This window comes from Xenopus laevis, chromosome 8L (assembly GCF_017654675.1).
Source record: "Xenopus laevis strain J_2021 chromosome 8L, Xenopus_laevis_v10.1, whole genome shotgun sequence".
Lineage (NCBI taxonomy): Eukaryota > Metazoa > Chordata > Amphibia > Anura > Pipidae > Xenopus > Xenopus laevis.
Window position 1 is genome coordinate 120844115 of NC_054385.1, and position 72089 is coordinate 120916203.

Below are 72089 nucleotides of genomic sequence, written 5' to 3' on the forward strand. Positions count from 1 at the left end.
TAGGTCCGTTTTTATCGAATAGGTCCGTATTCGGCTGAATTAGAATCGTACGAACAGTAATATCACATTTGAGCAAATTTGAATCAAAGTTTTTCCCCAAAAAAGATTTTTCAAAGTCCACCAATTGACTGCAAATAGGTTCTAGGAGGTCCCCCATAGACGAAAACAGCAATTTGGAAGGTTTCAGATGGCGAATGGTCAAAGTCGAATTTTTAAAGAGACAGTACATTTCAATATTCAAATTTTCGATTTTGTTTTTTAAATTCAAATCAAATTTGGACTATTCCCTAATCGAAGTACACAAAAAATAGCTCGAAATTCAAATCTTTTTAAAGGAGAAGGAAAGGTAAAAACTAAGTAAGCCTTATCAGAAAGGTCCATCTAAATATACCAGTAAACCCCCAAAGTAATGCTGCTCTGAGTCCTCTGTCAAAAGAAACACCACCTTTCTTTCCTTCTATTGTGTACTCATGGGCTTCTGTATCAGACTTCCTGTTTTCAGCTTAAACCTCATTGCCCTGGGCAAGAGCATGCTCAGTTTGCTCCTCTTCCCCACCCCCTCCCTTCTCTACTGTAATCTGAGCCCAGAGCAGGGAGAGACTCAGGCAGGAAGTGATGTCACACCACATTAATACTGCAGCTCCTATTCTAAACAAACAGAGAGTTTCTAGGGCTTTTTACTCAGGTATGGTAAAACATTCTACAGAATAAATATAGCATTCTAGCTTGTACTATTGCAGCTAATCTATTGGCAATAAAATGCCTCCGTAGCTTTCCTTCTCCTTTAGGGCTCTTACACACGGCCGTTCCGACCTGCGCTCCCCTGCGTTCCGTTTTTTGGCGTTCAGCCGCAGGGGAGCGCAGGAATAGACGCAAGTAATGATTTGAAATGGGGCTGTACTCACTCAGGCGCGTGTAGGCGCCGAACGCAGGTTCAGACGCAACATGCTGCATTTTTCCTGCGTTCGGCGCCTACACGCGCCTGAGTGAGTACAGCCCCATTTCAAATCATTACTTGCGTCTATTCCTGCGCTCCTCTGCGGCTGAACGCCAACAAACGGAACGCAGGGGAGCGCAGGTCGGAACAGCCGTGTGTAAGAGCCCTTAATCTGGAAATTCACCTCGACCTCTGAAAAACCTTCCCCTATGTCTTCAGTTGGGTTTTTTCCCCAGTTAAACTGGAGTCACCTGTTGCATTAGACACTTGTTACCAATAATGGACATTTTCATAGTTATTTATAGACACATCCAGCCAGGGAATAACCTTGTTTAGGAGTTATTTAACAAAAAGTTGTCTTATTGAGAATTATTATTATTAACATGTATTTTTAGAGCACCAACATATTGATCAGCGCTGTATATGTTTTTTCCACCTTTTGCCTTGAAGGTCAGGACTTTGTATGAAAAAAAAACGTGTAGACAGCAGCCAGTCTTCCAATAAAAAATATCTTTATTTGCACAGCTTAAAAACATCAGAGCCTTAACACCATATGCATCTCGGGTGCTGCCACCCTTAATCATAGGCACAGTTGATCCAATAAAATGGAACTTTTATACTCTTGGTCGCATGAACAAGAGAGAATCCAAGGGAAAAACCCGAATGAGTACATTCCTAAGCTTAGAGTTGGCCACAGAACTACAAACCTGTGCATCAGAAAAGACACCAAACATTGTCTCTTTTATTTAAACCTTTAGGTTTACACGTATCTAACAGAAAGATCCAGTGTGTCTCTTTATAATTGAGATTGCACACCAACTTCCCCTCTCCTAAGATTAATATTGATGAGTTCAATTACTTTTACACTTGGATCCTTATTGTCTCTTTCTGTGCACAGACTACCCATGGTAGATGCCAGAAGGAAGGCCCAACCTGCATGTGGTGGTAGCACCTTAACATCCGTCACTTTAATAGTGATCTGATAGCATTAAAAATGAGTGATCCCCTTGTGGGGTTTTACCTTCATGTGGGTAATGGTGTCTTGCCAGTTTTATGGTCCTAAAATTCCAAAATTGATGCAGTTGAACAGACTATTACTGATAAAAAAGGGACCAGGGAATGTACATTCAGCAACCCCTTCTTTATGTAACAAAAAACATTATGTAATAAACCGAGATTTTGGTCAGTTTAAATATATACCATTTAGTGGAAAACTGCAAATTACTGTGGTTTGAGACATAGAAGGTTGTGTTTCATGTGGTATATACATTTATCTTGGCAGTTTGTAAGCATACAACCAGAATTATGTATTAGTAAAGCGCACCACAAGTCTTGTACTTCCTGGAACACAACTGTGGTTAGACTTATAGCTCACATTCTGTAGTTACTAAGCTTATGGGCAACTTTTCTTGAAGTGGAGGCAAATTAAGTAGGCAAAGCAATGTTTTTTTTTATGAGAGGGAAGTATTTTTCTTTTTTTATAATCTTGGGGGTTTTTTTCAAATTTTTCATCCTGTTTTATTTCTGGTCTCTCTTTTATGACATCCCATAAGGAGGTGTAAATAGTTAGGCAATGTTCTAATCAGCCAGCAGGTGGGCCCTATGATTGGCATGTAGAGGAATTCTCCTGCAGGAACCTATAAAAGGGAGTGGTCAGCATCACAACATCACCCGGCAGTGCATTCCACAACCTCACTGTCCTGACTGTGAAGAACCCTCTACGTTGCTTCAAATGAAAGTTCTTTTCTTCTAGTCTAAAGGGGAGGCCTCTGGTACGTGATCCACTTTATGGATAAAAAGGTCCCCTGCTATTTGTCTATAATGTCCTCTAATGTACTTGTAAAGTGTAATCATGTCCCCTCGCAAGCGCCTTTTTTCCAGAGAAAACAACCCCAACCTTGACAGTCTCCCCTCATAATTTAAGTCTTCCCTCCCTCTAACCAGTTTAGTTGCACTTAGTCTCTGCACTCTCTCCAGCTCATTTATATCCCTCTTAAGGACTGGAGTCCAAAACTGCCCCCATACTCCAGATGAGGCCTCACCAGGGACCTATAAAGAGGCAGAATTATGTTTTCATCCCTTGAGTTAATGCCTAACTTTTCTACCTACTCAGTCCTCCCTTCTCAAAGAGAATAATTTTTCATTCCTTCTTCTAATAATCTTTATTAGTGATGGGCGAATTTGCACCTTTTCGCTTCGCTGAAAAATTTGCGAATTTCCAGCGAAATTCGCAAAACAGCGAAAAATTCGTGAAGCGGTGAATCGCGCAAATTCACAGCAAATTCGCGTCTGCCGAATAAATTCGCCCATCACTAATCTTTATGTACTGAAGTAGACAAGGTATGGGCAATGAAATTGAAACAGGTATTGAAAGAGACTCGAGCCTTTATATATTACATTTTTGGCTAACTAACTATATTAGAAACATTTTTTATTTTGCACAGCCTATCTATTTACCCAGTTTTTATTTTCACACTGAACTGTTCCTTTAATATCTGATACATTCTCACCTATATTTTCCTTCAGAGATCTGCCTGACTGACCTACATATTGTTTTACACATTTCCTGCAGGTTAATAAATAAATCACATTTTTTGAATTACAATTTATATATTGCTTAATAGAGTCGTTTATTGCACTGCCGTGTGGTTGTTTAACTCTTTCCTTGCCTTAATGGGCAAAGTTGTAATTGTGCTATCTGCTATATATACATGTAATTGCCACTTTGCCACCCTTCTATAGTTCTGGGGTTGTGCCATCCTTCTATGAGTTCTGGGAATATTATGCATGAAATTCTCCCACTATTTTGTGCAGAGGGGGCCCTGAAACTTTTTTTTGCAGGGGGGCCCTGGCATCCGAAGTTACGCCACTGCCCAGAGGTATCAGGTAAATGATTAACTGACACTGAAACACAGAGAAACCTGCAGTCTGCAAGTCAAGTGAATGGTAGACAGGAGGAATGGCTGAACTACACACCAGTAAAGCTGGTCACAGATCGGATCGTATGAATCAATGTACAATCAGACTTTCCCATCTCCTGACCTGCCACTAACCATTCAGATCAAAGTCTTACCATTCCAACTAAATAAAGTAGTTAAAGAACAGATCAGCGGATGTTCTGCCCCTGACAGCAGTCGTACGATAGACAAAGCTAGTGACAGACTCCCACTAAAAATCGTACGATCGGCAATACACGCAGACAGAGCCGGGCCAACCCGGCCAGGCGCCCTAGTCAACCTGGACAGCCACGGCGCCGGCTGAGCGCGCTCTTGATTGCGCATGCCCGAAAATGCTCTCATGTGCGAAACTGCGATTGAGTGCACATGCAGAATCGCTTTTGCAAAAAAAAAATCCAGCCGCAGTCAGGGAGAGACGGGACCGGACTTGGGGTAGGCGATACAGCAGGTACGTGCCTGGCACCCCCCCCAGCTTTGCACCCTAGGCACGTGCCTACTCTGCCTACCCCTAGTTCACCCGCAGCCGATAAAAATTTTCTAACCTGTCCGATTGACCAAAGGACCGATCTCCGCAGGACGAAAAATGTCGGGACTCTCCACACACGTTCCTAAAATCGTGCGAATCCTCAATTCGTACAATGAGATCTTTGCGTCTATGGCCAGCTTAAAGCTTTAAGGAAACAATAAGACAGGCAGCAAAGTCTGATATCACCTGATTGGTGGGAGGGACGTCCCTGTAGCTACTAAAAAGAAATGTTGCCTCAGTGTAACGCAGTCTGTCCCAGATAACATGTTCTGGCTCATCAGCTATTTCTTTCTTACTCTCTCATTTACAGCCGCAGGTGAGCAGAATTTTGTATCATTAACATGTTGTTATGTCATTAACTCAAGGTCTGCAGGTAGAACTGCTGTAGGGATGTCACTCATAGAAACTGTAGCTCTTCATTCATAATTAGCAAGACAGAACTTGAGGAATGCACTTTACTGATTCACTGCAATTGTACTTTAGTTAGGTTTTGTGTAAATGTTTTATTTAAATAGTGTTCTATATGTTGTTCAGCATTGTTAAATATTTGTTTAGTTGTATTCTTTTGTTTTCAATGTTAGGTGATTAGGGCTCTTATGCAACAGCGTTTTTATCTGTATCTTTTTGAAATGCATATACAGGTATGTAATCCATTATCTGGAAACCCATTATCCAGAAAGGTCAGAATTACGGAAAGGCCGTCTCCCATAGACTCCAGTTTATCCAAATAGTCCAAATTTTTAAAAATATTTCCTTATTTCCCAGTAATGATAAAACAGTACCTTGTACTTGATCCCAACTAAGATATAATTATCCCTTATTGAAAGCAGAATCAGCTTTTTTGGTTTATTTAATGTTTAAAGGATTTTCTGGTAGACTTAAGGTATGAAGATCCAAATTAGAGAAAGATCCTTTATCTGGAAAGCTCCAGGTCCAGAGCATTCTGGATAACAGGTCCCATACCTATATAAACTATAGTAGAGTTTCTAAAATAAACGGGTCAGATTTACTAGTGCATGTTAACAGTATATTATATATTAATTACTTTAAAAGCCGGCAATTTTCAACCATTTTTTTACACTCCGTAATTACCATGTTCATTTGGCAGGTTATGAAAGTTTGAATATATTTCTTTAGGTTTTTTTTTCAGTTATTACAGCTTTGCTAATGAAGGTGAAAAAAGGGCCAGTAATACCTTTTTTTACTTGTCCTGCCTGTGGAGTTACTATACCTGCCTACAACAGTGATCCGCAACCAGTAGCTCATGAGTAACATGTTGCTCTCCGACCCCTAGGATGTTGCTCCCAGTGGCCTCAAAGCAGGTGATTATCTTTGAATTACTGACTTGGAGGCCAGTTTTAATTGCATAGAGGCTATGTATAGTGCCAAGTAGAGCCTCCTGTAGGCTTCAAGTCCACATAGGGGCTACCAAATAGCCTATCACAGCCTTTATTTGGCACCCCATTGGACTTTTTCATGCTTGTGTTGCTCCCCAACTCTTTTTACATTTGCATGTGGCTCACAGGTAAAAAAAGGTTGGGGACCCCTGTCTTATAACATTAGATACTTGCTGTCTCGTGCTGGGTTCCAAAGGTGGATGGCTGAATAAAGCATCTGTTGGTTTTTCCAGCAGTCCTAGGTATTACCTCCATATTCAGTCAACCAACATTTCATCCCGGTCCTAGCATATGTGTGTAGACTGGTAAAGAAGGATATAGTCTGCCTTTTTCAGACCTAAAAAGGCTCCCGTTCTGACAGCACACACACCTCTGGGAGATCACATAAACTTCAATGGACATCAGGAACTCCAGGAGAGATTTATTGTGACATGCTGGCTGAACGGAGCTTTAAGTAACCACTCCCAGGCTTAGTTCATTCAGCACAGAGCTGTAAAATACTAAAGACCCTTCCCTACAGTGGTATGGCTCCATGATCTGACAGCTGCTCTGAGCCTGAAGTGAAGAGAGAGGGCACACGGCAAAAGAATATCTGTCAGTGCAGAGAAAGTCGGGACTTTTCAGTAGAAACTCGGGTCTGCAGGTTGAGTTGTCAAAAGCGGGACTGTCCCGCTGAAAATAGGCCAATTGGGAGGTATTCTCTTTATAGGTCCCTGGTGAGGCCTCATCTGGAGTATGCAGTGCAGTTTTGGACTCCAGTCCTTAAGAGGGATATAAATGAGCTGGAGAGAGTGCAGAGATGTGCAACTATACCTCCATGTGCATGTTTAGTGTCTTTGTAAAATCAACCCATCTTTTGTATTGTCTATGAATTGTCTGTGAATCAGTTAACTAATTCATTTAGGTGCATCTCAAACCTGTACCTCAAAGAGCCATAAGTAAATGGAGTTAATCTGTGCCAGCACTCTATATGCTCAATGTAGTACAATATGGTATCTATTATCTAGACTGTTTGGATACTAGGGGGGGTATCAAGAAAATTTTGCTAAAAAAGATCAATATGGAATCATGCTGACTCAAGTGGCTGACCCAGGGCAGAAAAAGCAATAGATCTAAGTGGGCACTAAACCCCCAACATGACCCCCCCCCACCCAAACTGCTGCATAAAGACAGAATGAAGAGAAGTAGATGCTGAGAGAGGGATAGTGAACATAAACTTGATATTTTATTGATTGTAATTATGTTTCTTCTTTCAGTATGCTGAAGCTTAAATTAAAGATTCATTTTTGCAGTAGTTCCCCTTTAACCTTGACATTCAGTTGAGCCAAAAGCCTGCAATTAGCAGTCTACAAATATAAATATCTCCGTAAGTGCTAACAATAGAAAATGACTGTTGTGTCCCTCTTGCAGTTTTGCCCAGGGCAAAAGTAAATCACTACTACAGACTTCTTGCAGATCGTGCCTTCACTGGAATTGAATTTAGGACCCCAGCACTGCAACAGTGCTAACATTGTACATAAATTCTGACCGTCACAGTATAGTGTTATGCTCCACAGCAAGATTGTACCTGTTGCAATAAAATTTCTCCATCCATGAGTGTGCAAAAGCCATAAATGCAGTGATGTCAGGAATGAAAAGCAGTTCTGTACTTTTATGGTTACACTTTAATTAGTGATGTGCGGTTCAAGAAAAATTCAACTTGTACCTGACCCTAACTCACAAAAATGTATTCCAAAAAATGTTGCCATTGTAGGACCCGCACCCAACCTGTAGCCCAGTCTTCTTGCTCTGCACACTACTTCTGTGCGTAACTCTGGTTCCAAGACAGGGAATCTTCAGGAGCAGAGGAGGCGTGTACTACCCCTGTCTGATCTGCCATCAACTTGTACCCACACTCCTCTAAACCATCCCCGGTTTGTATGGTTTTAACTCTACTTCTGTATGTGACTGTGCCTTTATACTGTCCTGAGCCTCCAAATATGTGACAGTTACAAGGAGGCCCTGGGCTTCAGCTTATGTTTCAGTCAACGGGTGCCACTAGGCCCGCTGTCATCCGTTGCCCCCTGTCCCCTCCCTTTTATTCACTCAAATTTTCATCATCGGGACCAGAGCAATGGGGATTGGCACATGGGAAATTTAAAAAACTATTGTATCTCCTGCGCATCCCCAGTGTTTCTGTGGGTGTGGATGGGCAGCATGCTGCCTCCTAAAGTCCTGGCACCCTAAACCTGGGCCTTGGTGGCCTCTCCACAAATCTGGGCCTGGGTACAGTGTCTTGGCAGCAGTTAAAATAATTAGGATCTGTATAATGTAATAATGCAGTCGCAGGGGGGCCAGACTGTGGGGTCTGCTTCCTCTATAGCTAATTAAAAACCCCTCTTCCCCAGCCACTTTCTCTTACCGGGGAGGAAGGGGGGAAGCAAGTCGGTGGGAGTAGGTGGAGTCAGGTGGGGTGTGGGTGGAGTTGGGGCAAGGTGGAGTTGGGACATTGGTAGGGTGGAGGCGGGATGGGAATTGGATGGGAGGAGGGGGAACGGAGTGACCCCGGCCCTTCTGAAGATTTTTTTCAGGGGAGCCCGGCACACTCAAGTTACGCCACTGCTGCAAAATATTAAAGCAGTGGCTTAAAGTTAACTTTAAGTATGTTATAGAATGGCCAATTCTTAACAACTTTTCAATTGGTCTTCATTATTTATTTTTATCGTTTTTATTATTTGCCTTCTTCTCCTGATTATTTCCAGCTTTCAAATGGGGGTCACTGGCCCCATCTAAAAACAAATGCTCTGTATGGGTACAAATGTATTGTTATTGACACTTTTTATTGATCATCTTTCTATTCAGGCCCTCTCCTATTAATATTCCGGTCTTTTATTCAAATCAGTACATGGTTGCTAGGGTGATTTGGACCCTAGCAACCAGTTTGCTAAAATCACAAACTTGAGAGCCGCTGAATAAGAAGCTAAATAACTCACAAATAATAAAACCACAAATAATAAAAAATGAAAACCAATTGCAAATGGTCTCAGAATATCACTCTCTACATCAGTGGTCCCCAACCAGTAGCTTGTGAGCAACATGTTGCTCTCCTACCCCTTGGGTGTTGCTCCCAGTGGTCTCAGAGCAGGTATTTATTTTTGAATTCAAGGCAAATTTTTTTTGTATGAAAACCAGGTGCACTGCCAAACAGAGCCTCAATCTAGGTTGACAATACACATAGGGGCTACCAAATGGCCAATCACAGCACTTATTTGGCACCCCAAGAAAATTTTTCATGCTAGTGTTTCTCCTAGACTCCTTTTACTTCTGAATGTTGCTCAGGGGTTCAAAAGGTTGGGGATCCCTGCTCTACATCATACTAAAAGTTAATCCAAAGGTGTACAACCCCTTTAAGTCCAAGTACCCAGAGCTCAGAATCCTTGCTAAGAAACCTCATGAGCTGCACTTTGCAGGTATAAATCCTCTCTATATAGAATTTGCTTTGTTAAAAAAAAAAAAATATTTTGAATATTTCTTGTGCTGATATTTTTAATAACTAAACAAACTAATATAGCAAACTTGCAGGAAATAAAAAGCAATGCCTGCATGTAATAAAGAAGATAGCCTTGATACAAAGTCTAGTGAAGTCTACTCTAGAGAAGATAAAGACTGAGAATAACTCTGTATAACATTATAATGAGAGGGTCTTGTACAGGCTGTGCTGTGCTTTAGGGCAGTGTTTCTTACCCTTTTTCTCAGGGAGCACATTCTTGGGTTCTGGTCCATATGTTGATGCCTATGAGTATTCCTTTATACCTGTGTGTTAAGAGTGGGTCTCCTCTACTATTGAACTGAAGAGCTTTCAACATACTGTATTTCTTAATGATCTAAAACCTTTTTTTTATTCATACAGTATATAATTTTTTTTATTCCAGTTGTTTTGGGTCTTATTTTTTACAGCATTTTCTGTTGATCATATCAAGGGTTCACATGCATTATCAAACTTTGTTTGCCATCCCCTTGTTAAGTAAGCAAAAGTGATTAGAAGTGATTAGAGCAGTTTTGCTCACCAGCCTTTGTACGTTGCTCCCAGTGGCCTCAAAGCAGGAGCTTAATTTTGAATTCCAGGCTTAGAGGCAAGTTTTGGTTGCATATAAACCAAGTGTACTGCCAAACAGAACCTCCTGTAGGCTACCAGCCAAGGAGGTTGCCAATAGCCAATCACAGGCTATATTTTGCACCTCAGGGACATTTTGCATGCTTGTGTTGTGCCACAATTTTTTTTACATTAGAATGTGTCTCACAAGTGAAAAAGGTTGGGGATCATTGGATTAGAGGTCCTTTGTTCCATCCTATGTAATTACTTTTTTTGAGTATTCCTTCCAATCTTAACCTTTACAGTAAACCAAGATGCCCCACTCCAGATTGAAAATCCATGTGCAACCATTACTGGCTAAATAGTCTTATACAGGCTTAGTATCAAACTTAAACTCTTTGTAGGCTCCAGTGACGTAAGTTCACAAAGTTCAAGTCTTTGGGTTGTGTGGTCAGGCCTTGGTGCTAATTTAGCCTTGCCAAACAGAAAACCAACGTGAGGTTGGCCACAAATGTCTCTTAACTTGAGGTATGCCACAACTGCTATGGCTTCAGTAGAAGCATCTAAGAAAACGTGGATCTCTCTCCTCTGACTTGAAGCAAGATATGTTGAAGTATAGCACCTAGGTATGTGAAGCTCTTCCTTTAGAGCAATGCAGTCCAACTTCTGTGGTATAGAGGGCCGACATGTTTTTGGTCTACATTGTGGATAATGGTCAGTCTTGATCACTCTCCTTTTAAACCACACCCACTGTAAACCACACCCACATTACCACAAGAACTTTTAAGATCATATCCACATTAACTGTGGTAGCACACCAAAAAACCAAATGGTTGGTACTTACTGCAGGGATATCCCTCATCACTCTTGTGAAAAATTTAAGTCATCCCTATGCCTCATCCTCCCCACAGGCAGAGTATGACACACACAGGGAGCATAGGGAAGGCAGAACAGAGCAGGAGACAGGGAAACCTATTAGGACTCTAAGATGGACTGTTCATACTGTGCTACATACAGTGACACAGTGCTGGTGCCCCTCTAGCAGTTTGTATGAGTGTGAACAGGTGAAAAATGTGGGCATTTTCAGTCTGGGTTAAGGTGTGAACAGTAAAGGGCTTGAACAATAGGTGTTACAAGTGGGAACAATGCAGGGGGTTACAGCCTGAATTTGAGGTTTAAACAATGCAGGGGGCAGTTAATCTCTGTAGTGATACCTTTTAAACTTTACACATGGTAAGGAGACACAGCAGGCAGACTTTCATGTGGGGAGCAACACAAGGGGGGTCGCATGCCACCAGTTGGACAGTCCTGCTTTAGAGAATGCTTCGATTACTCCAATTTTGATTGTTTGTCAGTTGGTAAAGGAGTGTCCCAGTCTTTAACAGTCTCTGATAACTGTCTTAGTAAATATTTACCTTGAATGGTGATAGGTGCTATAAACCCCAGTGGATCACACAGGCTGTCCACTATTTATAAGCCAAATGTGTCATGCAATAAGTCAAAACTTAAGCCAAGGCTTCTCTGAATAGGCGGCTTGTCTGTTACCAAGTTTAAGTCTTTAAATTCTGTGGCATGATCATCAGACTGAAAGGCTTTTATTCCAGCAGTACGTTTTAAAGCAATCTTGTGGAGTCTGAGGGTAGCTTCAGAAAGCATACCTTGTGTCCTTCTGAGCAGACCTATGGCCTCGTTGGCTCCCTTCTGAACCTCATAAGTACTCCCACAAGGTTGTTATGTTGGGACCAGTGAGAAGAACATCATTGAGAGACAAACCTTGATACTTGGCACTTGAGTTGAATATCACCCTCCTTTGTTTTGGTTTGCATGGGTGATACACAGCAAAGGAAGATAGGTACCAGCATTCATCATGTTCTTGTAGTGGTGGGGCTGGTTCAGTTTGAACATTTTCAAATATTTTCTTCATAAAAACAACAAAATGACCAGAATTGCTTTTAAGGGTTCTCTGCAGTGAGGCAAATCTGGACATGGCTTGCTCATGATTGTTTGGAAGTTTGGTTCTTGTACTACAGAATGGCAAGGGTGCAACCAAACTGTTAGAGTTGTCCTTAAAGAATTCAGTGTCCATAATTCGCATGAACTCTTTGTCCTCAACCGAAGGTGCAATTGTGTTATCATCACTTGTAGTATGAAACAATGTATCCCCAAAGTTATCACAAGAGATAGGAGTAACACTGGATGCTGGGATCTTCTCTTTAGGATCCTCCTTTACCTCAAAATGATGAAGGCACATTCTGAAGTGAGTTGCTCATTCACTTCTCAATACATGAGTTTTAAAGGATTCAACTTCAGATGGTCTGCTCATTATTTCTAGCACACATCGGCCTAAAGGTGGCTATACACAGGCAGATAAAGCTGCCGATATTGGTCGTTTAGACCAATTTGGCAGCTAATCTGCCGGTGTATGGAGGCTTCCGACGGGTATTTCAGATCGATATCTGGACACGATATCGATCGGGAAGGTTTGATTTCTCTCCCGACCGACCCGTTGAAGCCCATTGCGCTCATCATAATCCGAACGTTTGGATTATCCCTGAAATAGCCCTGCCGTTAGTGGCATATCGGGGGAAAAGATCCGCTCATTTGGCGATGTCGCCAAGCGAGTGGATCTTATAGTGTATGGCCAGCTTTAGTCTTCATGATGCTCCCTTGTGCATAGGGAGCATCATGAAGACCATTGCAGTATTGGCGTACCTTATGGATTCTGAGAATATCTCTCCCCAACAAGTGCAGGATTTCAGCATCCTTTTCGATAGCAGGAATCTGATTAGCCAGGTGCCTTAAGTGGGGTTGGTGGTAGGCAGCTTCTGGTGTGACAATCTCCTCTCTGTCATTAGGTCTCTCATCACATTCAATTAGCATAGGTAAAGGCAGATGAATGTTACCTACGATTGAAGAGACAATGTACCCATTAGCTCTTCTGCCCAGGGTCTCTATAGGACCAGCACAGGTTTTGAGGGTATATGGTTCTGCATCACTTTTGATGTTGAAAATCTCAAAGAACTGTTACCTTGCCAGAGATCTGTTGCTTTGGTTATCAAGCATAGCATAAGTCTTTATTGCTTTCTCTGGTTGACCTTCAGGATATATCTGGACTAGGCATACCTTGGAACTTTCTCCCGCTCTCACCTTCAAACCCTCTACCCTGCACATTCCATACTTATGAGTCCTAATTAAGCTTTGTGAAAGTGAAAGTGCGTCAGGTAACAGTGAAGGGAGCGTCTGACAAGCTCTGGCCTTCTTTGAGGGGGAGGGTTTAAAGAAGGAGAGAGCAGGAGTTATGTGTGTCAGAACGGAATGAAACAGAGGGGAGGGGGGAACAGAGAAGGAAATGTTTGCTACTGTCACTGTCTTTTCAAATGTTTGCCAATGGTGGGGGTGTTTGGGGACACAGAAGACATAAGGAGCTGTGTGTGTTTAGGTGGGGAAATGGATAACGAATATTTTAAAGCCAATGCACTACCATACTTTTTAAACTATACTTTTATAAAAGTGCAAACATCTATTCTTTGGTGCAGCAGAGAGTTCTAGTTCTGTAGTAGTTTAAGCACCACCAATGCTTCCATCACTGCCACAATCTTCCTGCTGTATAAAGCTCCCCATAGACGCGACGATTCTTCTTGCCGAACGACCAATTTTAGGGAAGCCCGACCAATCCTTCGAAATTATCGTGCGGTTAGTGGGATTCGAACGATCGTACATCTTATGATTTTTCGGCAGACATCTGTCAGGAAATTGATCGGCCAGGTCAAAAAAATCTTTGTCGGTCCCAGTGCAATCTCTCTATGTTTGCTGGGCCAAGCAGGCTGCTCCCCTTTGTTTTCCTGGCAAATTGGTCTTTTTAGTCGATGGACAATTCGTTCTGAGGAGATCGTGGTCTCACAATCAGGATCTGATCTTTTAAAAATTTCAACATCTATGGCCAGCTTAAGACTCTGTAGATGGGGACTCTACAGATCTGCCAACAGCCTTTCTGCTCTACAACCAGGTAACACACATATTTCTACACAAACACACATTTTACAAAAGTCTTGTCTGCTATTTTCTTGTGCCCACATATGCACATATAATTACACATATATAAACAAAATCACACATATAGAAGAGTGCACACATGCATACACAATATACACACACTTTTTTCTTTTTATTTCTTCATTTTATAAATTTGTGTTTTTCTCCCACAAAACCTGTTCATTTGGCAGCAAGTGTTCTGCCCACTAATCATGCTGTTGGACCAGTTATTTTGTTTTTTTCATTGAGTGGCACAATTGTATTTGATTTTTGTGATTTTATTGCAGCTTTATGCGTGCATCGTTTGTTGCTACTTTTTTTTTTTTAGCATAGCTCTGCAGTTCACAGTAGAAACATGTCTTCACACATCTAGAATTGGTCAGAATGTGTATTATCCAAAAATATAAAGTTTTCTGGGGTATGTACAGGTAGGGAACCTGTTATCCAGAATGCTCCGTACATGGGGTTTTACTGAAAACGGATCTTTCCATAATTTGGATCTTCATACCTTACATCTACTAGAAAATCAGGTAAATATTAAATAACCCTAATAGGCTGGTTTTGCTTCTAATAAGGATTAATTATATCTTAGTTTGCTACTGTTTAATTATTACAGAGAGGAAATCATTTTAACCCTTTAAATGCCAAGCACATAGTTATTACGTTCTGGCAGGAAATTGCTTTGACTGCCAAGCACATAGTACCAACGTGATGCGCAGTCAAGGGCTCCTTCACTGCATTGCCGTGCAGGCAAGTCTGATGTGTCCCCAAACCCCCCCCCCCCCTAGGCAATGAGCCAAGGGAGCTGCCACCTCGGTCCTGCAACACGACCCGACTTCAACAAGACTTCAGGGGTGTCCAACCCGCGGCCCGAGGGCCGGATGCGGCCCAGGATGGATATGAATGCTGGCCATCTTGAATTTCTGCCAATCCAGGAAACCGCATGTTGCAATGTCATGTACAGAGAGTGTTTGTATGCGGTTGCTCATTGTGTGCATGTGTGCGGTGTGTGGCTTCCTAGAGCAGGAAAAGTGGTTACAAGTGAGCGTTCGGTTACTTAAAAAAGCCAGGTAAGTATTCTTCAGCCACATGCTAGGGATATTGTGAGCAACTTTTTTCAAGAATGAACATACTAAGAGTAAAATTAGAACAAGTTATCTGATGAGAATTGAGAACCCCCATTTTACATCCCCTGATTTTAAGTTTTCCCTTATTTTACATTGTTGTTTTGTGGTCCCACTTATATATCATGCATAATACATTAACCTGAATTTAGATTTTCCTGGATTTCACACCATTTTTTTCTGGTCCCCTGAAAAAACGTAAAATGGGGGTTCTACTGTACTTTCATTGAACCAGATATTGATACATTAGTTTCTCAAACACAATGTCAAAAATCCCACTAGGTTTATCATGCCCTCTTTTCTTTTACTTTTACAACAAAATAAATCAAAAGCTAGCGTTAGTGTTTGTGTGTATTTAGAGTGTGGCCCCAGAACATTTTTCCAGTGTGGCCCAGGGATGCCAAAAGTTTGGACACCCCTGACTTACATGCAGGCACATCACAGGAACATCGCAGACCACGTGGGACCCGATCCAGCGGCACCCACTCAGTTCCTGTGAGTGATCCTGGGCCCTCCAACGCTGCCAAGGACTCCCTCAGCCACAGAAACGGTAAGTGCCATTTCTTTACTGATTTACACACATTCATACATGTAACTAAAGGTAAGTTTTCTGTTTTTTTTTTTTTTTGCTTTTCTGTTTTTTTTTGTCTTTTGTACACTCACATACTTTTGCACATATTTACACACTTACACACACATTTACACACTTTTTAGAGCTGTACACACATGATACACAAGCACATGCATATATTTTTTTTAAAAAATTTTTAGCTCTTCATTTTTCCTCTTGTTGTTCTGCTAAAAACTGTTGATTTCACAGCGTGACTATTGGATCAAGCATTCTGACCATTAACCACGCTGTCTGATCAGTTATTTTGTTATTTCATTGATTTGCCTAATTGTTTTTGATTTTTATGATTGCATTGGTGTTTGCATTGTTGTTTTTTTAGCGTCGTTTGCACTGTGATCTTTGATCATTGAGCTCAGGTTGTCCTGAAAAAAACAATATATTGTTTTCCTGGATAAACTAAAAGAACCCCCCAGGAAAGGCCCTTAAAGTAAAATAGTACAAAATGTCTAAAAACTGCTTAGCAGTAGATGTTCGCATTTAGGACAAAATGGCTGTCAGGGAAAGGGTTAAAATATTTGGATTATTTGGATAAAATGGAGTCTATGGGAGACAGCCTTTCTGTAATTCTGAGCATTCTGGATAACTGGTTTCCAGATAACGGATCCCATATCTGTACTGTTTTTGGGGTTTTATGTGTGGAGGCAGGGTGCTTTTTGTGGATGTAAAATTGTCAAGTAAATGCATAGACGTTGTTTTCATATTGGGGTCCCTACAAGCCTCATACTTTGGTATACGTAGGCATATTTGACATGAAATGGTTCTGAACTCCTGGTGTTCATATTTAGGGTGTTTTATCATTGTATGTAAGAAATGCAAGGCAAATGTGGAAAACTGCAATATAAAAAAGCAAATCTATGGTAAAGTGGCTTCAAAAACCTAATCTTCCAATATCAGACCATGGCACATAACTCTCCTTCAAACCCTCCTCCCTGCATATTCAATATTTGCATGTACTAAGGGCTCATCGTAAAAGTGCAGCAGGGAGCAGTGAAGGGAGCGTCTGACAAGCTACCAATTCTGCCTTTCTGTGGGGGGATAGCAGGACTTATCAGTGAGTCAGGAACGGAGAAGGGGGGGCAAAGGGATACAGCAATACATAGCTCTGATGTGCAAGCAAACACCATGGTTTGGTATTGTCTCACTATTAGCAAGAAGATAAACCTCAGGGAATACTGTATTAGTTCAGGCTGGTCTGAACTGCCCTCACTCATCTGTTGTTGATATACAACTTCAAGATATTCCCAGTAGTTGTAGTGCAATCCCAATTGAAAGGCTACAGGTTACACATACTCATTACACATAAGGTAAATTAGTGTTAAGTAGAGCCTACCAGAACTTCAGGTAACACTTCTGCTAATTTTACTGCATAGACCTAGATGCACACCTGGGGTATGGGTCTTTAAAGGAGCAAGCAACACCATTAGTCAGAGTTAAGGTGGTCATACTGTAAGGACCAGCCCGACTCAAACTCTTGTGTTGTTCTGGACATTCAGTGCACTTACCATGTGAGCCCCTTGGGGCTGGTCCTGACCTCTTCATTAATGTTCCTATTTATCTGCCTGTTCCCAGTTTGTCTCCTCCCTGTTTTCCACCCACCTTGTTTCCCTCATGTGTTTTCTATTCCCAATCACCTACCCTTTATATACCCCACCCTGAGCTTTGTTCAGGGCTGAGTCATTGAATGTCTATTCCTGGATAACCATCGGTCCTTGTTCCTAAAATCCTAGTTCCAGTGTTCTTGTTCCTGCGATTTTGTTCCAGCATTCCTTGCCCTCCTGTTTTCCTGGTAATGCCTTTGTCTTGACCTTGTATTTGATTTTGCCTGTTCCTGTTTTCTTCTGTTACCATTAAACCTGCAGTCCTCTACAATTGTTTATGGCTACCCCCCTGGGCTTCCACAATACCTACTTCCAAGTGTGAGACTAACTCCTGCTACAAGGGCTTCCCGGTATGAACATTACACGTACATGTGTAGATCTGCTTGTTTGGAGAAGTTGCCAAATGTAGTGAATACTACTTACCCTGGTGGTTCAGTGGACGCCCACCACGCTGCTCCATGTCCGTCGCCATCTTGGATTCCTAGGACGCGCGCGCGCCTCCACGTCATTTAAAGGTGCAGGCGCGCTGGCATGATGACGTCAGCGTGCAATGGCGCCAAATTTGAACTGTATTTAAAGCTCATTAGGGCTGTAAGACCTTGCCCATGATAGGATTTGTTACTGGTGATTTTGAGCTTAGCTATATCTGTCTGAACCTGTTTTTGATTCCTGTTGTGACCCCTACCTGGCTTTTGACCATTCTGACTTCTGGATCCTGACCCTTGCCTGAATACCGACTACCTCTTCTGCTTAACCCTCTGATTGACTTTCTGGTTTGACCCATGCCTGCCTGACTACATTTATTCTCTGCCTGCCTCGACCCGGCCTGATGCCTGGTGTTTGTTCTGGTGTTGGGTGCCGACCGTTACACCAAGCAAGCCGATCTTGCCCTGATATGCCTACATTGAGTGGGCAATATAGGGATGATCCCTTCATGTGTCCTAGGGCCCAATGATCAGATCACAATGAGGGGAATGCAGGAGATTGGTTTGAAGACCGAATCAACAAACCAATGTGGTCCTTGATATGGCTGTATTTTTTGCCCTCCTTCCCAATTCTCCCTGCTCTCCTGCCAATACAACACTACATTTATAATTTTTTTCTCAGTACAATATTTACCAGTCACTCTGTCTGTACTTGAATGAGAGAATGTGCAGACCTGACAGCCTTACTTTTCTCACAAGGAGCTTCCAGAGTAACAGTTGGTGTGAGGATGCTATTCAGCATGGAGGAGGGAGGGACTTTGCTAGTTGCTAAGTGACATCATAGCTTGTGAGTAGCCACACCCATTCAGCAGTTGCTTGAACTGTCTTTCAGAGAAAGCTCCCTAACTGCATGTATTAGTATTTCATTTTACAAAAAAGTAAGCATTTCTGAAATATATTTGAAGATTTTATTATTTCCACCTCAACCATCCATCAGGAGAATTCTATTTTCACGATAGATCCCCTTTAAGGTGGCCATACACGTAGAGATCAGCTCGTTTGGCGATTTCGTTGATCATGGGCCCTAGGAAGACAGTGGGATCTACTCAGCAGCCATTACTTTTACTGACCAAGTAACAAAGAGACTCATATTTAATCTCACTGTGTATATTATGTGCTCTTTGTACAGATGTTAAAAATATTCAAATGCAATATTTATAACTAATTGTTAGTATGATTAAGGACAGTGCAGTTCAGCTGGAGACCCACAGAGCAAATGTGCCCATCCTAGAGTTTTTCTGATCACAGGATTCTGTGCAATCTCTGAATATTAGGTAAAAAAAAATATTTAAAGCTACAGTGAAGAGAAACTGTAAAGCATCTGAGAGGCATTGGGAGTGAGTATCGTGTTTAAAGACACAGTACCCTAAAGAAGCGCTTGTATATGCAGAGACTGTTTTGTGGAAGGACAGTAAAGAACTTTGGTTTCTTTTAGTTAGGTAGATAGTTTGCGCAAGTGGGTAAAATAGTGAGGCCCCCTATTCCCACCTACTAGTTGGCCATTTATTTTAGATAAAAGAGTTATTCAGTTAAACCAATACTGTGTGTGCATTATTATTGTGTTCCTAGTGGGGCCATCCGTAGGTGCATTCCCGGATCACACTAGGTGGAGGCACTGCGCTAGTAAGTATCAGGTACCCAGTCTCTCCCAATACCACAGCAGAGTGGCTCAGGTTTGTCCCGTGCCATCAAGTAAGCACCACACGTGGAGTCTAACACCGACAAAGGGGTGTCGAAAGGGTTACAACCTTTTCCTGTAATATGCAAAATCTTTGCTTGGGCTAATGTTTGCTCATATTTTTGCTCTCTCTTAGCAGTCTCTGTGTAATGACCTCTGTGACCTCTATGAAGGTCTAAGGTCTGAGTCCTCAATTAGCACCCTTGACAGTGACCTCCTTCTGTAGCTCTGTCACAACTCTATTTTTCCACTCATTTTTCTCAATCTCTGAAGCAAGGCTCTCCTTGAGAGCTTCCATTTCAATGACCATTACAGAGTGCATTTCTTTGTGTCATCCCTCTCTTTGGGAGTGTTCAAGATGGCTTTCTCTTCAAAAACATTGGCTTATTGAGCATACATCATGTTTAACTCTTCAATGTATTTTACCTGTTCAGGCTGATCACTCATTTCAGCCTCTTTTACCAATTTCCACAGCTTCTTGTCCCGTAAGCTTGGACTTGCACTCCAGCTGCCAACTTTACCTCCTTTGCTTTATACACAGTTGAAACACCAATCTCCTGAGAGTCTACGGCACATTTTTTTTCTATATCCGGCACACCTCCCACCAAGGATTCACTCTCATGATTTGCCAGTACCCTTACCAGTGGGAGTAGGGATGCCACAATCTTTTTCTCTTATCCATGACATTGAAAGATGTAGGTTATCAGTTCAGGGCACAACACTTTTTCCAAACACATTAGGTTAAACCTAAAGTTATTTGTGAGGTGCATGAAACACAGGAGTATACTTTCTGTTGACTTCTGGTTGGGATGGTTTAGTCCTTGTGCTAATATTGGCAAAGCTTCTGCAACCAAATTAAACTCACTTGTCTTAATTTCTTGGCAACATTTAGCAGCCATGGATAAAGATTTTTTCTGTGCTTGGATTATCAAGCATTCTAAGTAATATAAATATTCACCCAGCTCACCAGTCTGTAATATGGCCCTGCCATGTGTATGAGACAATATCTCAAATATAGCAAAAGCTTGTTCTATAACATCAGGGTCTTGCCCACATTCTACTCTTCCAGTAGTAAGTAAATGGCATCAACTACTGCTTATCAAGAGAAACGACATACTTCCAGAATACCTTTTTATGCTTGGTAGGTAAAGTTCATAATGTCAGATTTATGATTAATTTCCAAGAGTTTAATAAGAGCAGATACCACACTCTTTTTGAAATCTCTGATAAATATGTAACGCTAATTTGGTTACTGTCCCTTAAAATAATAGCTTCCTTGGCAATTCAGGGGCCCTGAGTCCCTTTTGCAAGTCGAAAAGTACTGGGAACTGGGAAATCACAGCGCAGTGCCTCCATCTAGAGAGCACTGAGGAACTTACCTCAGAGGAATCCCCTAGGAAATAATAAACACACACACTTTGCAGATAACAATATTTAACTTTATATAAACTGTAAAGTAGTAACTAATACAAAAGTCACGCCTGTATGGGAATATAAGGGACACTACCTAAATCCCTATTAGGTTTTAACCATCTGTTCAAACACAGTTCGTATAGTATCACAGTCCCACTTGTCTGGAAGGGTTAAAAAGCACACAGTTCAAAATGCAATGTCCCTTTCCCCAGAGCTCTTATTCCCCCCCGTAAGCGCTACCTTTCCCAAAGTACCTTTTCCCTTGGAAAAAAGCAGCTTCCCACGTAGCAGGCAAAATGACACAAGGCCTGTCTTCCTGTTGCAAATCCTCTCTTCAAGGGATTTACTCAGCGATTTCTCTCAGAGGCAGATCACACTGGAATCACAAGTAACTCTTCTCCAGAATCTTCTCACCAATGGCACTTTCCTCCTCTGAAGCTTTAGCAGCGTGGCAGGGTCAGACAGACTCTTTCTGCACTCCTACAGACCTCACAGATCCAGCAGCTCTTGCAGGACTTTTCTCCCTTTTGATCCTTTCTCCACAGCACGTGTTAGACTCAATCACACGCACACACACAGATCCAGCAGGACCGACACACACAGCTTCACAGTCTGGCACACCCTCTCCTCCCAGGATGCACTGCGGTGCCCAGCCAATCAGGTCGCTCTCCAGCCTGTTACTGGGCTGAATGATGTCACAGACAGAAAAGCAGGGAAAGGATTTCTCTTCTCCCCTACAAATACTTTACAGTTTCTTCTTTTAACCACTTACTGATTTCAGTAAGACACTGCTGCTTCTGGCTCATTGTCAGTTTTCACTGTATTTAACCATTGTTGCACCTGGAAGTTTGCTTTAATTTTAACTCCCTTGGGCTGTGAACCACACGCTTCAGGGCAGATGTGGTGTGCTAGGTCGCGCTGTGAGAAAACGCAGGTGACCAGACGGAGGCGCTGACTATAATGTAATGTAAGAAAAATTAGTTTTTAGTAATAGAATTTGTTTTTTAATCTAAAACACATTAAAAGTTAACTCAAAGGTGAACCACCCCTTTAAACTAAAGGTTTGGGCAAAGTATTCCTGTATGCTTGTTATAGAAAGATTTTTTTATTTATAATTTCCAAATTAGGAAATCCAGACTGGACATTGAAGTGAATGACATGGCAATCAGCCAATCAGTCCCATCACCTGCTCCGCCTCCTTACTTCACCTACCCCACTGCACAACATCACCAGCCCACCCCCGACATCACTGGCCTCCCCCTATGTCATCGGCCCTCTGCCCATTTCTTGCCTTAAGCAAGATGATGATACTAATGCCCTGTTCTAATTAAAGAGAACTTCATTTACATTTATGATGAATACAATTTCTGGTTTACTGAAATGATACTTAAATTCAGGGTTTTATAAGAATTGTATTTAAAAGGGGTCATGTTATTTGCTGTTTTGGTCAATGTTTGATTCCGTTTATTCTGTGGAATATAATTACAAAGAATTTGTGAAGAAAAATATTTGGGCGAGGGTAAGGAAATTAGATTTTTAGCTCCAGTATGGCAGGGAATGTTGCAAATAATATCTGTAAAGGGCAGCCTCATATTACAGCCATGGGCGCTCCACCAATCAGGCGAGTTGAGGCACTCACCTCAGGCGGCATAACAGGCTGGAGTGTGCCTGATCACAGCCCTCTATAACTAAAAGGTAATATAATAAGGAATGCATTTTTACAGAATGTTTATAAGCTGATGTTTTCTGGATAATTGATCTTTTTATAATATGGAGCAAAATGCCTAAAATCTATTAAAGATTTCTGGTAGAAAAAGTAAACGTTACCTGGGCTCAATACAGTATGTGCAGAGAGAGCTGAAATGGGCAAAAAAACTGCAACTCTCAAATCTACTTACATTTGGCACTTGTGCCCCTGCCTAAAATCAGTATTAATGTGATCTGGCCTTTATTTTATTATTATTATTATTAGCTTTAATAATCGCATGTATTTTTAGAGCATTAGCATATGGCGCAGCGCTGTAAAATAAATGTTTTATACAAAGAAATCACATGAATTATATACCTAGAACATACAGAGTTAAATACAGTACATAATGACCAGTACCAGTACAAAAAGGTGAGGAATGCCCTGTGCAAAAGAGCTAACAATCTAAAGGGGAAGGGAATGACACACAAGGTATGGGAGTGGGCAAAATCAGAAATAAGCAGGTGAGATGTAGCATATAGTATTGCAGAATTTGGTAGCTAAACAGAGTGAGGGTAGACTTCTTTAAATAAGTCTGTTTTAAGAGCTCTTTTGAAAGCAGAAAGGTTGGGAGAAAGTTGGACAGACCGTGGGAGAGAATCCCAGAGGAGGGGTGCAGCAAAATCTTGAATGTGAGGAGGCAATGAGAGAAGAGTTGAGGAGCAGGTCAGTAGATCAGCATAGTAAGCAGTTGGATGAGTATCTAGAGATGAGTTCAAAAATGTAGGGAGGGGCAGAGTTAGGAAGTTCAGGGTCATTAGTTTGAATTTTATTCTGAAAGGTAGCTGATGCCAGTGCAGGGATTTACAGAGTGGCATGGCAGAGGAGGAGCAGTTACTGAGGTGTATAAGACTGGCGGCAGTTTTCATTATGGACTGGAGAATTGTCTCTGGAGGGGAAGGCTAATTAATAAAGAATTACAGTAGTTCAGATGTGGTGATAAGAGAGTGAATAAGAATTTGGGCGGCATGTTGGGTGATAAATGATCATATTTTGGATTTGTTCTTTAAGTGAAAGTGATTAATAAGTGACTGGAAATGAGGAGTGAAGGATAGGGAAAAATCTAGGAGAACCCCAAGGCACCGGGCCTGGGGAGATGATAGTGGAATTGTTAACCACGATAGATAATTCTGGGATGTTATGGGTGTTAGTTGGAGGAAAGAGAAACATTTTCATAACATTTTAGAGAGGTTTAATTTAAAGTAGCATTATGACATCCAAGTAGTGTTAGCGAAGAGGCAGGAGGAGCTCTGGGTTGATATCAGGAGAGGAGAGATAGAATATCATCAGCATAGAGTTGGTATTGGAAACCATACAAGTTGATTTGTTTGCCAAGGGAGGAAGTATAGAAATGCCCCAGAAAGAGGTAGGGGAGAAGCTCATACTCCATTGTAGGAGACACTGATAGAACGATTAGTGAGGTAAGAAGAGAACCAGGACAGGGCCATGTCTCGAAGGCCAAGTGATTGGAGGGACTGGAGGAGGACACGGTGATCTACTGTGTCAAATGCAGCTGAGAGATCAAGAAGAAATAGTAGGGAGAGTTGGTTATTTGCTTTTGCTGTTAAAAGGTCATTCGTTAGTCGGGTTGGGGTAGTTGCAGTGTTGTTGCCTAAAAACAGATTGTAGGGGTCCAGCAAGTTATCGTCAGAGAGGAATGGTGTTAGTCAGTTGTAAACTAAGTGCTTAAGTAGTTTAGAGATGAAAGGTAGCAGAAAAATTGGTTAAAGGTTATTAAGATTGGAGGTTATCAAGAGCAAGTTTTAGTTGAGAAGGAAAGATTCCAGTTGGGAGCGAGAGATTAAATAGATGAGTTAAGGCTTTGCTTAGACAGGGATTGGCATTGGATAGACGTTTGGAAGGAATGGAATCAAGTGGGCAGGTAGTAAGGTGAGAAGCCAAAACTTTTGAGACTTCCTCATCAGTCACAGAGGAAAATGAGCACAGAAGAGACTGGGAAGTGTGGAGGAAGAGTAGTGAATGTCTAGGGAGGTTTAGCATTGTAATGTCACTTCTGATGGTGTAAATTTTGTTTTTGGGAAAGGGGAAAGAAGAGTAGAGAAAAGTTGTGCATGTTTTATTTAGAAAGGGAGTTAATAAGTGTAGTAAATTACATTTGTTTGGCTAGGGAAAGGCTGGTTTTAAAGGCGCACAGGGAAGATTTGTAGCTCCAGAATTCCAAGTCTAAGCAGGATTTGTGGCAGTGATGCTCAAGTGCACGTTAGTGTCTTTGGAGAACTTTTGTATGAGCAGTATGCCAAGGTTGAAGCAGTTTGTGTCTAGTGCATTTAGTTTTTGCAGGAGCAAGCTCATTAAGGGTAGTGGTGAGTGTGTTGTAGTAGACAGAAGTAGCCACATTAGGAGAGGAGGTGGCTGAGATATTAAAGTGAAGAGAGTCAAAGAATGAAGAGAGATGCGATTGTGAGGTTGGTCCAAGAGGTCAATATATCCCAGCAATGCAAAGCAAAATGACAAAAGAGCCTCTAATGAGAAAAATGACAACAAAGGAACAGGTGGAAGAACTTTAAAAGTAGAGCAGGGAGAGAGAAGTAATCCTACCCCACACCCAGATCTGTTTCCAGTTCTGGGAGTATGAGTAAGGTGTAGGTCCTAGTGATGTGCCCGCCCACATCCGTTCCTTTTTATAGACCCGCGGGCGAGCAGTTGCACGCCTATAAAGCTGAAAGTCGGAAGCCTGCATTTGAAAGTGGCGAAGAGAGCAGGAGAAGAGCCCAACCCACCCACCACCTGCGAAGAGGAGTGTAAGGTTGCGCAAAACTCAGGTCCCGCAGGTATCGGGTAGGCCCGCACATCACTAGTAGGCCCCGTAGGGCAGGGCAGCAGGTGAGGCAGTGTCAGTAGGAGAAAGCCAGGTTTCAGTAAGCGCTAGTAGGTTAAAAGAATTGGCAATGAAATGGTCGTGTATAACGGTGAGTTTGTTGCAAACAGATCTGGCATTCCAGAGAGCACAGGAAAGATTAACTGGGTTCTTGGGTATAGGGATAAGAGTTCTGTGATGTTGGAATTTACACCGAAGGAAAGAAGACCATAGCCTTGATATAACTTGGATGGGGTAAGGGCCAGGGTTTGGGGAAATGCCCCCAGACTAAGTGAGAGCAGGATTTGTAAGTTTGAAGTTTGTATGAAAAAAAGAGTTACCTGGAACAGCAAAAGCAGAGTATTTTATATATTTCATGTGTGGAGAGGTTATGTGATTTATACATCAGTAATCTCCAGAGAACTATACATATATGTTAATGGTGTGCTCAGCACTTAGGGATTTCCATATCAGCACCACCAACAGGTAGAATTTACCTGCCCAACATATAGTCTAATATTTATTATACTGTGTAAAACAAATTTTTTTTGCAATGCAAACGCCAGACTTGTCACCGTTATTTAACATTGCTTCCAGCAGAAGTCACTTTAAGAAAAAATGCCTTTTTTTTACACTGCGAAGTCTGGTGATGTGTGGTGTATTATCCCGCTATTTTTTTATACAGCCTAATAAATATGCCCCTACGTGTAGCTGCACAATAGATAGGCAGGAATACTGCAGTCCTGTATTATTGATTTTCCTAAAGGTTATCTATTGAATTTCTTCACTCCTTCCCTCAGAAAGAGAATACTATTTCATCCCTTCTTTTAATAATCTTCAAGGAAACACAATGAGAAGACAGACAGGCCAGGTCCTACATGGCAAGACAAACAACCTAAACAAGGTACCAATGGATTATTCACAGAAACCAGAAACGCCAAACCTGTTTGCTCAGACAAGGAACTGTTGCAAGTGTCTCATACGTAGACTCTGATATCACCTGATTGGTGCAGAGAAAACATTTATTTAACCCCTATCCTTGCTGGGAGGGACTGTCCTCTAGCTACTAATATGAAATGATGCCTCAGTAATGCCTCAGTCTTTCCCAGATAACATGTTCTGGCTCATCAGCTATTTCTTTCTTACTCTCTCATTTACAGCCGCAGGTGAGCAGAATTTTGTATCATTAACATGTTGTTATGTCATTAACTCAAGGTCTGCAGGTAGAACTGCTGTAGGGATGTCACTCATAGAAATTTAGGAATACAGTTTACTGATTTGCTGAAATTGTACTTTATTTAGTATTTTATTTTAGTGCTGAAATATAGTTCTACCACCCCCATAGTATCAGTTGCCAGGTTGCTGTTGTAGCTGGGTGATTTATTTTTCATTCATATGCCCTCCTGGCTTCTCTCAATGGCCTCCCTCAGGATGGCACAGAATATGAGATTATCTGCCCTAATCTTGTCTTTCAGCACCCTCCATAATGTCGGAGGCACGCTATGAACTAGTCACGGAGGAAGCTATCAGGATTAGTGATAAGCGATTCTGTCACGTTTTGCTTTGCCAAAAAATTCGTAAAACTGCTAAAAAATTTACAAAATGGCAAAAAATTCATGAAAGCATTTTTTTTTTGATGGTTTAAATTTTTTTTACGCATGCAACTTTTTTTTCTCACTCCAAATACATTAGCGTCAATGGGAGTTTTTTCTTGCAGCGATTTTTTTTGTCCAAATGCATAACAGTCAAAGTGCGTTTTTCTCAAGTTAATTCTCACTGAAAATGCAGTAAAGTCAATGGGCATTTTTTCTTGTGGTGACTTTTTTGTGGAGGCAAATTTTTTTCGAGGCAAATTTTTGCTGCGGTTTTGAAAAAAAATTAGCCGATGGCAAAATGATTAATTTTGCAGAAAATTAATGCCTGGTGAAAACAATTCACTCTTCACTAATCAGGATCAGTGTCCATAGCCAAACCTCGGCTATAGGCTTTAAGTTTATTTCACAGGTCCCGTAGTGCCAATCCAAACTGTGTGAGCATTTCTCCCTCTAGTTGTTCGTGGGTGAAGATCTTAGTTTATGGTAAGTGGTGTTGTAACTTCCCCACACAGTCCTTCCAGATGGGCAACAATCTCATCCAAGGTGGCCCTCTCTGTGGCCGGTAGTTGCAGCATTACCTTGCAGACATCCCCTTCCAGGGATCTCAGGCCCAGATTGGCTCCATGCTCATCAGGTACAGCCAGATGGCGACTCTCAGCCTTTCTGCCCAGTCCATCATAGCTAGATTTGTTCCATCAAATTTAAGTATACTTGCAGTGCTCACCAGCAACAGGGCTGCCATTAAAGGGATATATCCCACTTCCAGAGCCTTCCATCCCACCATTTATGCCAAATGTAAAAGTCCAAGAGTAATATGGAAGGCTCATTGTCTTAACCAAGGTTTTTATGTTTATTAATACAAATTTAAACTTCACAATACTGGCGACTTTCAACTGTCCCTCACGCTTCTGCTTCTTTCCCTGTTTGACACAACAACTAAACTTCTGTCTTATTTCCTTTTTTCTCCTCCACAACCCTCAAAAACTTTATTAACACCTAGCCCTTAAACATTTAGCAATAATAGCAACAGTAATCCCAGACAGTCTCTTTAGAAGCTCTCACTTTAATACAACTCCATCCTTATCTTGTTCAGTAATGGATGAATTATGGGACTTGCAGTTCCTCTGCTTTCCAGGAAATCTGTGCACCACCCAATATGAAAAGCAGAGGGGCTTCCAGAATCATTACTTTACAATGGAACAAAGTGAGGGAGAAAGTTGCATTACACTCTTAGCATAAGGGATCTTGGGAAATTACTTGCAGGAATATCATAGTGTCCTTCAAACTGTACTTCAAACTGTAGAATCTTGTATGTTTGTGTAAAAAAATGTACATTACATGTGTGTATGATCATGGAAAATATATGAGATTAGGGATACATCAGATTTTGTAATGTAGATAAAGCCCAGCATTGTTTTCAGGATTTCAATTAGGACACATCTTCAGTATTTAAACAACAAAATAAATGTGAAGTGACCTTATAACTCAAGACTTCTGAATGCACAAGAATTTGGTGTATTTATCTTATTTTAATGTTTGTAGAAGATTGTATTATTGTAGATTGTAGAAGGCCATTCCCTGGATTAAGGGGGAGCATGGAGACTCCAACATAAACAGCATGGACAACCATTTTTGGGTTCTAGTCCTTTTTTAATGAGAGTCTAAAGTCTTTTTATTTCTTCATAAGATAAAAAATGTAAATCTTATTGTTTTGGGTATTATTTTATAGAGACAGCTCCAGCAACATTTTCTGGTCATCATATCCAGGGTTATCAAACCTCTTTCATCATTCTTTTGTTGAATAAGAGAATTTGTATTAAAGTCCAGGTTGGAGTTTATCACATGAACCCAGAGCAGGAGTTATTCATTTTTATCAATAGTGATATACTAAGTGGGTGGGTGGCTAACATACAGGCACAAATTGGAGATGTAAAAGTGTACAAGGTAAGGCACAGTCAGTAGGGACAGGACTAGACTAATGTTCGAGTGCTTCAAAAGGTAGACACTTTGTTTTTTCTTGAAGAGGTTGAGAGAGGATTCCTTATGGAGGAATTCAGGGATGGAATTCCAAGGGTAAGGAGAAGCAAGATAGAAGGTTTTGAGACAAGAAATGGCAGTGGATGGGGATGGTGTGAAGAGAAGGTGGCTCTAAGAAGAGCAGAGAAGATGACCAGGAACGTATAGTGAGACAAGAGATGAAATGTAGTGAGGAGCAGAGGAGTGAAGGGCTTCAGTGTTAGTAGAATGGTTTTATATTCTATCCTTTGCTTAACAGGCAGCCATGCTAAGGATTTTAGTTGGGGTTAAGCAGGTTCTCTTTTATGAGAGAGCAGAAGGATCCTGGCAGCAGAGTTTAAGATTGACTGGAGGGGAGAGAGATGGGATTCTGGAAGACAGATTCGAAGGTGATTGCAATAGTCTAAACGAGATAAGATAAGGGCATAGATTAGTGTTTTGACTGTTTTTGTGTGAAAGAAACGGGCGCAGAAGCAACATGTTTTGGCAGTATTATTAACATCATTCTTATTCTCTACAGCAAACCAAAATGTCCCGCTCCAGGTGATTGGATTTGAAAAACATTCAGCCTTTTTAAAAAATCGTATAGATATGACTGTTCCTATGGATGAGATACTGTGGCTGTTTAAAACCAAAGAAAAGCAAGTCAGATTGGCGGATTTTAGTAAACCGTACTTTGAAATCAGGTTTCCCCAGTTTAACAACCGACTGGAACCATTAGATGATGGAACAATACGAATCAATGACCTGAGGATGGAAGACAGTGGCATCTACACAGCAGCCATTACTTTTATTAACCATGAAACAAAGAGACTCACATTTAATCTCACTGTGTACGGTAGGTGCTCTTTTTTTTTTAACCCTGAAATAATGCAATGAGATCCCTTATTTGAAAGCATTTTATCAAGAAAGCTCTGAATTATGGAAAGGCCATAGCCTCCCATAAAGACAACTTTAAACAAACAATTCAAATTTTTCAAAAATGATTTCCTTTTTTTTTTGGGTAATAATAAAACAGTACTTTGTACATGATTGTAACTAAGCTTTATGAATCCATATTGGTGGCAAAACAATCCTATTGGGTTTATTTCATGTTGAAATGATTGTTAGCAGATTTACGGTATGGAGACCCAAATTACAGGGGTGCAGGTCAGCCTGCCCACTCTGAAGAAACCCCCTCCAGCTGTACATGCCTGGCTCAGAGGTTAAGGGCAACCATCCATTTGGCCATGCTGCTTCTGTAGTAGCCCATCCACACTGTGGAGATCTCCCTCCAGTCATACATGCCCAGCTCAAAAATCTCAGAGGGTAAGGTCAACCAACCCTCTTCATTTACTTACTCTGACTGTTGTGGATAGGAAACTTTAGATGGTCCCTAGCTGCTCTGCAGGGAAAAGATCATACTTTGCAATGGCAGGGAAGCAATGTATAGGGTTATTTTTGTTTGCTTAAAACGTGGCTAGCTTTAGCTAATCTCTATGTGAAACAATCCCTTGTGAGTGGTGCAGAACTCAGTTTGTTTCCCTGGAGAGCAGCTGACGACCATGTAGAGATTCATACGGGCAGCAGTCAGAGCTAGTAAATGAAGGGGGGATTTCACTGCATACAATCAGATTTTTTAATTAAAGTACATTGGGGGATAGTTTTTTTTCTTCAGTTCGTTTGTTGCCTTCTCCTCGTTCACCCCCCAACTCCAATTAAACCAAGCTTTCCTTTTCCAGCAGTGGCAAAGTAAAAAGAGGAAGGAGACCCCATAGTCGCAGGGGGCCTAGGGAACAGGGTGGCTGGACTGTGGGTTTTAAAATAATAAATATTTGAATCCACAAACCATGTAAAATGTTTGTTAGTTGCTCAATCCAACAGTGATCTGGTTTTGCCACTTCCAGAAAAACATATCATATAGGAATATATACATATAGGAATATATATATATATATATATATATAGGACTGCAGGGTTTGCTTCCTCTATAGCTAACAAACCCACCCCCATCTTCCGCCTGCCCTACTACCGTATGTTATTCTATCCAGGGTAACATAATATATGCAAGATCCATAATATGCAGGATTTACAAAAACAAATAGATAACAGACCCATTCTTAAGAATACCTTGCCAATACTGTATATATCATACCTCCCAACTGTCCCGTTTTCTGCAGGACAGTCCTGATTTTGACAGCTCAGCCCGCAGTCCTGGGCTTCTTACTGAAATGTCCCGACTTTCTCTTTGATCTCCTGCACTGACACCAGAAAAAGATACAACGTTTTTACAACTTTATTAAAATAATAACCTTTTTGGCAGAAGCCAGAACAGTCAGCAGCTGCAATTAGATACTTTTGTAACAATTTAAGATAAGGAAAGAAACAATTGTACCTGTTTAAAATAAGCAAGTCTGTTGGGGGAACTGAGACTTGCAGCTTAAAGGGCAATTCACCTTCATTAGCAAAACTGTAGCCCATAAAACATGGCACTAAAACTCCCACAAATGTGTTCAAACTTTCATAACCTGCCAAATTTGGTAAAACAGACATGGTAATTATGGGGTGTGGCCATAAAATGGGCATGTCCATAAAGTTTTGTCGCTCTACATGTGTTTTTGTGGCACAAGTTTTTGTCCGCTTTTTCATTTTTCAGATGTTGGATGTATGATATACTGTCATAAAATACAGAAATGTATCTTCCTACCAGGGGCGGAACTAGGGGTAGGCAGAAGAGGCACGTGCCTAGGGTGCAAAGGCAGAGGGGCACCAAGCACGTACTTCTTCTGAGCCCTTCCCTTAGTCCAGATCCTTGTGTCCTGCTGTGGCTGCAGTTTTTTTTTTAATGCGTGTGCACCCTTCCGCAGATGCGCACTGGCTGACGTTTTAAAATGCCATATACAATCTATTCTGAATGAGCACTGGCGTGGCCTCGCCGCTTCTGCTCTTCTGCGCATACGTCGAACAGTGGGGGGTGACGTTGTCGGCCGGGTTGCCTAGAGCACCCGGCCGACTTGGCCCGGCACTGCTTCCTACCGACGTCATGAGTTAAAAAGGGGCAAGTATTTGCCAGACAAGCAGATCCTGGTGAAAGGAACTGCATATAGTTTAACTGAATTAAGCAAATTCTAAATAATTAAATCAGTGGTGCAACAGTCTGAAAATATAGCACTGAGCAGGTCCAAAAGGTGTTATGTTAAGAGGTCGCTAAATGATCAAGAAATATTATATTGACAATGGGGAACTGCTTTGTACCCACAAAATAAAAAACTAAGCTCTATGAAAATGAAGGCTAGCATTGTGCAAGCCAAATGATAACTTAAAGCGATACTGAAATGTTCCTATAAAAATCATAGGAACGGGTCAGTAAACGGGTCTGTAAATGCTGCACACGTAAGCGTAAGCGTTCCCCTCAAAGCCTCCCGCAAAGCCGTCCCCAGCTCCGACGCTGCTAAAAGACCTTCTGAGCCGTTTCAGTGACGCTGGGCTGAGGGGGCGGTGCGATCGCTACATAGGCTGATTACAAATGAAAACAGGAATTCAGCCTATGGAAGGATCTCTCCGCCCCCAACCCAGCATCACTGAAGCAACCTGGAAGACATGTTAGTGGTATGAGCGCTCGGCAGAAGACAGATTCGCGGGGCTGGGGGGGGCTTTGTGGGGGGCTTTTCGGGGAAAGATTACGTGTGCAGCATTTACTTTATATTGACATGTTCCTATGATTTTTATACGAATGTGTCAGTATCGCTTTAAATATAGTGAACGCACATCCGTCACACAAAGGAAAGCTACAATAAGCAGGCCCCGTATGATATAATCTTGGAAGCTGCTGAATTCTATATAAATGCCCAAATATGGTGACATTGTATGTTATATTATATGCAAGCTGAGTGCTGTGAAACAGTATTTTCACAGGCGCTGTGGATTTAATACAAACAAAACTTGAGGGAAAAAATCCTTTTCCCAAGGAATGCTTGCCAATAAGCAACACAATCTGGCCACCCAACCACTAGGGGTCGGGTGGGCAAAGGGTAACCAGACAACCAGTTGTCTATTGCAGGCAAACTGTGATGTGCGCATGTGCAGATGACGGGCTATGGTGCATGGCAAGTTCCCCCGGTTTGTATAACAGAGAGAGCTCTGCCTCATGTTTCTACCTGCTCAGAAGATAAAGAAGTTGCTTCTTCCCTTGACATCACATCCCTGTCTTTCTCTGCCCCCAGCCTGGCTTTCCCTGCCTTAAATTCCTTCTCACCCAATCTCAGCTACATCTGATTCTGACAGTCTTTAAATATAAATCAGTATAATTTGGCTGCTGATCATTCAGATCCCTTGTCTTATACAGCCCCTGTGCTAATAGTTTCAGGACTTTCTAGAGCAGTGAAAATTACAGCAAGTGCAAACTTAACTAGGCCCACTAGGTGTCACTGTCTAACATGGAGAAGTTATACGCTCAGATTTAGTGGGATTGATAAACAGTCAGTTTGTGCTGTCTTGATCTTTGTTTTAAAAGTTTACCTATTTAAAGAAATAGTAATTAAAAATGACATTGCTTTAAAGACCTTTACAAAGGTATCGCTTATGATATAATGGGTCACATCACAGGAAATGTAAATCACACAGAACAGATTTCTAGGTTGAGACTGTTAGACATAAGGAATAGACAAATGTAAATAAAGAACACATAATACACGGCATATTCCGTTAGCATAATACTTGTACATATGTCCACGTAAGTTCCTAGGTAGGGTAAGATTTGCCCTCTTCCCTTTATTTAAGAAAAAAACATTTATAATTACCTTGCCCTTCCCATTATCCAGAAAGCTCCAAATTACAGAAAGGCCATCTCCCATAGGGGCAAATTTATTAAGCGGCGAAAATTTGCTAGTGTCCACTTGCCCACATCTCAACACTAGGTGCAAATTCGCCGGGACAACGCTAATTCACTAAAATTCAAAGTTGCGTCCAGGGCACAGAACGCTGGCGAAGTTGCGCTAGCGTTAATTCGGCAAGCAAAGCAAAGTTGCGCTAGAGTTGGCTAATTAGCATACGGCGGGAAGTGAAAGTACAAAGCACGTATATGTTGCAGCAAATAAATTACATTACACAAGTCCAGGGAACCTTAATAAAGAAAATAATGTTGTTATAATTCCCTACACATGAGCCCAGTGTATAGTTTATGTGCCATATGTTAGGAAATGTATGGGGCAACCCGGGTACCCAAAAATTTTTGCAGCCTATCACCCTGAAAAAGGTACAAGACGCCAGCGTTTTTTGGGACTACCAAATTTTTCAACTAAAAATTGAAGAAGTCCTATGCACTCCATTACACTTCGCCTGATCTCAGCTGGTGAAGGCAAATCTGGCAGTAACGTTCAATATAATGCGCATCTTAGTGAATGTGCGAAGTAATGCTCTTTCACCAGAGCAAAACTTCGCCTGGCGTTAGAGTGAGAATTAACACTAGAGTCTATCTCCTTCACCAGCGAAGTTACGCCTGCGCCCGTTAGTAAATTGGCGAAGTTTCGAAATGACGTCACAATGGCGAACTTTCGCCAGCGTAAGTCACTTTGCCCTTTAGTAAATTTGCTCCATAGACTACATTTTAATCAAATAATTTTTTAAACAACGTTAGATGACCTTTTTCTCTTTAATAATAAAAAAAGTGTCTTGTACTTGATCCCAAATAAAATATAATTAATCCTTATTGGAAGCAAAACCAGCCTATTGGATTTAATTAATGTTTATATGATTTTCTAGTAGACTTAAGGTATGAAGATCCAAATTACGGAAAGATCCATTATCTGGAAAGCCCCAGGTCTCGAGCATTCTGGATAACAGACCCTATACCTGTACCATGATGTATAAAAAGGTACTAGAAGTTATGCCTTTAGGCAAGGGAAATATTTACATTAATATACAGTATATTTACAAGCTTTGTGTTTCACTAATGTAGGGGACTCAAGGGGTAAATTCCTCTATTGGCTCATGAAGTCCAGTATTCTGTTACCTATGACCTGTTGGGAGAAAAGCTTCATAATTACCCAGGAGTTCTAGTTTCCTGCCACTCGTCTATATAATGGGATGGAGCACGTGGCTCTTCCTCTCTTTCCAGGGCCTGAGGTTGCGGTAGACTTAGGAGTCTAATTTTTAACTAAGGTAACCCAAACCTTTGATAAGTCAAATAGTTTTGGAACAACTCTCCTTAGTGATAATTTTCTAAATTGATGGGACGCTCTGTAGGGAAGTGACTGGAGGAAGAATTTGTATGTGGAGAGTTACAGTTCTCCAACACTTTTACAAGGGCCCATCTGAGAGAGGGTCACCAATGTAATAGTCTTCTGTCTGGTGCAGCTGAAAATAAGTGATACACAACTTTTGCCTTTATGAAAAAAGAAAGTCTAAAAATGCCTTTTACTTCAAATGGTTTTGTAGCGCTTCAACAAACCCCATGGTAGATGCCAGAAGGAAGGCCCAACCTCCATGTGGTGGTAGCACTTCAACATCCGTCACTTTAATAGTGATCTGATACCATTAAAAATGAGTGATCCCCTTGTGGGGTTTCACCTTCATGTGGGTAATGGTGTCTTTTTTATGGTCCTAAAATTCCAAAATTGATGCAGTTGCACAGACTATTACTGATAAAAAAGGGACCAGGGAAAGTACATTCAGCAACCACTTTATGTAACAGAAAGCATTATGTAATAAACCGAGATGATTTGGGTCAGTTTAAATATATACCATTTAGTGGAAAACTGCTAATTACTGTGGTTTGAGACATAGAAGGTTGTGTTTCATGTGGTATATACATTTATCTTGGCAGTTTGTAAGCATACAACCAGAATTATGTATTAGTAAAGCGCACCACAAGTCTTGTACTTCCTGGAACACAACTGTAGTTAGACTTATAGCTCACATTCTGTAGTTACTAAGCTTATTAAGAGATACGTTCATAACAGTTAGTGTCACAAATTGCCAGGATTTACTAGACTGCCCAAAAGATAGTCTTTATAATACTGATGTGTTTGCTACAGAAAGAATACTTTAGTTTAAAACAAGCTAAAAAGGGAAAAAAGGCACAGGATACACAGCAGATTCTACAGAACTTTTCTGTTACCTATGCATTCTGTGCCTTTTCTCCTTTTTTCCAGCTTGAATAACTGCCCCATGGCTACACCGCAGCTTGTTTATATAAACTATAGTAGTACTTATCTGTTATCTACTGTGTATCCTGTGCTTGAATGGCTGCCCCCATGGCTACACAGCAGCTTGTTTATATAAACTATAGTAGTACTTATCTGTTATCTACTGTGTATCCTGTGCTTGAATGGCTGCCCCCATGGCTAACCAGCAGCTTGTTTATATAAACTATAGTAGTACTTATCTGTTATCTACTGTGTATCCTGTGCTTGAATGGCTGCCTCCATGGCTACACAGCAGCTTGTTTATATAAACTATAGTAGTACTTATCTATTATCTACTGTGTATCCTGTGCTTGAATGGCTGCCCCCATGGCTACACAGCAGCTTGTTTATATAAACTATAGTAGTACTTATCTGTTATCTACTGTGTATCCTGTGCTTGAATGGCTGCCCCCATGGCTAACCAGCAGCTTGTTTATATAAACTATAGTAGTACTTATCTGTTATCTACTGTGTATCCTGTGCTTGAATGGCTGCCTCCATGGCTACACAGCAGCTTGTTTATATAAACTATAGTAGTGTTTCTGAAGCAAACAGAGCAGTTTTACCAGTTACATAGTTAGATCTGGTTGAAAAGAGACCAAGGTCCATCAAGTTCAACCCCTCCAAATGAAACCCAGCATCCATACACACACACACTGACCCTTCCCTACATTCACATAAACTATATATATACTCATACACTAATTATACATTTTAGTATCATAATAGCCTTTGATATTATGTCTGTCCAAGAAATCATCCAAGTCCCTCTTATAGTCATTAACTGAATCAGCATCACAACATCACCCGGCAGTGCATTCCCCAACCTCACTGTCCTGACTGTGAAGAACCCTCTACGTTGCTTCAAATGAAAGTTCTTTTCTTCTAGTCTAAAGGGGAGGCCTCTGGTACGGTGATCCACTTTATGGGTAAAAAGGTCCCCTGCCATTTGTCTATAATGTCCTCTAATGTACTTGTAAAGTGTAATCATGTCCCCTCGCAAGCGCCTTTTTTCCAGAGAAAACAACCCCAACCTTGACAGTCTCCCCTCATAATTTAACTCTTCCCTCCCTCTAACCAGTTTAGTTGCACTTAGTCTCTGCACTCTCTCCAGCTCATTTATATCCCTCTTAAGGACTGGAGTCCAAAACTGCCCCCATACTCCAGATGAGGCCTCACCAGGGACCTATAAAGAGGCAGAATTATGTTTTCATCCCTTGAGTTAATGCCCTTTTTTATGCAAGACAGAACTTTATTTGCTTTAGTAGCCACAGAATGACACTGCCCAGAATTAGACAACGTGTTATCTACAAAGACCCCAAGATCCTTCTCATTTAAGGAAACTCCCAACACACTGCCATTTAGTGTATAACTTGCATTTATATTATTTTTGCCAAAGTGCATAATCTGCATTTATCAACATTGAACCTCATTTTCCAGTTTGCTGCCCAGTTTTCCAGTTTAGACAAATCACTGTGCAAAGTGGCAGCATCCTGCATGGAACCTATAGTTCTGCACAATTTAGTATCATCTGCAAAAATAGAAACAGTACTTTCAATGCCCACCTCCAGGTCATTAATAAACAAGTTGAAAAGCAAGGGACCTAGTACAGAGCCCTGCGGTACTCCACTAACAACACTGGTCCAATTAGAAAATGTTCCATTTACCACCACTCTTTGTAGTCTATCTTTTAGCCAGTTCTCTATCCAGGTACAAATACTATGTTCCAGGCCAACATTCCTTAATTTAACCAGTAACCTTTTGTGTGGCACTGTATCAAATAGATTAATTATATCTTAGTTGGGATCAAGTACAAGGTACTGTTTTATTATTACACAGAAAAAGAAAATAATTTTGAAAAACTTGGATTATTTGGATAAAATGGAGTCTATGGGAGACCGCCTTTCCGTAATTCTGAGCTTTTTGGATAAAGGGTTTTCAGATAATGGATCCCATACCTGTACTCAGGGAGCCCCCATATTGAAAGGTGTTACATTCAGAAGGCAGGATGGCATCAGAGTCTCTAAGTGATGTAAATGACTAATTTAACCCCTTATATCCTGTAACATTATATAGTTTTCCTTGTACAGTGTACTCTCAGAAATTAAATTTAAATTGAGTGCAAAAAGGTTCAAAAATGATTTAAAAACAAAAAAGCAGCTGCAATAATGTAAGTATTACTTTATCAGTACTCACTCTGATCTCAGGAGAGACTGTGCAACAACATAACACGTAAGTGATTAACTGACACTGAAACACAGAGAAACCTGCAGCCTGCAAGTAAAGGGAATGGTAGACAGGAGGAATGGCTCAACTACACACTAGTAAAGGATCAAGGAAACACAATGAGAAGGCAGACAGCAAGGTCGTACATGGAAAGACAAACAACCTAAACAATATACCAATGGATTTATCACAGAAACAGCGATTTTTAAGGAACAAACCACCACACCAAACCTGTTTTCTCAGACAAGGAAACTGCTGCAGAGGTCCCCTTATAAAGGCTCCAATATCACCTGATTGGTGCAAAAAAAAAAAAAAAAAAAAGCATTAATTTAACCCCTATCCTTGGTGGGAGGGACGTCCCTGTAGCTACTAAAAAGAAATGTTGCCTCAGTGTAACACAGTCTGTCCCAGATAACATGTTGTGTCTCGTCAGCTATTTCTTTCTTACTCTCTCATTTACAGCCGCAGGTGAGCAGAATTTTGTATCATTAACATGTTGTTATGTCATTAACTCAAGGTCTGCAGGTAGAACTGCTGTAGGGATGTCACTCATAGAAACTGTAGCTCTTCATTCATAATTAGCAAGACAGACCTTGAGGAATACACTTTACTGATTCACTGCAGTTGTACTTTAGTTAGGTTTTGTGTAAATGTTTTATTTAAATAGTGTTCTATATGTTGTTCAGCATTGTTAAATACCAGTACTTTACTGTATATTCTCAAGGTAATACAAAATTAAATCTATTATCTACAATGCTTGGAAACTGGGGGGGGGGGTTTATCAAGTAAATTCTGCCAGAAAATGTCATTGTGCAATCACACTGACTCAAGTGGCATTTACTAAGTCCCAGGGCAGAAAAGCAAGAGAACTATGGGGGCACAAAACCCCAACAAGATCACCATCAAATTATACATTAAGGGGGTTATTTACTAAACCTTGAATTTATCTGTTAGGGCTTTTTGAACTTTTTTCAAGATTTATTGTACCCAGATACTGCTAAAATCCTGAATCCAAAAATCCGCCATCTCAAATCTTTCGAGGTCATGCATAAGAGAGGTCCCTATCTCAATTTGAAGTTGTCATGGCCTGCTCTTGGTCTAGCCGAAAAATCTTTTTTCGGGGTTTTCTGCCAAGAACTCAAAAAGATCAGGCAATTCTGAAAAAAAGCCAAAATAATTTGAGCGATTTGGGTATTCACTTGATCAAGTTTTTCCGCAATCCCATTAATATCCGATTTTAATAAAATATGAGATAAATTCAGGTTTACGTAAATAACCCCTAACCCTTTCCCAAAAACCGTATGAGCCGCACTTTGCAGATGTAAATCCTCTCTACATAGCATTTCCTTTGTTAAAACAATCTATAACATCATAATGAGAGGATTTTGTACAGGTTGTACTTGTGCTGCGCTTCAGGGCAGTGTTTCTTAACCTTTTTTTCAGGGAGCCCATTTTTTGGTTCTGGTGCATATGTTGATGCCTATGAGGATCACTTTATAGCTGTGTGTTAAGAGTGGGTCTCCTCTACTATTAAACTGAAGAGCAGTGGCATAACTAGATGTTACTGGGCCCCACAGCAAATTAATTTTAGGGCCCCCAACAAATTCAGAGATTGTCCTTTTTTATCAATAAATCTTGAAATTGCTCATCAATTAGGGCCTCATGGGGCCCCTTATACCCCCTGGGTCCCCTTGCAGCCACAGGGTCTGCTTCCTTCTTTTTTTATTCCAGTTGTTTTGGATCTTATTTTTTTTTACAGTATTTTCTGTTGATCGTATGGTATCAAACTTTGTTTACCATCACCTTGCTAAGTAAGCAAAAGTGATTTCATTTGAGATGTTGTCACATTAACCCTTGTCCAGATTAGAGGTTCTTTATTCCATCCAATTTAATTACATTTTTTTGAGTAACGTGACAGTCTCAAAAAATTTGTGATTTTTGGGTATTCTTTCCAATCTTAATCTCTACAGCAAACCAAGATGCTCCGCTCCAGGTGAACGGACTACAAAAACATTCAGTCTATTTAAAAAATCGTATAGATATGACTGTTCCTATGGATGAGATACAGTGGCTGTTTAAAACCAAAGAAAAGGAAGTCAGATTGGCGGATTTTAAGAAAACGTACTTTGAAACCAGGTTTCCTCAATTCAACAAGCGACTGGAACCATTAGATGATGGAACAATACGAATCAATGACCTGAGGATGGAAGACAGTGGCATCTACACAGCAGCCATTACTTTTATTGACCATGAAACAAAGAGACTCACATTTAATCTCACTGTCTATGGTATGTGCTCTTTGTATAGATGTGAAAATTCTGCAATATTTATAGCTAATTGTTAGTATGATTAAGGCCAGTTCAGTCGAGCTGGAGGCCGACAGAGAAAATGTGTCCATCCTAGAGTTTTTATGATCACAGACTTCTTTCTGTACAATCACTGAATATTAGGTAAAAAGAACATTATTTAAAGCTACAGTGTTATGCAAATTCCAAAAAACTTTAACATTCAAAACATATGATTAAAAAATAGGTAGAAAAAAATTGTTTATTTCACCATTCCACTTTGACAGAACACTTTTGATGTTTAGATAAGAATCCCCTGGTGCTCGGTAATGGATCAGCAGTCCTCGCAGTTAATATAAAGCAAGGTAAAGGGACACACAAGGCACAAATTGCAGGTAGAAGTGCTGTGCTTCATGCAATAAACCTTACAAGGTTTATCTGCAGTTTATATTAGAAGTCACTGAGGAGTTCTGTGCTCATATAATGTTATACTGGGAACTCTGAGTATCACTCATGTATTATAAGGGACAATGTACCCCCTACTGTAAATGATAAGGATATTAGAAGTCACTGAGGGGTTCTGTGACCATATAAAGGCACAAGGCTGCAGGTTGAGTTATACAGGGAACTCTGAGTATCACTCATGTATTATAAGGTATAATGTACCCCCTACTGTAAATGATAAGGATATTAGAAGTCACTGAGGGGTTGTTCTGTGACCATATAAAGGCACAAGGCTGCAGGCTGAGTTATACAGGGAACTCTGAGTATCACTCATGTATTATAAGGTAAATTGTACCCCCTACTGTAAATGATAAGGATATTAGAAGTCACTGAAGGGTTCTGTGACCATATAAAGGCACAAGGCTGCAGGCTGAGTTATACAGGGAACTCTGAGTATCACTCATGTATTATAAGGGATAATGTACCCCCTACTGTAAATGATAAGGATATTAGAAGTCACCGAGGGGTTCTGTGACCATATAAAGGTACAAGGAGTGCATGTTGCGTTCAGGCTGTCTGGAAATGGCTGCAGGCCCTTGTGCTCCCTTATGGATTGCAGAAACCTGTGGCCTGGCCTTTGGATCCAGAGCTGTCTGTGATAATGAGTGCATAGACCAAAAGGAGTGGGTGGGGGGGAGGCACTTAGGCATCTCCTTGGCCGCCATACTTTCAGAAAAGCTATAGTTTATTATTTTAAAGGGACAGCTCAGTGTAAAATAAAAACTGGGTAAATAAATAGGCTGTGCAAAAACAATTGTTTCTAATATAGTTAGTTATCCAAAAATGTAATGTATAAAGGCTGGAGTGACTGGATGTCTAACAGAACAGAATCCAACTTCCTGCTTTTCAGCTCTCTAACTCTGAGTTAGTCAGCGACTTGAAGGGGGCCCACATGGGACATAACTGTTCAGTGAGTTTGCAATTGATGCTCAGCATTCAGCTCAGATTCAAAAGCAACAGTTATGACCCATGTGCCCATGTGATTGGTTACTGCCTGGTAACCAATCCGTGGAAACCAAGAGAGTTGCAGGAAGTAGTCTTCTGGCTATTATGTTAAGACATCCAGTCACTCCAGCCCTTATACATTACATTTTTGACTAACTAACTATATTAGAAACATTTTTTATTTTGCACAGCCTATTTACCTTATTTTTATTTTTACACTGTACAATTCCTTTAAGTAGTGCATACAGTATTTTTTAAAACGATTGAATTTATTTATAGAGCCTGTCCCTACCCCAAACATATGGATAGAAAAGAAGAAGAGGACCACCCAGTGGTGCAATTTTACCATTCGCTGTTCTGTCCAAAATAACGATTCAGCTCTGACATTCACCTGGATAAACAAACACAATCAAACTGAATATGAAACCTTCATCAATGGGACAATTTTTGTGGCATCAGTGGAATCCCCAACATTGGACAAAGAATTTCACTGTTTGCTGGGGAACCCGGTGGATCAAAAAAACGCCTCTATTCATGTTCTGGAAATCTGCCCTACTCCAGGTAAAATTGTTATTGAGGAACATACTAAATAGCAACTTATTGATTAGATTTGTATTACTGATGTCGGGTGGGTATTTGCCAATGTAGAGTGGGTGTTTGCCGATGTAGGGTGGCTTTTTGACAATGAAGGGTGGGTGTTTGCTGATGTAGGGTGGGTGTTTGCAGATGTAGGGTGGGTGTTTGCCAATGTAGGGTGGGTGTTTGCCAATGTAGGGTGAGCGTTTGCCGATGTTGGGTGGGTGATTGCCTATGTAGGGTGGGCGTTTGCCGATGTTGGGTGGGCGATTGCTGATGTAGGGTGGGCGTTTGCCGATGTAGAGTGGGCGTTTGCCGATGTTGGGTGGGCGATTGCTGATGTAGGGTGGCTGTTTGCCAATGTAGGGTGGCTGTTTGCCAATGTAGGGTGGGTGTTTGCCAATGTAGGGTGAGCGTTTGCCAATGTTGGGTGGGTGATTGCCTATGTAGGGTGGGCGTTTGCCGATGTAGGGTGGGTGTTTGCCGATGTTGGGTGGGCGATTGCTGATGTAGGGTGGGCGTTTGCCGATGTAGAGTGGGTGTTTGTCGATGTTGGGTGGGCGATTGCTGATGTAGGGTGAGCGTTTGCTGATGTAGGGTGGGCGTTTGCCGATGTTGGGTGGGTTACCATACACTGACAAAGAGTAAAATAACTATTTGTCTGACCTGTGACACAGAAATGTAATGCTTTCATTGTGAACTGCAGAGGCCAAAACACTGTTCCCTGAAGCTGCTTAACTTTTTCTGTATACAAATGGTAAATGATCTGCCTGTGGTGCTGCCAGGTTACAATAAATAGGAAATTCAGATTTATTGGGGAATGTAATATTGGTCGCTAACGCAAAAATCATTCACAAAGCAAATAAATGTTTGCAAAGTGAAAAATGTGCACACTCATGCAACAGTAGGATAGCGACAGTGGCCAGTGACAACACAGTATTATCCCTTTGAATGAGAAGTGGCTGCAAGATGGAAAAGGGAGTTTTGATCAGCGGGATTGATAGTCAAGGGCTAAAAGTAGGTGATATTATTTCCCATGGGATGTATTCCTTAGTGTGTGCTCCTCCTCCACCTGTCACTGTTCCACATGTGCCTAATCAAATGCTTTTCATTCATTGCTATTAGGGGTGATGACAGGTCCACAAGGGCTTTTAGACTTCCATTGTTATTTGTCCCAATGTCAAGTCCTTTGTGAGTTCCAATTTGTTTATACAGACACCGCCTTTGTTTTGCCTGAATACAAACTGTGTTTATGGTATGCCGTTCATTTGTTTAAAGTGAAAACCCCGTAAATGCAAATATCAACTTTAATTTGCCTAGTTTTTTTTTCATTAGCTGAATATATATACACACACACACACACACACACACACACACGGTAATTCTGTATCTAGTGTCAACATTACTCAGCACTTGTTGAGTTGTTTATTGCTCATATGTCCCTGTCCAAGGACAGCTAAATTCTGCCTTTTGTTTTTCCCCGGGGCCCAAAATTCACTGTGCCCCTACCAGCAGCCTCAGCTGCCCCCCCCCCTTATTGCAGCACTGGTGAAAAGTAAACATCTCGTTGGTGTAGTGATGTGATGCGACATTTCTCGGAGCTTTCAGCACAATGTTCCCCTTTTCGGAATGGTCCTATCTTCTGGAGGACAGTCATGAGTCCTTAGCCACAAAGGGGTGGAGTTTACTTGAAAGTAGATGTGGTTTTAGACCAATCAGGGCGTGGGCATAGCTGGGTGTCACCTAAATTACCCTGATGTGGGGGGAATACTGTTTTGAAGCAATAGATGGCAGATAATCCGTTAAAAGGCACTCAAAACCAAGGCTACAATAGCCGTGGAAGTACTATAGCACATGTACAGTGTATATATTATAATATATCATTTCTGTATGTTTTATAATTAGTTTTACACTACAAATATGGTTTGCAACAGGAGTGCCCCCTGGTGTGATGGTTGGCCGACTACCAGGGGGGTCAAGTGTCATGTCATTTAGACTTTAAATCTACAGAGTATAAATTGTAGAACTACAACAATCACATAACCCACTTGTGGTAAGCCGAGTCAGCACAGCAAGGGGTGTTGCTGTTGCAAAGCATGATATTAAAGGGGAACAGTTGTGAAAATGAAAATTTAATATAAGCATCATACTGAAATAAGAAACTTTCTAAATATAATCCATTAAACATTCTGTACCATGAATAAAATAATCGAGCTTCTCTTCACTCTCCCCCTCTGAGCAACCTGTCTCCATGCAGTAGGTGAAGTCAGTTTTTTATTGACGGTTAGGTCCAATACATCCTTTGGGGGGGGGAACCAAGTTTTCACTCTTTGAAAATAACTGTCTCTGATGGAAATCCTGTTTCTCTGTGTTTTCCAGAGTCTGTTATTTTGTTATCTTTTTGTTTGTGCTGGAGTTGGTTATTTGAGTTATTCTGCTAAGAAAGGGAGGGCCCCTAAAATATGTATTAGACCTACCTGTCAATCAAAATCTGACCAAGACCTCAGCATGAAGAGTGACATGATGTGGAGAGTGAGATACTGAAGAGTAACTTGATGACAGTACAGAATTTTTAATTGATGGTAATTGAATTTAAAGTGTCTTATTTCACTGAGATGAAGCTGATATTAAAGTTTCATTTTCGCTATAGATCACAATAGAGTAAAGGTGGCCATACACTGAAAGATCCACTCGTTTGGCTGCTGATACCCACCTTGAGATGGATTATTTCCCGGGCCAAACGATCTGATATGAGATTGGATGAGACCCACATCAATGAGCTGATGCACTCCTCACTCCGACGGGCTTATTAACATCTGGCAGATTCAGACCAGATATCTGTCAGGTAGACACATCGGAGGACCCCATACAGGGGCTGATACTTGGTCCATTGGCAGCTTTTATCAGCCCATTTATGTCTACCTTAAATCTACTTCTTATCAGTCCTCGATCAGCAATCACAAACAGCTGCTGTTAGATGCAAGTGTCACATTCAGCTGTTTAAAGGAGACATATAGGATAAATAAAAAAACGCTAATTTTGTAGGCAATTATGAGTAATATATGGTGTTGCTTTTACATGGTGCTAAAAATTAATATTGTCTTTAAAAACCGCCCCTTTATAGGAGCTCCCTATAGATGTTCTCTGGTCCCTGTTTCAAATGAGGGGTGGGCGTGTCCTAACGGTCCCTGCCAGAAGCTTAGTAGGAGGGGGACAGCCAATCACAGCCCTGCAGTCACATCAGAACAGAAAGGCTTCAGTTCCCTATCAGGTCCTGCTAGCTGCTGATTGGTTCCTGTCCTACAATGCAGTGAGCTGAGTGCCGCCGGCTCCCCTGCACGACCTGGGAATTTAGCGAACAGGAAGTGGAAGAGAAGGGAGGGATTATTAGGGTTTTTGCAGAAAGATTCAATAAATCAGCTTGAAGCACTACTTTTTATCCACAATTCTTCTATGTCTAAATGAGTATAACGCACTTGTACGTTCTTATGTTTTACACAAAATGTCTCCTTTAAAAGCCCCACTGATGACAACGACAGATTGTCTCTGGTTAGGCCCACTTTTGCTTTTGGTAGGTCTGCCTACTGTTCCTAATTCCTAATGCTGCAGTTGTTCTCCTGGGGTTTGACTACCGACCTGATTTGATTTCTGCCTGCCCTAATCTCATGCTTGGACTTGGACTAGAAGCCTGTTAATTACTCTTGAACCTTTGTTTAGTGTTGCTTTACGGTACCTGCAGGTTGGTACGCCCCATCTGCCCAACGCTATTATTTTCCAGGTCCCTCACCTGAGAGTTTGTCTCTCCTCCAGCCACCCACCTTCTGCAACGTAGTAAAAGTGCTGTATCTGAAAATCTATAGACTTCTGTAAAATTATTCTTTTAGAAGAGGAAGAGGTGAGGGAGGCACATACTTGTTTATTTTTTCTAAACCAGCTCATGTAACAATAGCAACCAATCCACAGGTAGGAATAATGAGGTTAAAAAAAATGATTTGATCAGTTGCTTGGGTTACCAAAGCTTAAGCAAACAGTCAGTTATAACGTTATGCCCTGGGCAAGCCATCTGTTCAGTCCTAGGTGATCATCAGATGCCGGTATTTGTTGTGATTATGAGCGGGGCTGTGGTTTGCATCCACCCAACCCCCTGCTCATCCCCATCTGTTTATACAGCCTAAGGGGCGAACATCCTTGTCAACTATAAATGAGCTCATGTTTATCATGTAGAGTAGGGCCTGTGACCTTGTTCTTTATATGGTCTTACTCCTCAGGGACTTCTAATATCCTTATCATTTACAGTAGGGGGTACATCATCCCTTATAATACATGAGTGATACTCAGACTTCCCTGTATAACTCAGCCTTCAGCCTTGTGCCTTTATATGGTTACAGAACCCCTCAGTGACTTCTAATATCCTTATCATTTACAGTAGGGGATACATCATCCCTTATAATACATGAGTGATACTCAGAGTTCCCTGTATAACTCAGCCTGCAGCCTTGTGCCTTTATATGGTCACAGAACCCCTCAGTGACTTCTAATATCCTTATCATTTACAGTAGGGGGTACATTATCCCTTATAATACATGAGTAAAACTCAGAGTTCCCTGTATAACTCAGCCTTCATCCTTGTGCCTTTATATGGTCACAGAACCACTTAGTGACTTCTAATATCCTTATCATTTACAGTAGGGGGTACATTATCCCTTAAAAAGCTTTCTTGCAATGTAACTTGAGGTCCATGATGCAAAATGTGGTCTCAGCCCCTCTCCTTGTAGCTAACCAAGCTTTTGTGTCAACTATTTCCACCCATATTACTGTGCATTTGCTCTTTGCAAACTGTAATTCATCTTTATTTGTAGTTAAAGATATCATTGTTTGTGTGGCAGTGAGGCTGCTTCAGGTCCTAGGTCTCTGCTGCAGTTATAGTGCTGCACCTGTAATGTGTTTCTGGACTAAATACAGAAATAAGCAGCAGGAAATCATATTCAAAGGAAACCCGTGACCTTATAAAGTAAGAAAAGAAAATATTTTGTTCTAACCCAGGGGTAAAGGTGGGGTTTGTTTCCAAAGCAAACCCACAAGAGCACACCCATGACCATAATTTATTTTGTATCTAAATAAACAATATAACTGGTTGAGATCAAACAACTTCAAAAGAATCAAAACCCAATAATTAATTCAAAATCTATGAGAATTTAATCAACTGCTTTGGACATTTTAACTTCATTCTGTACAATTTGAGTCAATGGGGGGGGGATAAAGAAATGTGAAATACTATTTTACACATGCTGATATAACATTACACCATGTAAATATATGATGGTTAATAGGATGAGGAGACTGAGACAACTTGCTTGTTTAGGTTCCTACAGATTCTTAACCAGGTTCATCAATATAATCCAAATCCATGCTTGCATATAGTGATGGGCGAATTTGCGCCGTTTTGCTTTGCTGAAAAATTTTCGAAACGGCGCCGGCGTCTAGTTTTTGATGCCGACGCCCGTTTTTTTTGTCAAAAACAATTGTTTTTTTACGCCGGCGAACTTTCGCCAGGAAATTTTCGCAGCCGTTACGCAAATTCATTCGCCGGCTGCGAATCGTGTAAATTCGCAGGGAATTCGCGCCTGGCGAATAAATTCGCCCATCACTACTTTCATATCTTTTCATATCTTTTTCTCGTTCGATTTGAAGGATTTAATCGTTCGATCTAACCATTATTCTTTCGATGGTTCGATCGAACGAATATCGCTAAATCCTTCGACAAGGATTTAACTTCGACAGTCGAATATCAAGGGTTAATTAACCCTCGATATTCGACCCTAAGTAAATGTGCCCCTTAGTCACTATTGATTACACTATTTAAGATGTATTTCTTGGTTCTCTGATTATTATTTTTTGTTGTTTTTTCCATTGTATTTTTTGTTGTTTTTTTTTCCAGTGTTTTTTTTTCTTTTTGCTCTGTTGCAACTTTATTAACACTCTAACCTACAACGACACTCTATGACATCATGACCCTCATTTTACAGCTATTTTTTGTGTTTAAATGTTCATTTTTGATTGTGATATGCTAGAGGGCTAGCCGAAAAGTTAGCAGTTTTTTGCTGAATAAACACAATTTTTCACCTTGAATAAGACCTGTGAGTGCATGCCTTATTTGGGACAGATATATATATATATACACAACACAAACAGTAGGCCTGGTGCATATATATATATATATATATATATATATATATATATACACACACAACACAAACAGTAGGCCTGGTGCACTCAGAACACCTGTTTCATGTCTAGGTGCTGGTACAAACAATATCTTATCTTGTAAGGTAAAAAAAAGGTTGTGTTACGAAAAAAAGGTTGTGTTAGAAAATTAAAGTTCGAATTTACAATTTGAAACTTAATAAATCCGCCCCTTAGGATTGCCACACCTGTCTTGTTCCTATACATATCATCTAATAAAAGCTAATCACATTTTAGATATTCATGAGCTGTTTGTGTCTTTTGTAGGAGTAGAAAGGGAGGGAATTTAAAAAATGTAAAATAAATGCTCTGCAGCTGCTGTATCTATTGCCATTAACTGTATATAATTTAATTGGATGTTTTTCTATCTGTTTTTCTATCTGCTTTAGTAAACTCTCAAAGAATGTATTTACTATTCATCCCAGCCTTTATCATTCTAATCTTGTTGCTCGTATGGTTGGCAGTAGCACGAAAGAAGAGGAAAAAAAGTATGTTTTTTGGCAAGTATTGATGGTCAGTTTTATACGTTTTGCATTGGCAGCATAAGAACAAAATGGATCGTAACACTGTGTTCATGATTATTACCAGCATGCTACGGCATTATCCAACATGTTGCATATGTCACATTGCATATTCATAGCTTTTGGCCACCTTACATTGCACATGAAGAACATGGATTAGAAGGACCTCCCAACAAGAAGTTCTGGGCTGCAGATCTACCAATTGTACCTGGGTATAATGGGCCCCTGGATATTGTTACAGATGTGCAGACCAATATGGCTGGATAATAAAACAAAAATTGCAATTATTTAAAAGAAACACCCTTTATCACCTTCTGCATGAATATTGTACATTGTAGAGTTCTTACAACCTGTGTAAGATATTTTATTCACATTTATAAAACTAGAACCTATGGCCTCCAGTAACGGAGCAGCAAAGAAGTGATTTTCTTTTACTTTTTTTGCAGACTGCAACAGAAAATCAGCAGACAAAACTGCAGGTGAAAGGAGGGTAAATCATGAACCTTCATTGGGCTTTGATAATAGTAAGTCAAATTGCGACAACCCCTAAGCTTAGCTTCTCAACAGCTGCTCAGAGCCCACTGACCCCACAGACACTTTCCCTGTGACAAGTTTGAAGTCCTGGATCATTGCTGTTATTGACAAGCTGAAACTTTAGCCTCGTGCAATAAGTTCACTATATAAAATATGACATTTTAGACATATTCATTTTTAGGGTTTAGTTCTCCTTTAAGAGCTCTGGGCCAGTTATCAAAATGTTTCTCTGCTAGTCTCTGTTAATCTTATATATCATTCAATTCCTCTTTTTTTGTTACTTCTCTCAGCCCTACTTCTCACTTTCTCCCGCAACTGTCATATTTCATCTGATTTACTGTTTTTTCTGTTATCTAAATTCCATTTTCTTCCTCATCTTAACCGCACAGTTCCCTTTTCTGCTTCTTGTTGTTAACTCTTTTAGCCTTCTGTGTTATCCATGTGTTTGCTCTGTATTTCTGCTTTCTCTTCCACCCTGATCTTGATTCTTCCCATTACATTATCTTAGCCAGTTTTTTTATTCTCATTGTAAAACAAACTCTCCTTGATCAAGGACAAGTCTGGACTGATGGATGGACAGTGAAAAAAATAAAGTGTTAAACAGACAGTACAGCACTACAGGCTTTTATCACATTTTACCCCCTGACTCTCACCTGTGGGGCCCGAAACAAAGGATCTGCTATTAGATTGGAACAGACAAGAGAATAACAATGTATGAGAGAATGCTATAACTGCCAGTGAGGTTTTATAATCCTATACAGGTATGGGATCCATTATCCGGAAATCCATTATCCAGAAAGCTCTGAATTATGAAAAAGATGTCTCCCATAGACTGCATTATAATCCAAATGTTTAAAAATGATTTCCTTTTTCTCTGTAATAATAAAAAAACATCATTGTACTTGATCCCAACTAAGATATAATTAATTCTTATTGGAAGCAAAACCAGCCTGTTGGGTTTATTTAATGTTTACATGAGTTTCTAGTAGACTTAAGGTATGAAGATCCAAATTACGGAAAGATCTGTTATCCGGAAAATGCCAGGTCAGGAGCATTCTGGATAACAGGTCCCATACCTGTTTATATTTTGGTAGAGTAGAAATCATAACTGGGCTCTACAATTAACTGTACTTGAATAGGACATTTCACAGTCAATGTCAATGTAAAGAGAACTTTTTGGAAATATCTGTTTGGAAAACAGGGAGCGCGTAATAAATATTTTTGTGATTTCTTAACAGGTAATCCCAATATAACTGAACATATGCCTGACAACAATTCTGAAGAAACTCAGTATATCCTAGTTGGAGCCTCTCCACGAATGGTGAGAATAACTTCACTTTGTACATTGGCCTGAAAGCTCACAATCTTTTATTGGCTGGTGTATGGCCTGTTTAAGATTGATATTAAACTGGGTATAAACAGCCATTTTATTTAGAATGGGCAGATCATAAGGTAACATGGCTGCACACATTGGTTACAAAACGCTTAAAGGGATTCTGTCATGATTTTTATGATGTCGTTTTTATTTCTTAATGACACTGTTTACACTGCAAATAATTCACTCTACCATATACAATGTCATTCCTGAACCAGCAAGTTTTTTTTTTAGTTATAATATTGGTGTGTAGGCTCCATCTCAGGTCATTTTGCCTGGTCATGTGCTTTCAGAAAGAGCCAGCACTTTAGGATGGAACTGCTTTCTGACAGGCTGTTGTTTCTCCTACTCAATGTAACTGAATGTATCACAGTGGGACCTGGATTTTACTATTGAGTGTTGTTCTTAGATCTACCAGGCAGCTGTTATCTTGTGTTAGGGAGCTGTTATCTGGTTACCTTCCCATTGTTCTGTTGTTAGGCTGCTGGGGGGGGGAAAGGGATGGGGTAATATCACTCCAAATTGCAGTACAGCAGTAAAGAGTGACTGGAGTTTATCAGAGCACAAGTCACATGACTGGGGGCAGTTGGGAAACTGACAATATGTCTAGCCCCATTAAATATAAAAAAAATCTGTTTGCTCTTTTGAAAAACGGATTCCAGTGCAGAATTCTGCTGGATCAGCACTATTTTGAAAAAAAGCATTCCCATTTCCCATGACAGTATCCCTTAAATACAAACATTTCAATCTGTATCTTGAAATGTTTGCACCAATTATATTAATAAGTTGCCTATGATGACATTTTGGTGTCTTTTTTGAATGGGGGTTGTGTTTGTATGTATATAAATACCACTATTTGTCACTTACACTTTATTCTTGATAAAGGCCCCAAAAGAGGCCGAAACGTTGGATGCACAGGTGATGATTGAATAAATCGTGTGTTTCAAAAAATGATGGAGTGCTAGTCCATTTTGAACTTTATACAATACGTTTGACTGAGCATCCGCAATTAAATCTGAGATTAAGAGTGTGGGTACTTTCCAAACCCATATATAGATATATATAGATATATAGATATATATAGATATATAGATATATAGATATATAGATATATAGATATATATAATCCATTATCTGCAAACTCGTTATCCAGAAAGCTGCAACTTATGGGAAGACATATATAGACTCCATTTTAATCAAATGATTCCGATTTTTTAAATTGATTTCCTTTTTCTTTATAATAATAAAACATTACCTTGCATGTAGACTATGAATCAATGGTTAATCCTTATTGGAAGCAAAATCAGCATATTGGGTTGTTTTAATTCATTTTAAGTAAACTTTATATATGGAGATCCAAATTACGGAAATATCCCTTATCCAGAAATGAACAGGCCCTGAGCATTCTGGATAATAAGTTCCATACCTATATATATTATATATCTATTTATACATACATACTCGAGGATGTAAAACTAAACTGTGTTTGATGTTTCATTGCAGAGCTCCGTGAACCCAGAAGTGCAAAGTCGGTCTCTTTGTGACCCAAAGTTGAACACATTATACAGTGATCTAAGAAATCCAGTGTGTAATTAGGGGCAGAACTAAAGAAGATGCAGAACTCCTGGAATATACCAGGGACTGAGACCTGAGTTTCCCAGGCGTAGTAAAGCAACACCAAAAAATGAAAGTGTTTTAAAGTAATGAAAATATCATGTAGTGTTGCCCTGCTCTGGTAAAACGGATGTGTTTGCTTCAGAAACACTACTATAGTTCATATAAACACACACCTCCCAACATTTTGGAAGTAAAAAGAGGGACAAAATTTTTTTTCCTGCACGTAGCGCAGCAATTTTTTGACCACACCCCTTTCTGTGGCCACACCCCCTAATTACCATGTTTGTTTTACAAAATTTGGCAGGTTATGAAAGTTTGAAAATATTTCTCCTTATCTAAACTGTGTTTTTGTGTCTCAAAATTGTTACAAAGTATCTTATTTGCACCTGTTAGCTGTTCTGGGCTCTCTGCTAAAAGCCAATTAAGTGAGAAACTTTGTTTCTTTTTCTGGCTGTTCAGTGCATAGAAAAGAGGGACTTTCCAGTACAAAAGAGGGACTGTCCCTCCGAAAAAGGGACAGTTGGGAGGTATGTAAACAAGCTGCTGTGTAGCAATGGCTGACATTGAAAAAAAAGTCTATATGGCACAGGTTAAATAGTGGATAACAGATAACACATTATGTTCTACAGATCTTATCTGTTATCTGCTGTGTAACCTGAGCCCTTTCTCCTTTGAATGGCTGCCCCCATTGCTACTCAGCAGTTTGTTTATATAAACTATAGTAGTGTTTCTGAAGCAAACACATCAGTTTTACCAGTGCAGGGCAACACTGCAGTATAGTTTTACTTTCATTTTTTGGTGTTACTGTTCCTTTAACACAGAGAAAAAACTGTAATAAGGGAACGATTATTCACTAAGAACAATAGACTGACCTTATTGTAAACATCACCCCCTTTCTGGGTATTTTAAATGACACATCTTCTTGTTTATGGAAAAGGCCAGGTATTTTAGGGATTTTTTTCCACCACCCATACTTTCTTAGTGTTGTCACAATGGAAAAAGTATTATCCTGTTTTCTCTTTCACTCAGAGCATGAACTTTTTATATGTTTTTTTTAAAATAAATTATTTATTTGTCAGTGGCATGTTTTCTAGTTACAGTGAAGTGTGTTGCACGAGGATCTGTATTGGCCTACATTTACTTAATAAAATGACACAAAACTATCTAGCCCAATTAATTCCATCCCAGATGTGGAATCCTTGCAACAGGTTATTAACAAAGCGCGGGTTTGAAGGATAAGTAAACCTTAAAAAAAATGTATGCAAAATCGCTCAGGGTGCTTTTCAAAGCACTTTTGTAATTTACATTATTTCTTTTCAGCTATTAAAGTTTTTATTAATGGCCAATATAATGAATTTTGTAACAACAGTCAAACCTGCTGGTCAGTTCCTGTAACTGTACAGTCAAAGATATACAAGATACGTGTTCTGATGTTGTTCTGCTCAGGGAGGAGATGTGAAAGGGCATCTGAGGCTTTTGAGCTCTTTCCTGAGCAGAGAAACATCAGAACACTTCTCTGTTTTCCTTCTGAAGGTGTATCTACTTGAGTGGACAGTTACAGCAACTGACCAGCCTGCGGCACTGGTGTTACAAAATGCATTATATTGGCCATTGCTAAAAACCTAAATAGCTCTGAAACTGAACAAAAATTATGCAAATTGAAAAAGTGCTTATAAAAGCATCCGGAGCAGTTTTACATTTTTTTTTTAAGGTTTACTTATCCTTTAAGGCCGGCAGTTTGTTGCGTAACATTAAACCATCAAAAGAGGGATAGAATATGGATTAAAAGGAAAGGACCACTAACTCTTCTTACTTAAATTAGTTTTCAGGCATACAAGGATTTTTAACGATTTATGATTATAGAAGAGAGAAAGAAAACCTTGGTTATGTCTATTTAAATAAGTCATGGTTAAGTTAATTGGTTTTTAAAAGAAAATCATCAAGGTTTTATTAAAAAAAAATCTGTCTTCTTGGCGGGAATAAGTAATATAGAGTTTTTTTACACAAGTTTTTCTTTCTTTCTTCTTATAATCAGGATATAGAACAGTGATCCCCAACCAGTAGCTCGTGAGCAACATGTTGCTCCCCAACCCCTTGGATGTTGCTCCCAGTGGCCTCGGAGCAGGTGCTTATTTTTGAATTCCAGGCTTGGAGGCAAGTTTTGGTTGTATAAAAAACAGGTGTCCTACTAAACAGAGGCTCCTGTAGGCTGCCATTCCACATAGAGGCTACCAATAGTCAATCAACCCTTACTTGGCACTAGCCAGGAACATTTTTCATGCTTGTGTTGCTCCCCAACTCTTGTCACATCTGAATGTTGCTCATGGGTGGAAAAAGGTTGGGGACCCCTGATATAGAATATGTTGATCACTCACCTCGTAAACGGGTCGGTCCAGGTCCACCAGCCCTAGACACTCCGCTTAGGGAGCAGATAAACGAGCAACATACGAAAAAGGGGTTGTCGGGACCTCAGAGAAATTCCACAAGGACCATCAAGAATAAAGTTAAACATGTAGGGGCACATTTACTAAGGGTCGAATTTCGAAGTGAAAAAAAATTCGAAATTCGACCGTTGAATTGCAGTAGTTCGATATGTGAAGTCGAAGTCTAAGTTTTTTGTGGTTGAATATGGCCATATTCGATCGAAGTAAAATCGTTTGATTGATCGATTCAATTTTTGGATTCGAACGATTTAATCGATCGATCGAACGATTTTCAAAAAAAAAAATCCAAATGTTGGCTATAGGTTCTAGGAGGTCCCCATAGGCTAACATAGCAATTCGGCAGGTTTAAAAGGTCGAAGTCGAAGTTTTTTTTAAAGAGACAGTACTTCGATTTTCGTTTTTCAATTCGAATCGAAGTAGAAATTGGCCTATTTGATGGTCGAAGTACCCAAAAATTACTTCGAAATTCGAAGTTTTTTAATTCGAAAATTCACTTTGAATTCATTTCGACCCTTAGTAAACGTGCCCAAGTGATGTTTATTGTAGATTGATTTAAAAAAGGAACAATATCTCCATTGGCCCTACGCATTTCGTGCACCCCAGAGCACTTAATCGAGGATGCTTAGGGTTAATGGAGATATTGTTCCTTTTTTTTAATGAATCTACAATAAACATTACATTTTTAATTTTTTTGGCGGCCCTTGTGGAAGTGCCCGACACCCCCTTTTTTCGAATGTTGCTAGTTTGTTGGGCAACTAAAGTAACAAGCTGGTAATCTTAAACCCCTACTTTGTAGCACAGTGTGGTAGCACCTTCTTTCCTCTGCTCTCTCCTGGCAGTATGTTCTGGGCACATATGTAGTTAGTTTTTTTTTAGAAAAAGTGGCAACCCTCACTTTTGGGAAGTTTTAGTCACATAAGAATGGGCTCTGTAAGTAAAAATAGTGCTGCAATGTAGTAGGCAATTTCCACATCAACATCTATTTAGATGAAGCAGCTTCTTCCATTCAAACTTGGTAAAACTCCATTGTTTCACAACAAATTTCTATTTTAATTTCGTACTACCCCCTATTTGTTCTGTTAATGTATTGTTCTGCTGTACGGCACTGAGAGAACGTCTGGCCCTACCCTTACAAGACAAGCACCTCATTCATGATCAAACTTATATTATGAATGTATGATATTGTGGTTATTACAGCAACATTTACTGGAAGTACAACAGAGAAACATACAATGAAAATAACCGTTGAAGCAAGAACAAAAGAGTCTTTGTGATTCAGCCTGAGAACTCACTGATACTATAGTACGATGGCGGGAATATGCTTTACAACTGTCCTTTATAGTAACAATAATAAAGCAGCCCTTCCCCTCCCGCTCTTTTTTCCCTCTCATTCTTTTAGATGTGCTTAAAAAACTATCTGCTAAAAAGGTGAGAGGGGAAAAAGAAAAAAGGGCGGGAGGGGAAGGGCTGCTTTTTTTTATTGGACTGGGTGGCCCGGGGCCTACTGGGGCTGCCGCACTAGGGCCCCCTCTGTCCCCCTTGCAGCGCTGGCGCATTAAGATTAGCATAAGAAGCTTTCGTATCGCAGATGTGGGTGCGGATCTGGGCCAGCGGGGCCCACAAGAGCCAGGGGCCACTGGGTTTTTTCCCATTATCCCACCGGCCCAGTCCGTCCCTGTCTGGCAGAACAACTAAAAGCCCAGAGCACACTTAGCATTGGCTCCACTGCTCTTAGCCGGTGTATTTTTTACAGACTGAGAGAAGCAGATCCGCTCCATGCCCCCAGGGCCAGACGCCCCAGGCAACCCGACTGGTCGCATCGCCTTCTCCAACATGCGCACGTATGGGAGCGCGCACAGGCTGCGTACATGACCCTCCCCTCACCTACGTTGTGCTTGCATGCGTGCAGAGCACAGAATTCTTCAGACCGGTCTGGGGTAGGCAGCAGTTAAAGGTACATGCCGGGCACCCCCAAGCTGTACGCCCTAGGCACGCACGCAGCGTCGGACTGGGCCGACGGGAAACCGGGAAAAAACCCAGTGGGCCCCGGCCCTCATGGGCCACCGCCAGCCCAGCCACCCTCCCCTGATGTTCTGGCCCCCTCCCCAAATGTCCACAAATAAAAATTAATTGTTGCGCCAGTATCATTTATCATCATCTAGGCACGCACGCAGCGTCGGACTGGGCCGGCAGGAAGCCGGGAAAAAACCCAGTGGGCCCCGGCCCTCATGGCCCCGCCAGCCCAGCCACCCTCCCCTGATGTCCTGGCCCCCTCCCCCAATGTCCACAAATAAAAATTAATTGTTGCGCCAGTATCGCATTCGCGCCTGTGTTCGCACATGCGCACCGGCATTTGCGCACACATGCCGGCTTGCGGCCAGACGTTCGCGTTACCCGGTGGGCCCCCCCATGTCCAGTCCGACCCTGCACATGCCTACTCTGCCTACCCCTAGTTCCGGCCCTGCGTGCCCCATTTGTATACAACTGAACCCCTTTCACTTGCATGCACTCACACACCAGCGGATCGTATTGAAGTCAAAGGAGACTTATTTATGTACTGTAATACCCTAATTAACTAAAGTTTAGGTTGATTCCAAGTGCTATTGATGACAAATGTTTTGTCATTAGCTTGTTTTATTGGCTTAACCTGCTGCCTCCAGTTAATTGTGGAAATTCCTAAAAAATCCCCTAAAATTTTCCTCTGGGGCTGTGTGTGTGGGTGATGCTCTCAGTCTGGAATGCTGCATTTTATTGGTTTACAACTGCTGCAAAGTATATGTAGCCTGGGGTAACTGAAGCAAAGAAAGTATTGGGAGTCTTAATTGAAAAAAACTGCAGTGACTTGGAGGTTTAGAGATGATCTCTTCTGTGATTCTTATACACTCACTCATTAACTGCCTGTGATATTGTATATACATAGTGATGCTATTGGCTCAATGAGTACAAAGAAGTCTCATAGTCTGTCCTTATGCTGTTCTTAAAGGAAGAGTAACACCAAAAAAATTAATGTGTTTTAATGTAATGTACTGTTGTGCTCCAACTGATGTGTTTGCTTCAGAAACATTATTATAGTTTATATAAAATAGCTGCAGCCATTCAAAGCTGAAAAAGGAGAAAAGGCACAGGATACACAGGAGATAAAAGACAAGCTCTGTACTACTGTGTATCCTGTGCTTGAATGGCTGCCCCCATGGCTACACAGCAGCTTGTTTATATAAACTATAGTAGTACTTATCTGTTATCTACTGTGTATCCTGTGCTTGAATGGCTGCCCCATGGCAACACATCAGCTTGTTTATATAAACTATAGTAGTACTTATCTGTTATCTACTGTGTATCCTGTGCTTGAATGGCTGCCCCCATGGCTACACAGCAGCTTGTTTATATAAACTATATTGGTAATTATCTGTTATCTACTGTGTATCCTGTGCTTGAATGGCTGCCCCCATGGCTACACAGCAGCTTGTTTATATAAACTATAGTAGTACTTATCTTTTATCTACTGTGTATCCTGTGCTTGAATGGCTGCCCCATGGCAACACATCAGCTTGTTTATATAAACTATAGTAGTACTTATCTGTTATCTACTGTGTATCCTGTGCTTGAATGGCTGCCCCCATGGCTACACAGCAGCTGTTTATATAAACTATAGTAGTACTTATCTGTTATCTACTGTGTATCCTGTGCTTGAATGGCTGCCCCCATGGCTACACAGCAGCTTGTTTATATAAACTATATTAGTAATTATCTGTTATCTACTGTGTATCCTGTGCTTGAATGGCTGCCCCCATGGCTACACAGCAGCTGTTTATATAAACTATAGTAGTACTTATCTGTTATCTACTGTGTATCCTGTGCTTGAATGGCTGCCCCCATGGCTACACAGCAGCTTGTTTATATAAACTATAGTAGTACTTATCTGTTATCTACTGTGTATCCTGTGCTTGAATGGCTGCCCCCATGGCTACACATCAGCTTGTTTATATAAACTATAGTAGTACTTATCTGTTATCTACTGTGTATCCTGTGCTTGAATGGCTGCCCCCATGGCTACACAGCAGCTTGTTTATATAAACTATAGTAGTACTTATCTGTTATCTACTGTGTATCCTGTGCTTGAATGGCTGCCCCCATGGCTACACAGCAGCTTGTTTATATAAACTATAGTAGTGTTTCTGAAGCAAACACACCAGTCTTACCAGTGCAGGGCAGCACTGCATTATATTGTCATTCCTTTAAAACACTTTCATTTTATTGTTGTTACTGTTGTTCTTAATGTTCTCTTCCCTGCTGAAAGCTTTATGAAGGATTTAACACTGATGCATTGTCACTGCTTTTTAATCTCCAAACCCCTCCCACCCTGAATGGCCACAGAAGGAGGGAAAACCAGCACCCCTTACCAAAGCCAAATAATATTAACCCTGTGATTACCTAATGCTTACCGTACCATGAGGACCCAGGCCTGCCAGGCTACTTCCATTCACTACGAAATACCCCCTTCTAACTTCCCCTGGGGGTCCTTGCAAAGGTACCCTGTGCAACTGCGACTTAAACAACATTTTACAGGGAGGGAGGGTGGGATGCTGCGTCCTTCTTTCTCCACGTCCCGGCACCGAATGGTAAGTATTACGGCTGCTCCTGCCTCTGATCACTCGCCCGGGACCCGCCAGCCAATCAGTACCCTGGAATAGAAAAAGGGGGCGGGGATAGTTGCTCTCCTAGGCCCCGTCAAGACCCTGCTACCCCTATTCAGGCCATGGGGTCCCAAAACAGACTGGTTCTTGCCCATGAACAAGCAGGTCTAAACCCAGGGGTGCTTCGCCAATGAGGCAAGTTGAGGCTGTCACCCCACTAGGTACCAGGGGCAGCAAAAATGCTGCTCCTGGTTCTTTAAGAGCGAATTTCCGGGGGAGGGGGGGCAGCAGCAACTGCTGCTGCCTCAGGCTGCGGATGGGTCAGGATCGCCCCTGTCTAAACCAGCCATGTTTACTTATATGTTTCCTTATATCTGATATGGTATCAGCTGTGATCTGCTTTATCTGTAAAGACGTGGCCATGAGTTCACTAGAAACACTTAGATACGGTATATTTATCGCTGGGGAGGGAAAGGCATTTAAAGGAGGAAATAAAGTTGTTGAACTAGAAATACAATGCCGTTTAGAAACTTTGAACTTTTGCACACTATCTGAATATCTGAATATAAATATTTACACAGTATTTATCGGTATTTTTCCTTTTACATTTTACCTTTCAGTTAATGTTTAGTATATGATAGCATGGCTAATTGTAAACAACTTTTCAATTGGTCTTCATGTTTTTATAGTTTTTGAATTCTTTGCTTTCTTCTTCGGACTCTTTCCAAGTTTCAAATGGGGGTCACTGACCCCTTCTAAACACACAGTTATAAAACCGTACAGAGCGGACTGGCGTTTCCTGTAGAAGGCAAGTTAATCCTTTAAGCAGAACAGACACTGGAATGTACAATCTGTGGTTAAAAAAAAGACAAAGGTCCGCACATTGTAGGTCCAAAGTAGAGGTGGACCCCAGGAAAGTGACAGTTGAAAGGGTGTAAAAAAAAAAAAAATTCTGGTATTTAAAGCAAATTAAGTGGTGCAATTTGTGTGGTAAATGAATGGTAAATAGCCTGTGGTAGATTCTGCCAATAATAAAAACCAATATGTTTATTTCCTGTAACAGCCTACAGTGGAAAGAACAGCTTGATCTTTGTCTTTCTCTATAATCTTCATACTGGAGGCCTGAATTAATTTCCTGCAGTGACCACATATACAAACCCACATGGCAGTCACACACACATTAGTTTCATTTGTTTGCCAGTTTAACAAGTGCAGGACATTTTTCAGGCTGTTTTATTCAATTATATACTTTTTGCCATTGTTTTCTTTCTCTTGCAACACTTTCTTCTGCTTATTGGTCTTTTTAAAGGAGAACTAAACCCTAAAAACAAATATGGACAGAACTGCTGTATTTTATACACTGAACGTACTGCACAAGCCGACAGTTTCAGAATCTCTATAACAGTTATGATTCAGGTCTATTGGCATTTGATAGGAGTGCCAGTGACACTGCACATGCTCAGTGGGCTCTGAGCAGCTGTTGAGAAGCTAAGCTTAGGGGTCGTCACTAATTATCCAGCAGAAAATGAGCTTCCCCTGTAATATAAGCTGATGCTACAGGTTTGCTGATTATTAAATTCTGATGCTAATTGCACTGGTTTCTGTGCTGCCATGTAGTAATTATCTGTATTAATTACTAATCAGCCTTATATTGTGACATTTCTATTCTATGGGGCCGATTCACCAAGGGTCGACTGTTAATTAAAATCCTTCGACTTTGAATATCGAAGTCAAAGGATTTTAGCGCAAATAGTTCGATCCTTTGCTCGAACGATCAAATCCTTCGAATCGAACAATTCGAAGGATTTTAATCCAACGATCGAAGGATTATCCTTCGACCAAAAAAACTTAGGAAAGCCTATGGGGTCCTTCCCCATAGGCTAACATTGACTTCGGTAGCTTTTAGATGGCGAACTAGGGGGTCGAAGTTTTTTCTTAAAGAGACAGTACTTCGACTATCGAATAGTCGAATAGTCGAACGATTTTTAGTATGAATCCTTCGAATCGAAGTCGAAGTCGTAGTCAGGGCCGGGCCAGGTCAGGTGGGCGCCCTAGGCAACCCGGCCTGGGAACCCCCCCCACGCGTGCTTTCGTGTCCAGGTGTGACTGAGAGAGGTGAGAGTGAACAGAGAGCAGGGAGGGAGCAGGCCTGCGTGACTCCAAGATAAGGGGAGGGAACTGAGAGCAGAGAGGGAGCCGGCGCGACTGACAGGAGAGAGTGAACAGAGAGCAGGGAGGGAGCCGGCCAGCACGACTCCGAGATGAGGGGAGGGAACTGAGAGCAGAGAGGGAGCCGGCCGGCGTGACTGACAGAAGAGGGAGGGAACTAAGAGGAGGGAGGGAGCCGGCGCGACTCAGAGATGAGGGGAGGGAACAAAGAAGAGGGAGGGAGCCGGCCAGCGTGACTGACAGAGGTAAGAGCGAAAAGAGATCAGTGAGGGAGCCGGCCAGCACGACTCAGAGATGAGGGGAGAGAACAGAAAGCAGGGAGGGAGCCGGCCTGACTGAGAGAGAAGAGAGAGGAGGGGTGAGCGAGGGAGGGAACAGCGAAGAGAGAGGAGGTTTACAGGAGGGAAGAAAGACAGAGGAGTGCAGACTACGGGTAGGCAAAGGACAGTTTATAGGTAGCTGCCCAGCGCCCCCCTATCACTGCGCCCTAGGCAGCTGCCTCTTCTGCCTACCCCTAGTTCCGGCCCTGGTCGTAGTCGAAGGTCGAAGTAGCCCATTCGATGGTCGTAGTAGCTCAAAAAACACTTCGAAATTCAAAGTTTTTTTACTTTGAATCCTTCACTCGAAGTTAGGGAATCGGCCCCTATGTGTACTGTATATTGCGAGTGGGTCCCTTAGCTCAGTAAGTGACAGCAGCACAGAGCATATGCAGTGAATCAGCAGAAAAGAAGATGGGGAGCTACTGGGGCATCTTTGGAGACACAGATCTTTACTGCTAAAGGGGTGTGGTTGCCTTGGGTTGATACCGAAGCACAAAACATAATGTACAACATTTCTAGCTACTTCTTTAGTTAGGCTTTAGTTCTCCTTTAAGGGAAATGTCACATTGGCTAATATTATGGGGTTTGTGCCTCTGTGGGAGGGAACTAAATTGCATCATCTGTAAACGCGTGTGATTAGCGCCGGCGATTTTTCATTTTAGCCAGCGCAGAGTGAGGGAAGGCATTCTGGGAGATTGGTTGCCGCAAATACGAGGCGATTTGTCGCCAGGCGACTAAATCTCCCTGAAACGCTCAGTGTGTTTTGTTCTCAGGCCTCCTGATATTGCTTTCTAAATTACACTTTTTATTTGTCTTCCTATGTTACAACCCTCCCCTCTGCCTTATGCTCTGGTTACCTTGTCTCTTTTGTGTCACTCTTTACACTGGCGGTGCTATTGTGTGTAAATAAATACAATGCAAATTATATCTTGCGACAAACGCTTGGCAGTGTCAGCCATCTGGCTCCATTCATACAAAATTACCGCCAAAAAAACGGAAAAAAAGATCTGGCACCAGGATCTGGCACCAGGCCATAATAAAAGTTATTTCCTTTATTTAAAGAGTGTACAAAGTTGAAAACATTCAAGTCTGATAAAGGTGTGGGGGCGGCTGTAAAAGGCAGGTGAAAAGTGCACATTAGTGAAGGGCTAATTCGACCCGTTTCGCTTCGCAGAAAAATCCACAAATTTTCTGCGATACCGAAAAAAATTAGCAAAACACACTGAAGTCAAAATTATTTAGCAGCGTGTCAATTTTGACACCCACGACAATTTTTATACGCGCGCCTATTTTGTGCAAATGCATTAAAGTCAATGGACATCCAAATAATTTTGACGCACGTCAATTTTTATGAACGCGACTATTCTCACGCGGTGGATTTTTTGCTGGCCAATTTATTCGCCCATCACTAGTGCACATGATACAAAGGTTTAATGTTAAAACTATGGCTGCCACTTCAGTTCCCCATACAGTAAGAGAAATTGACATTAACGTAGTCCTTAATCTTCTCCATAGCTTTTATCCACTTCACTTTTAATTTAAAGCAGTGACCCCTCAGATTATGGAGAAGTTGCCCCTAAAGTGGTGTGAGGCTTAGAGAACTGGCAGGGAACCCCAGACTGATGGACAGTTAAAGCGGTGGTTCACTTTTAAGTTAACTTTTAGTATGTTACAGAATAGCCTATTCCTAGCAACTTTTCGATTGGTCTTGATTATTTATTTTTTTTGTATAGTTTTTTTCATTATTTGACTCTTTCCAGCTCTCACGTGGGAGTCACTGACCCCATCTAAAAACAAATGCTCTGTAAGTATACAAATTTGTTATTGCTATTTTTTTTATTATTCACCATTCTATTTAGGCCCCCTTCTATTCATATTCCAGTATCTTATTCATATTAATGTATGGTTGTTGCTAGGGTAACTTGGATCCTAGCAACCAGATTGCTGAGACTGCAAACTGGAGAGCTGCTGAATAAAAAGCTAAATAACTCAAAAACCACAGATAATAAAAAACAAAAACCAATTGCAAACTGTCTCATAATTTCACTCTCTACCTCATACTAAAGGTTAACTCAAAGGTGAATAACCCATTTAAAGGAGAAGGAAAAGTTAAAACTAATTAAGCAGTAAGTAATGCTGCTCTGATTTCTCTGTCAAAAGAAAAACAACATTACTTTCCTTCTATTGTGTACACATGGGCTTCTGTATCAGACTTCCTGTTTTCAGCTTAAACCTCCAGGGTTTGGGCTTGAGCATGCTCAGTTTGCTCCTCTCTCCCTCCTCCCCTCCCTGCAGTAATCTGAGCCCAAAGCTAGGAGAGAGCAGGGAGAGACTCAGACAGGAAGTGATGTCACAGCAAGCTAATATGGCAGCTGCTATCCTAAACAAACAGAGTGACTAGAGCTGTTTACTCAGGTATGGTAAAGCATTTAACAGAATAAAATTACATTCGAGCTTGCAGTGTTGTGGATAATCTATTGGCAATAATCTGCCTTGGAAACTTTCCTTCTACTTTAAATTGAGAATCAGGCAGAATGGCTATTTGTTCTCCTATATACACCGGAAAGCCCATCATAAAGCTCAGTTAGGGTGATATTCGGGGTGAAAACTTATCTGATGCCCTATATATTCTTGGACCTATGACTGAATGACTGATACATCGATATTTTTTTATATCTGTATTTATTTCATGACTTAAGGGGTCGCCTGACCAAAGGCTTTACCTTCAAGGGGGACTTGTCCAAAGGTTGGACAATCAAGAGGAGTATGAACTTAAAAACATCTGGCAACCACTCGTTCCTGATTCTATAGGAGGCCTAGTAAAGCACTCAAGTGGTAAGACCAAATAATGTATATTACAAGCAAGAAGATCTGTGTGTTTATTTGGGTTGACAGCTGTGGAGATGTGTTTAGGGAAAGGGGGGTGCAAAACTGTAAAAAGGGGTGGCTGCCCTGGTTGGGGCCCTTACATAACTGGACACTGCAATTCAGTTGCTGTACTCAAACAAGCGTGTGTAGGCGCCGAACGCAGGAAAAATGCAGCATGTTGCGTCTCAACCTGCGTTCGGCGCCTACACGCGCCTGTGTGAGTACAGCCCCATTGGAGAAATGTAATGTGTCTATTCCTGCACTCCCCTGCGGCTGAAAGCAGAAAAACGGAACGCAGGGGAGCGCAGGTAAAAACGCTCGTCTGTTAGGGCTCTTACACTGGGGCTGCATCGCAGGGCAGCTTCCAGCCGTGGGGTTGATTGGGGAGGCAGAGGTAAAGATTTAGGGCTCTTAGGGCTCTTACACATGAGCGTTCCGACCTGCACTCCCCTGCGTTCTGTTTTTTGGCGTTCAGCCGCAGGGGAGCGCAGGAATAGACGCAAGTCATTATTTGAAATGGGGCTGTACTCACTCAGACGCGTGTAGGCGCCGAACGCAGGAAAAATGCAGCATGTTGCGTCTGAACCTGCGTTCGGCGCCTACACGCGCCTGTGTGAGTACAGCCCCATTTCAAATAATGACTTGCGTCTATTCCTGCGCTCCCTGCGGCTGAACGCCAAAAAACGGAACGCAGGGGAGCGCAGGGAAAAACGCTCGTCTGTAAGAGCCCTAAATCTTTACCTCTGCCTCCCCAATCAACCCCACGGCTGGAAGCTGCCCTGCGATGCAGCCCCAGCTAAATTACTTAACAGGAGGAGGGTGGGGGGTTGCTCGCTGGGATAATGCAGAAGCTGTAAGTCAATTACAATTAACCCCACGGGCCACGGCTGGAAGCTGAACTGCGATCTTTGAGCAAAATTAGTGAAGAGTAGGAAGCAGCAGGGGAGGGGAACACACGTACCGAAAATAGTGTTGAAACTCAGGAACAGCCGATAGGGAATGGCATATGCAAATTAGGGTTTGGATTCGGTTCGGTATTCGGACGAATCTTTCACAAAGGATTCAGGGGTTCGGCCGAATCCAAAAAAAGTGTATTCGGTGCATCCCTACAGTATCAGTCCTGCCCAACCTATAGCCCTCTAAGAAGTACAGCTCTGAGTGCTTAAGGATCTCATGGAAGAGTTATAGTTAAACAACAACTTAAAGGAGAAGGAAAGGCTGGTGACACTTGGGGGTGCCAAACGTTAGGCACCCCCAACTGATTGTAGCGACTTACCAAAAACCCAGGGCCGGTGCTCCTATCGGGAGAAATCTGCACTGGCCCCGGGTTATAGGAGCGAGCACCATGGAGAGATCTACTTCCGTCTTCGAGCAGCTGCTTTTAGAACTAAAAGCCGAACTTTAACTTTAAAGTCGGCTTTTTCATTCAAATGCGCATGCGTCAGTCCGGGGAAATGCGCAGCTGCGTGAAGACGGAAGTAAATATCTCCGTGGTGCTCGCTCTTATAACCCGGGGCCGGTGCAGATTTCTTCTGATAGGAGCACCGGCCCTGGGTTTTTGGTAAGTCGCTACAATCACTTGGGGGTGCCTAATGTTTGGCACCCCCAAGTGTCTCCAGCCTTTCCTTCTCCTTTAATGGGTCCCAACAAAATCTGTCCCTCCAGTGCTCCTGTATCACACAAAGTGCAGGTAGTTAAGGCCTGTGACAAAAAACACCGAGGTCTTTATAGACACAGGGTTTTGAAAAAAAAGAAACCACAGTTAGGGCTTTTATAGTAAAGTGGGGCAGAGGCTGCTTGAAGAACAACCTGTTTGATCTTGATTTTAAATAGCACCGAGCTAGAGGCCACAATGTCAAGATATTGAGGCTGCAGATCTGTAACCGGTGCCTGTCTGCAACATAAACCACTTGTCTTTGTGTGAAAGCCCTGTGATGAATTCATGACACATTTAAAGTTAGCGTTGAAAAACATTGATTTGTACAACATTTCATTATTTTAAATATATTGTGAATTTTTCTAGTTTCACTCACTCACCATCTTCCACTCATTGGATTCTGTATATCTCTAGAACAGACATTGGTTCTGATTTAAATAAATGAATTAAACCCTATGGAGATAAGCTTTTCTTTTCAATGGAACCAGCGCCCTAGCACTGCCCCAGACTATTTTATTCCTTCTCACTTTATCGTTGGCAATACATTTGTAGGCAGCCAGTATTCTCTTGGCATCTGCCAAGCCCAGAAATGATGTGTTACTTCTACTCCTGAGTTGGATGTTTACCTTTATTTAGTGTCACATAAGCACATACGCACACCCACTATGTACATGGACAAACAGGAGTCACCGCAACAAAATGTGCAGCCTAAAACTAAAGTGGAGGAAAAAATGGTAGGCCTTTTGAAAATCTCTTTAGCTATAAATGCCGAGACATTTCTGCAAGAAATGCATGCCAGTAAGATCACTGCAGAAATGGATAATGGACACTCCATTAGCCCAAGGCATGCTAGTAAGATCATTGGAGAATAAACTCATGAGCATATTATCCACAGACATGCCAGTAATTAGTAATATCACTTCAGAACATGGACAATTAATACTCCATTAACCCCAGACATGCCAACAAGATCACTGCAGAGATGGATTATGAGCACATAAATCCCTGACCTATCAGTAAGATCACTGCAAAAATGGATTATGAGCACATTGACCCCAGATATTCCAGTAAGATCACTGCAGAAAATGGATTGATTGACTGCATTGCCTCAGCCACATTTGCACAAGCAGTATACCACAAACTTGTCTCCTCTCCCTGTACTCGTATGTTGCTTGCCCCACGCTGTCCTCCTCTGTTTAGTTAGAACTACTGCAAAGTTTAAAGATGGCTGTGTGTTCCACTATGGCATTCACAGTATTATTTTATTTCCTTCCAAAGCAGAGAAACAGCAGCAGGGTCCACTGTCGTTTTTTTGACTTCATTGTACATAATCAGTGGCGGAACTACTGGGGGAGCAGGGGGTGCGAGCGGACCAGGACCCACACCCCCTCAGGGCCCCCCGGCAGTTCGCGTGCTGCTTATTCCCAGCCAGTTCCGGGCGTACGGAGGGGGGCGGGGGGCCCGGCTGCGCATCCTGCACCAGGGCCCGCCCCCCTCTAGTTACATTTCTGTACCTAATGCACCATACTGCCTTGTGTGCCATTATTATGGGCAACTACGTGGGGAATGCTGGGGGGAATGGGGGTGATGTACTAGCCGCTTCGCCAAAAAATGTGTGAATTTTTCCGTGAAATTCGCGAATCGCAAAATTGCGCAAGAAATTCATGAAACTCGAAATTAGAAACCAGCGTCAATTTTAGACGCGCATCCGAAAAGTCACTCGCATCAATGGGCGTCCGTATAGTGTTGACGCGCTGCGATTTTGACGCGAGTGACTTTTCGGACACACGTCCAAAATTTTTTGACGACATCGAATTTTCGGCAAGAAATTTTCTCTGGAGTTTCTCTGCGAATTCAAGTCAGCCGAATTTATTCGCCCATCACTAACTAGAAGTAAATGCTGATTGAGTGATGAGTGCTGTCAACATTTAAAATATTCATGGGAAGTGTCTATGATACAAGGATTGGGGCAAATACCCAATAGGCTGGTGAGTGGAAAGTTCCAAAAGTGCAGGTACCTTAAAGTATACATAATGAGAAGCTCATATACAGAGCACAATGTATTACAGTAATTGCATCAGACATGTTCCTGCTCTTTTACCTGGTTCCAAGTGGGTTCATTTCTCTACGGATGAAAGTCATACAGGACAGGGGATGACATGGATAAACTGACCAGTAAACTTTTATATAAAATAAAGACAGTGGCCACATAGGTATTCCCTGTACTAAACACAATTCTGAGTATAAAGACCATCTCATTACACATGGGCCCCACTAAACAGACACAACTTTAACAACATATTCTTCCAAAAACATGAAACACTTTTGAGCTGAAAACCCCACAGCTTTCTCGTCACTTTCACATTCCGCTGGTCACAGATCTGGTTAAACTGCTGATGTGGATATAGAAAAGTTACAGAATAAACACAAGGAACAAATCAGAATGAAGTTTGAGGTGGGGTGTGCACTTCAGACACCAGCGTATAATGATCTGTTCTGAGTTATATCTCCCCCTAGTGGCAGGTCATGTATTTGCACTGCAGAGCTTACACTGTGTGGATCACAACACTCCCTGTGCATTTGTACCAGTAGAAAAAACTTGCTTCTACATACAACAAAGAGAGATTTTTTTTCTTGGTTTTCCAGCTGAAACCTTCATGATAGCAAGGAACTAATACTAATCAGGTGCAACCCTGTTCCTCTCCGCTGAACTGCATCTCCAGGATGAATATTTGATCAGTGCTCTGTAGAGAGCAACAACCCCGAGCAGCACAAGTGCTGGCAAATGGACAGTGAAGGGAGAGCTATTGCTCCATTAGTTCTCTTACACAGTGTTGGACTGGAGCAGGTCCGGACTGAGAATTAAAATAGGCCCTGGCATTTCAGGTACACAGAGACCCAATCAGCCCACATAGAGGCCCAAACAGCCCCCACAGCCCACTAAATACTGTCTGTCTATGGGACCTTATAGCAGCCCCTCTGGCATTTGCCAGAACCCACAGATTGCCAGTCCGGGCCTGGACTGGAGCATTGGGGGCACTGGGCTGCAACACCAAGTTCCCTTCTGGCAACCACCAGGCCCCCTCCCAAATTCCACAATGCACTCCCCCAACACATGCATGCATTTCATCACACCACATCATTCCATGTACAGATAATCTCCTTTTCTTCTCTAGGGGGCCGATCAGGAGAGCAGGCCCAGTCCAAAAAAGACCAAGGATGTATCATCATAACCATTATAACATGGGGCTGGTTGACATCTCTGCAAGAGGTCTGAATAATTATAGGCATGAGAATTTGATGCTGTAGCGAAAATATTAATGGAAGAACAAAACCCTAAAAATGAATGTGGCTAAAAATGCCATATTTTATATACTGAACTTATTGCACGAGGCTAAAGTTTCAGCTTGTCAATAGCAGCAATGATCCAGGACTTCAAACTTGTCACAGGGGGTCACCATCTTGGAAAGTGTCTGTGACACTCACATGCTCAGTGGGCTCTGATTGGCTGTTGAGAAGCTAAGCTTATGGGTCGTCATTAATTATCCAGCAGAAAATGAGCTTCCCCTGTAATATAAGCTGATGCTACAGGTTTGCTGATTATTCAATTCTGATGCTAATTGCACTGGTTTCTGTGCTGCCATGTAATAATTATCTGTATTAATTACTAATCAGCCTTATATTGTGACATTTCTATTCTATGTGTACTGTATATTGTGAGTGGGTCCCTAAGCTCAGTAAGTGACAGCAGCACAGAGCATGTGCAGTGAATCAGCAGAAAAGAAGATGGGGAGCTACTGGGGCATCTTTGGAGACACAGATCTTTACTGCTAAAGGGCTGTGGTTGCCTTGGGCTGGTACAGAAGCACAAAACATAATGTACAACATTTCTAGCTACTTCTTTAGTTAGGCTTTAGTTCTTCTTCTTTAAGAAAAAAACATTAACATTTGGACTTTCGATAAAGCGGTTTCATGAGAACCTCCCTGAATCTCCTTCTGAGTGTGCAAGACGGGGGGGGGGGTATGATGGGCTTAGGAAGGGGTAGTGGTGGTGAAGCTTTGGGGGATAGGGAGGTGGACTGAAAATGTTTAATCCCAGACCCTTTCCCTTCCATGTATAATTAGGCATTTTATTCTACAAATTTGCTAAACTTCTAACTTGGAGGAACAATATCGTTCTGTCATATGGTCCTTTGTTCAGGTGTAGCTGTACCCCCTTGCACCCCTGTAGTTATGACTTTGCTTCCAACAGTCTTTAATTAAAATTCAGGCCCCCCTCTACCCCAACCACTACCCTGGGGTCGGGGGCTGCTCTATGCTAGTTAAAGGGATTGACCTTTAAATGAACGTTTAGCTTTTTGTAGACATTGATATTCTGAGACAATTTTCAGTTCATTTACATGTGTCATATACATTACATTTTAGCAGTATTAGTAAGAGGAGTTATTTTACACACCAACTGAGAGTTTTAATTAGTCTTTAATCACAGCCTTTGTTCATGATGTAAAAACCAGCCAGCCCTGGGATTTATTATTAACCTCCAACTCCTGTGTACCTGCGTCAATGAAGGACAATTTGTATATTTTTTTGATTAGAGAACTGAAAAGGACTTTGCCGTGCTATTGTTTTCTTTCCACATCCAGTAAGGGATTTCTGACAATTGTGCAAATATGAGCATTAGTGATGGGCAATTTGTCCCGTTTCGCCGGAAAATTAGCGCGAAATTCCCGAAAAAGGCGGAAAATTTACGAGTCACATTGAAGTCAATGGGCGTCAAAATCATTTTGAAGCGTGTCAATTTTGACGCCCGTGAGAATTTTTATGCGCACCTATTTTGTCCAAATGCATTAAAGTCAAAGCAGCTTCAAAAATTTATTCGCCAGCAGCGAAATGCGGAAATTCTCAGCGAACTCGCGCCTGTCGAATTTATTCACCCATCACTAATGAAGATATATAGTGAATAAAGTACCCCCTCTTGTAAA

General features: G+C 41.3%; 1 protein-coding gene across 4 annotated transcripts; it reads left to right on the plus strand.

Annotated features, from left to right (window-relative positions):
• Positions 1-26479: 26479 nt before the first annotated feature.
• LOC108699370 (SLAM family member 5) lies at positions 26480-53167 on the plus strand. Of its 4 annotated transcripts, none has more exons than XR_005963573.1 (8): positions 26481-26581; positions 29547-29864; positions 40386-40703; positions 42429-42710; positions 49358-49468; positions 49936-50013; positions 50577-50784; positions 51262-51344. XR_005963573.1 is itself a non-coding variant. In XM_041573508.1 (8 exons), the coding sequence occupies exons 1-8, from the start codon at positions 26506-26508 to the stop codon at positions 52992-52994; spliced, it is 1359 nt and encodes a 452-aa protein (XP_041429442.1). In that variant the 5' UTR covers positions 26485-26505; the 3' UTR covers positions 52995-53165. The 4 variants fall into 4 exon arrangements, 3 of the variants coding, with proteins under 3 accessions (XP_041429445.1, XP_041429442.1, XP_041429443.1); XM_041573508.1 differs by lacking the exon at positions 50577-50784 and adding an exon at positions 52902-53165 and having other exon boundaries at positions 26485-26581; XM_041573509.1 differs by lacking the exon at positions 50577-50784 and adding an exon at positions 52902-53165 and having other exon boundaries at positions 26485-26581; positions 49358-49456.
• The last annotated feature ends 18922 nt before the right edge of the window (positions 53168-72089 follow it).

Coding starts and splice junctions, on each gene's coding strand:
- LOC108699370 (XM_041573508.1), top strand. CDS start 26,506: ATGCCTCAGTCTTTCCCAGATAACATGTTCTGGCTCATCAGCTATTTC. Junction 40,704..42,428: donor ATTTAATCTCACTGTCTATG/GTATGTGCTCTT, acceptor ATTTATTTATAG/AGCCTGTCCCTACCCCAAAC. Junction 51,345..52,901: donor TTGGAGCCTCTCCACGAATG/GTGAGAATAACT, acceptor GTTTCATTGCAG/AGCTCCGTGAACCCAGAAGT.